The following is a 72,089-nucleotide window of genomic DNA, read 5'->3' on the forward strand; positions in this document are numbered from 1 at the left end:
GTTCTGAGCATGCCCAGTAGGAATGATTTAACACTGCGCTGATGACTTGCAACAGAAGAACACCATGTGAAAAGGTAGTCTGCCACAGCTAATGGGCTCTCGTTTCAAAGGGATGCTGTGTGTACATTACCAGTGTATGGAGAAGGTGCAGAAAGGCCCAGGCAGCCATTAGGAATGGAGTGTTGTTGATGATGAAAAGGCACTTTGCCGGTGAGGGAATGGTGGGAGAGAGAAGGCTTATCTGTCTTTTTGATTAGAAATGCATGCTTCCTTTCATCATCTGAGCTGAAAAATTGGCTTCTGCTCTTGGTTTATGAAACCATTTTTCTTTTTCCTTTCTTCCCAGGTTTGCAAACTGCTTAATAAATTAGTTACTGTGAGGTACATGGGTGCCACAATAACCTTACAGGCTTTTCCCAAATGCATCCTTAATATTTTATAAGTATTTAAATAGATTTATTCAATTTGAGCCGGCTGATTTATTAAAGCTGGCATTCTGGCACAAAAAAGGGGGTTCTATGCAGATGAAAGCTGATCAAAAAAAATTTAAGAGACGCTCCCAATTCCTATGAAGTTTTTTTATGAATTAAAGCAAAACTTTGGTTATAGCTAATTGAGCATATGGTGTAAAGAAACCATTCGAAGCATAAAAGCTTGAAATGGAAGCATCATTCGTTCGTTCATTTGTTCAAAAACATTATGGAGAGTCTTCAGGATTAGGCTAGGCACTGGGGTCTTCCTGTTATTCTGTCCAGTCCAACTTTAAAAGATTATAGAACTAAAACTCAAGTGTTTGTATAGCTCTCAACCCAAGGAAGACAACAAAAGTCAGGTCATCCTATATAAATTATCATTCTGAATTGCAAATAAAAGAGTGACCCCCTTCTCTGCCAGGAAGGGACTGAGACTTTTGGCCCTAAAGGGTGAGCCTTATTTCCCTCGGAAGTGATTAAGTCTGCTAGGAGTTCCTATGAGGTGACTCCCACGTTGACTCTGAAGGCCGACTCCCCAGTCATGCCTTGGACATCCATTAGGACCTATGCTGGAACTGGAGTGCTTCCAAAGACCACCCCAAGCCCTTGATCCCTCAGAAAATCAGATTCCAGACTCCAGCAGCATCAGACACTCCAACAGAATCCCTCACCATGTCCAATTAATCTGTGAAAAGCTAAATTCTTTTCTACCAGATAATAAAGCAGACTTTGAGATTTATATCAGGTCGTGAAAGCTTCAGAGAAAGTATTCAGAATTAAAGAGAACATAAATCATCTTTTCAAAATATATTTTTTCTTATTTACTAGATTTCTACATGCATAATATTTGTCAAGTATTAAATCTAAATAGTCAGACATCCAATCCTAAAAAGGATAAAATATGTTAGAAAGTACACAATGATCAATTTCAAGCAGCATAATAGATAATGCCCCAGAGATACTTCAGAGTGTATGAACAGTTAAGGTAATTATCCATACCAAAAACTATTTTATAGAAATGTGCTACAAAGAAAAAAATTATATTCGGGTCTAAATGACCATACGGGCAGTCTTTCTAAGGCCTTACCTGTTCTTTTCCTCTGCTACTATCTGTTTGACTAAGAGAGCTGAAAATTATACCATTTGTGTTAGAATCAAATGCAAATGGAATAATTGTCCCTTCTCTAATCAAAACACATTTGTGGATTGAAATACCACATGGGGCAATTTTCAGTTAATCATGGATGTTAATAAATACGACTCTAAGCCCATAAACAAACATTACTTTGGCTAATATAATGTAGGAAATTATTGTTAAGCTTGATCAGACATGTAACAAAAACTGAACTTCGCAGAAAGTCAGCAAATTAACCATCTGAAAATAAAGATGAGCATCAACAGTGACGAAAGATTAGATTTAGCTAAAACGCTTAGACAAGTCATGCATCAGCACGAGGAAATATTTAAAGCTGGCTTCGCTGAAAATGGAAAATATTACGTATTATCAGAGTATTAGCTTCTCTAAAGATCAAAAACCAGAAGCTTAGTGATTAGAGATTTACAAACTAGAAAATCAGCTTTAACAAAAATCAAAGTTACCCAGAGCCTGAAGTATATCAAAACCTCTAACAACAAATGGTATTCTCAAATGAAATAGAAATATTTAGTACTCTATTTCCATCACCAAGCTTATAAACCAATTTGAGATTCCTTCCTTCCTTTAGCCCTCCCTAAATGTAAAATATGTATTTTGGTGACAAAATACCTAAAGGGCCATGAAAGTATTCCGCTCATCTATAAGACCAGGGCTAGATTTGGGCCTGTAGAGGCACTAACCAACGAAAAGCTTATGGCTCCACTTTCGCCTCCCACCTTGCACTTAAAATAAAATGCTAAGCTAAACCACAGAGTTGATATGTATGCTAGCACCAAAGTATTTTCTCTCTAGATTTACTCACTTTGAAATTCTAATATGTTCCTCCAAGCTGAGCTTTTCCCATTTGCAGGAATTGGGGAGCCTCCGCTTGCTTTCAGGATACCCTAAGCAAAGTCGGCTGTTGGGTCACCCAGCACTGTTGAAGAGACCGCCTTGAAGTGAAAGCAGTGTGAGGCACTATGGACACCCACGTTTTAGGAAGAAGAGGAGATATTTTATCTGCTACAGTTTTTTATCTCTAGGTCAATCTACAGATCTTTCTCTACACATCTATGTAACTAAGTGAGGTACCAGTGTAAGATCATACTCTAAGCGTTTAAGAAATGCAGGCTTTCGTCTGAAGAATTCCGATAACAAAGGCAAAAATCAGCACTTCCTTTGGTCTATTGAAGCAACTGTCACTTTTCCCCACTTGTCCTGAAAATGTAGACTTGAGACTAGAAAAGGAGAAGAAACCTTGAGTAACAAGGCTGTAAGTTCACGTTAAAGAGGCCAGCAATTTTTAATATGTGTAGAACCTTTTGCTCATCAATTGACCATTCAATCAATACATATAGCTAGTCAGAGTAATAATTGTTTCTGTTTACCCAACACTATGTTCTTATCAGGCTTTGTATTTATGTTGCTTTAACATTTTAAACAACGATCCCATAAAGTAGGTACTATTTTTAATTCTTAGTTTTTAGACAAGAAGACTGAAGCTTAGAGAGGATAAGAAACTTATCTTGGTTAATGGTGTAGCTGGGATTTGAATCTAGGCAGACTCAGAACTGCTGGCAAGGATTAAAGAAGCGTAACCTTCTCAAACATATGCTGTCAGTATTCCGAATTCCTTACACGAAAATATTCTGTGCAAACCAAAATTGCAAACGTCCCCATTCTACATGGTGTAAGAGAAAATAATTATCTCCATTAAAAAATGAAAATTTCTATTTTTAGCTTTGGATTCACAGCTTGGTGCTCCATTTTCTTCATTATCAAGGAAATAGGGTAAAAGAAATATTTATGGTGCTGCAGGTCCTTATTTGAAGCCACTCACCCTTCTTCCTCACTGAAAACCAGACTAAACATTTCTGAATGCCTGCATTTTTAAATTTCCAACAGTAATGAATAAACTGTACCTGGGGTGCTCTAACTAGACCCTCACATTGTTAGCAGACCTCACATTACACTGATATAATTGTACCACTGCGCTCATGGCTCCATCCGTTCTTAATCCACCCATCCTTGGATTTTCTAATACAATCAAAGTCCATCTAAAGCCCTGGCTGTTCTTAAAATCACTGTTGGAAGACCATCAAGAAGGCAATGAACTTTCAAGTCATAGTATCTCAGAGGAACCTATAAATGAAATAGATCAAGGATGAGGCACACAAATGGCTGGGGGGAAAAATCATTTGGTTTATACAACTTCAGCTTCCTTGTCTGTACAGATTCCATATAAGGAATAGCAACTTTTCAAGCCAGCAGGCCTAGACATATTTCTTGGCCTTATGATTCTCACAGTTCTAGACATTCCAAGGTAGAGGGTCACTCAAACAGAGTTGTAATTTCTTGTGTATATTTATTTCCAAAGTATCTTATGCATACTTTCCCAATGAAATCATAGATGGAGGCTAGGGGAATGCTAGCTGGGTTATTTTTCAAGCATGCCTAGAAGAAGCAGTCAAAAAGAACGGCTCCGGGCTTCTCAAGCAAAAGAGCCAGACTTGAGCTAGACTACCACAGCAGGCGTTTCACCAGTGTGCAGTTCACCTGAACTACAGCTTGTGTCTTGGAGATGATGTAAGAAGAGAAGAGGGAGGAAACACACGCATGAGATTTAAAGAACAAACTTCCCTGTGGTCACTAGGAGAATGGCATGCATAACACACAAGCCAGATTGGTAGGGCAGTGTGATAGAGCCCAATAAGAATATGCTAAGAGGCCAACCATCAGCATTCAAGCGTCTCCTCCAAATCCTACCCACTCACCAGCAAAGCAACCTTGAGCGCACCACTCACTGCCTTAGTGCTTTGATTGCCTCATCTGTGAAACAGGGTGAACAGACCAAGATGGCGGCATGTTCTGTTTGGATCTGACAGCTATAAAAATAAGAAGTCAAGTTTTTACTATTTGTTTTACTGTATTCCAAAAGTAACCAAATAGTATCTATTGTTTTACATCTTTAGGTGAAATTTGAAAAGCAGGACTCCTAATAAAATGAGGAAGACTTGAAAATCTATACAGATCCAGGGCTCATCCTTAACAACTCCAAGATAAAGAGAATAATTTAGTCAAAAGTGTTTCTTAAAGTTCATTACAAATACTGAATTATTGTAAGGAAAAAACAGGTTACTCTTTATTCATTCAACCAGTATCTGTTGTTATCCATGTATTCATTCAGTCCTTATTGAACAGACTTTTCTCTAGGTACTTGGATATATCAGTGAATAGAAAGGTGGATCCACATTTCATGGTGGGAGAAACTCAATAAACAATAAAGATAACAAATTAGAAAATTCTATAAGGTAAAGCATGTTAAGTGCTAGGGAAGAAGGAGAAAGTTGAACAGGCTAAGGGCATTGGGAGTTTGAGAGTTGGGATTCGGGGGCTGGCATAGGTTGCCTTCTTAAATAAAGTGGCCAGAGCAGGCTTCATGGAGAAGGTGACTGACGTTGGAGCAAAGACTTCTAGGAGGTGAGGGAGTGAGCTATGCAGATATGTTGGGAAGAGCAGGACTAGGGTTCAAGAAACAGCAGGTAACTGTAAAGACTGTGGTTCTTTGCCCCAAGGAGCACAAAAAGCCATTGCAGGGATTTGCCTAGAGGAGAGTTGTGACCTGACAGTTTCTAAATTCAGAAACTGTATTAACATCCATAAAGATTTCCCTAGACAGTTAAAATAGGTATCTGTGTATGTACATAAGTACAGTCTCCTATTCTTATTAATGCTACCAAACCACCATCAGCCACTCAGTATTGGTTTGCTAGTTGGAAGGACAGAACAGTGTTGCTATTTCTAAACTTATTCACCCATTAATCTTAAAGCCTAACTCAAGCATTTGCAGAATTGAATTCTACTGGTACTTATTATGTGTACACTTCTGTGCCAGAAAGTGAATGAATCTTGGGAATGAAGAATACCAAAGGGAGAAGGGTGTAAAACCCACAATTTTGTTGTGACTTAATCTCACTCAATTTCAGGCTTCTCATTTGCAAGGCAAAAGGAGAATATCTTCTATTTCTCAGTTTTGGTGAAGATTAAGTGAGATAGCATGTCAAGCATCTTGAACTGTGTGGGCATGCATACTGTAGTTAGTCACTTAACAAACACCGCTTCTCTCTCACCTGAGTCAATGAAAGAAGATGTTATTATTTTAAAATTAAGCTAAAATGAAGCCAAGGGGGTACCCACATTGCTAATGAAGAAGTTAAGTCCTATCCACACACCATCAGAAGAATAGGATTTAAAAAGACGTCCAAAAAGAAGTTTAAAATGAACTTGGAGAATATGGAACCTTTGTGCAGCCAAGATTTAAAGTCAATCAAAGGGCATTGACAGTGCAGGATTTTGGATGAGTTTCCCAACAAGACAGTCTAGGACACCTCTAATGTGTGAGTATTGCGTAACACTCACTAAAACCTGCACGTGGTAAATAAAGGCAAAATAGACAATGGCTAAAAAGATCTCTGCTCTTAAATTATATTTTCGAGAAACTCTTAATTATATTAAGTAGAGACTACGGAGAGTATAACCTGGTGTTGGAAAGCTTAGGTTTAGCCACTGACTTTTGCCATGTAAATTCTTAACCGTCTGGGATTTGAACGGTAGAACAATGTAGCCCAGCTTAAGGTACAGAGATATTTGGGTGCAGAGGATCCCCAAAGTTGTATTATATAAGCAGCTGCTTCCAGCTGCTAGTAAGTTCTGCATGGAGGTTTATGAGAGGAACATTATGCCAGATGCCCTGGAGTCCCAAAGCTGGACCCATGGCCAGTCAGAGACTTCGCCTCGAAAGGCAGGATCAGGTGGCATGTTGTGTGCTCGGCCATAACGCAGTCCACTTTCTGCATGTATCTGGCTGCGCTCTCTACCACCACCACCCTCTGACCCCATATCCTTATGTTGCAGGGGCGGCAGGATCCAAGATAAGAATTGTGGCTTGGAGGGGTCCATAAGAAGGCTGCTTTACCTGCAAGCAAGGATCCAGTGGAGCCTGGAGGCAACATAGCTCTGGTACCCAATTAGCTGGGAGTTCATTTAGCAAACACAATTCCCTTTATTCAATGTACTTTCCGCATTGCTTATGAGCTATATCCTACTTAGGAGTATGAACTCTCCAATTATTTGCCTTACATTATGAATCATTTATCTAGTCAATCTAATATTCTTCCCTTACGCATCTTAATACCTCAATTAAATATTATGAGTCATTTGTTATTTGTATACCAGAAAACTGCTTTCCAAGTTATTACTTATTGGTCATAATCAATTAGGGAAGTTTTTAGACTATGGCTGTCTTATATAAATACACTGGTAAAGTTCAGCTCCTATGATTTCTGACAATTAAATTGTTCTGTCACTTGGGGACTCTCATTAATCTCAACTTGTCATCCTTGTTTATGCAGGTTATAATGGGCTATGTGTGTAAGTGAAATGAGACACTAAAAGGCTTTGGCTCTTTAACTCTTTGATGAAAGCAAAATTGAAATACTTTCTTAAAGTGGTGACTTTGATTGGTACAGTCTGAAGGAACTATATTCTGGCCAGTGGTCCATCAACTCCACCATAACCCGCAGCAATCTTTATGTAGATTTGTAGTTAAGAAACTAGAAAAGATGGACTGGCTCTTAACTCTCTGGATTCTTGATATTTGTATATCCAGAAAAGGAAATCATAGAGAAGAAAATCAAATTGTGTTACTCTCCATCTCTACTGGTCAACTTCTAAAAGCTCCAGGTATAACTATTATATAAGTGAGTAGAAGAAAAGAAGCGTCACAGTGATCAGAAGGGTCCTGGGGGAAAATTTAGATGTTAAGCGCCATCGATGAGGATCCATGACAGGGATTTAAATACAGGGAGTTGTTATGAGGGCTACTATGAGATTAGTATTAAGATGTAATTTACTTGGCATCATTATTTATGATGTGAAATATGCAAACAGTGCATTAATTAAATTCAGATGTCCCTACCTTTCTCAAAACTTTGATGATAATTAAATTATACAAAGTGACCCAAGTCAACAGATTAGAAATCTGAGCAGAAATCTAAGAGCTTTAATAAAGTCATAAATCACCATAAAGGAAATGGTAGGTATTATTATTACATTTGAGATCAAATCTGAAAAGAATGTGGAATACGAGAACTGATGAACAATGGATGTGAAACAGAACTGTAAGGAACAAAGGGAGCTCGTTTGCCCAGATGAAGCTGTTAATCAGAAACTGGTTTGCAAAATAGCAGTTTGGCAAAAAATTTTTTAAAAATTTTTTAAAGGAGTCCATATTCACCACTTTGGACTTCTGAAGAAAATTCAAGTGGTCTCATATTTGTTAAGTGTGGTGGAGGAGGCCAAGTTCATTCTTTGGAAAAAGTTTTGGTAACTTTGAGTTTTCTGAGGAGTGGACTACCTTAGGACCTGCCCTTGAAAAGCAAAGATGTCACTGTTGCACAAGGACTTGACTCTCAGGGTCAGAATAGAATTGCACCTTAGCATCACACTTTCTTTATTATGATTCTGTGAGTCTATTGTTACCATCCATTCTCTCCTATACAACGCCATTGGTGCCTATCCTGTAAAAATACAGCTATCATTGACTGAATGCTTGTTCCCCGCCTAGCACTGTAGTACATTCTCATTTATCTGCACAACACCCCTAGAAAGTAGGTATTCTTATCATCCCCATGTTGTATTCAGATAAAGAGTCTCAGTAATCTGCTCAAGGTTAAGGCAAGGATGTGAACCCAATCTGCCTGCCTGGAGACTCCAACTTGAACCACTCCACTGGCTTGCCTCCCTCTCTGTGCCTGATTTACCTTCTATCCCCATGTCAATCCATTTCCCCATTTACCCCTGGTGAATCTGAGAACCTTGATGGCAGCTGAGTTATCGATGATGCCAATTCCTTGAAAATAAGAACTATATCTTGCTTACTTTTAAATCCCCCACAGTGCCTAACACAAGGTAGTTATTGTAACATTGGGGGAAGACAGTGAGAGAAAGAGGCAGGTGGGAAGAGGAAATTGCTGAACCAGTGACTTATTGTACCAATCCAGCATAGGAGGCCATAAGATAGAGAAATGCAAAGGAATGTTAGATAGGAGACATGGAGGTTCACCCAGCTCTGTTGCTGGGAGTGGGGGGGAGAGGGTGTTGTTGAGCAAATAATTTAGTTTATCCCAGCCTCCATTCTTTATCTATGAAATGACAATTGGTCTCTGATTTTATATTCATTTCAAAGATGTTTCCTCCCAGCCTCACTGGTGACCGTGGAAAACCTGTCTTGAACTAAAACCCCTTCCATGTACAAGCACTTTGTATACATTATATTCTCGTGATCCTCATAACAACTCTGTCAGGATAGTATTATCATTCTCGTTCAGCAGAGAAAGTGAAGCTTAGCGGGTTTACAAGCTCAAGGTCATGGGGTCAGTGAGCAGTGGTAAGGCAATCCTGATCTCATACATTTAGAAATTTACAAGTCTACAGAGCTTGAGAACTGTTGAAACTCTTAGCCAAGCGGCTTCTTAGAAAGCACAAAATACTATCCTGTGACTCTCAAACGTTTCCAGTGTGATTTCCTCAATCAACAGGGATCCAGAACTTGAGAAAATGAAAGGATCATTGAGATGTGATTTTTGGAACTGCCATGTTCCCAGTCACAATTGCATCTCTAACCCTGGGCAAGCATCTCACAAAAACATCAGATCTCTGCAAACCTGTCAACACTTGGCCGTCTCCACCATCTCTCCCAAGGCTGGGCCCCCTGAGCACTTTCTGTCTGTACTGTTTGATTGTCACTTAATCACACACTCCCTCATCTAGCCTGTTGCTTCATGTGCCTTACTCTTGCCTTGCCAACACAAATACAAGTTCCTTAAGGACAGAAATTGAGCTTTGTATTTCTTTCCAGCCTCACAGTGTTTACAACAGAGTTGAACCCATTAAGTGATCCTCCCTTTCATTCAACTTATTCATCACATTTTCAGCAGAGGATCAATCAATGTGCTCTTTCTCTGCCCTGATTCTGGTGTCTTAAAAGTACTAGCAACCCCACAGTTCAACTGTGATTGAGCTGGAAACTACCCAGAAGGGTCTTCAGGACCACATCGTGCTGCTGAGCCTGGCATTTGACTGCCAAGAATAGCATGGTGACAGGATGAAGAATGGGAGCAGAGATGCCTCCCGCCTCCCAGGGAGGGGTTTGATTTTAATAGAGTGCTTCAGGTGATAGTTCCCTATCAATCCAGTGTAAGTTTCAACTCAGACCCAAGGGTGATGGAAAATCAAAGAATCCTCAAAGTCCCAGGGAATCCTACCAGCCCCTTCTCTTCCAGTTATGCCATGCCTGTCCCACTCCCATCAAAGCTGAGAACATTAACTTAAGATTCTTTCTACTCAGCAGCATGGATGCATGGCCACCTGACTTCTGGTTTAACAAATACTGCACAGCAGAAAATCTTTCAAAAACTCCAAGATGGCAGGACCCAAATTTTTTAAAATATATCATCTTAAAAGCATCTCTCTGCCTATAGAGGAAATGGGACTTGGGTAAAAGGTCTTGATATCCCTTTGAGGACCCATGGATATTGCAAATCAGGAAAGCTAGGGTTTAATCATTGGCCCTGAAACTCATTCATCTTTACAGGAGCCGCTCTATAGAGAAGTGCGCTCCACCACTTCCAGGAATATGCTGCAGTCTCACAGTAGACAGTTGTCGCTCAAGGCAAAGTTGTTTGATTTCAACAACAAAATCAGGGATATCTTCAGGATATATTCTAGAGTATTAGAAATACTTTCTCCCCCACATCTGGAAAGTCAGTGTGCAAAATATTAAGATCTATCTTGGAAGTTATAAGATAACTTGTATTTTCATTCACTAGAGAAATAGGCATCAAGTAAAGACAGAAAGAGAATTATAGAGTCAAGGATGCTCACTAAAAATAGTTACTATGTGCTAAGTACATACTACATGCCAAGCTCCTCTACATGTTTTTTCATTTAATCTTCACAAAGACACTATGAAGTATGATCTATCCCCATTTTGCACGAGACTATTAAGCTTCAGAGATCCCTAGTGGTTATTATGTACTAGAACCTGCATTCAAATCCAGATCCTTCCAACTCCAAGGCCAGGCTGTTAATCAGCAAAATTTAGTTTGTGTGTCTATCCTGGCAGATGGCTGATCTTGGAGTTTGGTTTACATGATTAATGAAGTTGGAGGGATAAGGAACAATGGCCAGCTTCCCTAGATAGCTCCATTTGGCCCTGCTGAGCAGGTGCACTGGGTCCCTCCAGGTTTCCTAGTTAAGAGGCAGTACATGAATTTAAGGCTAGAGTCAGAGGGGTGGGGGGTAGAAGTGCTAACTTGAACACGTTCTTTGAAAGTGCTGTTATTTGAAAAAGCCGTACAGTGTCAGAGCTGTGAACAGCACTCTGAAGAGTGTTGATAGAATCTGGGCTGTCCAACTGTGAGGGGCCTGGAAGTGCTTGAAGAGGTGACAAGCGCTGGAGTCCTCCCTTAGCCCTCCCCAACAGCTGCGGCCACTAATAACAGAAGCTACAGGGACTCACTGCAGCCAAAAGCCACAACCACTACATTCGCAGACTTACGCCTTGTCAGGAGCCTTAAAAAATCCCCACCAATCATGAGGGACTCGAAAACAACTGCTCAAGGTAGCACAACGCCCCTGAGAGCTACAGAAAAGAGTCCAGACACTGCACCACAATACAGACCTAACGCCATGAGGAGTATAGGAGGCTCCAATGCAGAGAAAGCCTTCCTCGCTCTCCCCAGCTCCTCTACTTTGATCTGTGGGTAGAAGGTGAAGACGGGGTATTGTCATCCAGGGATAATGTAAAAAACGACATTAGCATGATGCAGAGAAATCAGCTGGGGCTTTGGAATCAGAGGCACCCGGGTTCAAATCCTAACGCTTCCACATACTAGCTATGCAATCTTGATGAGTTAAATAAGCCCTTCCCACTTCCCTTTATTCACCTTTAAAGAGAATGATAGCTATTTCCTTTTAGAGTTAAGGCAAATATTAAATGAGATAAAATATAAATCTCCACACGTGCTAAATACCTAAAGATGTTCATTTTATTCTCTCCTCCAGTACATTCACAGAGGGGTAAAAATAGTGATTTCTGCTAAGAAACCTCACAAGGTTGGAAGCCCAGAAATGCCAGATGGAAAAGTAAGCCATCTATAGAGACCTTGAAGCATCATGGAGATTGCCAGTGGATATGTCACCAGGGAAAGTGAGTGGGTCACATAACAAAACGCGTTAAAGCGCTCGGAGATGCCCTTTCCAGTTTTGATTATTTCGGATTCCTAGAATGGTTTAGCATCTGTGGGTAATGTGATGAACTCAGTGAGTACTTCCAACATTAGGAAACTTTGAATCAGTATTTTACCCTAAATGGAAAACTGCATTCAATATTGTCAAATGCAGAAGTTTGTATGTAAATAAAAATCTTTGGAAACTGTGACCTCATCTTTACCTGTAAAGAGTCTATCATCTGTCAAGTTCAAGGTCCATTGCCATGTGTTCTATCAGTATCTCTGTTCCAAGGGGCAGAAAACCCAACTTAAAGTGGCTTAAGCTAAAAAATCTCTGGTTTGGGTAGCTGAGGAGTCCAGTTCGGCTCCACTTCCAGATTGATGTAGACCTCAAATGATGTCAGCAGGACCCAGCTCTCCACTGGGCTTCTCTGTGTTGGCTAGGTCTGAGGATCTGCATGGTGGCCCAGAACACCCAGCTCCCTTTGTCAAAATGTCCAGTCCAGCAGAAGAGAGAAACTGCTTCTGAAATGGCACAGAAGAAAATTTGGGACCCAGACTAGGGTTTTATGTTTACTGGTAAACCCAACTCCAGCCAGGTGAGTGGACTGGGGGCATTAGCGTGGCTGGGGGCATGTGATCCCCTGAGAATAAAGTCAGTACCACAGCTGGCACATGGACTGAGAGTGAAGAGGCATGGTAACCCCAAAGCAGGTTGGGATATGGTTGTTACACAAAAGTAGTGTGGATATTGCACAGAAAAATTCACCAATGTCCACTGTTACAGTCTAGCCCCAGAGAAGAATGACCTTTATGTCGTGCACATGTTTACTAGCTTCCTTTGTCCCACTCATACAGTGCTTATCACATGCAACCTTGTGTCTTAGGTTAATGATTAGCCACTCCAGGGCAGAGGTTATTTTAAATGTCTTTGTCTCCATCAACATTGTCTTTCACAGTGCTTTGCCCATAGAGAGCAAATTAAGGGAATTTAATAGAAATTAATGAATTTAACACACACAGGCATTGACAATGAGTAATTGAAGTCAAAAGTTGAAATAGTTGACCTGTGGAAGAGATTAAGCGGAAACAATGTTAGAATTATGCGGTTTCTGGAGGAGTGGAAGAAAAAGAAATCGGAGGCCCTTTATTCAAAAATTGCTGTCAGAAATCCCCAACTTCCTTAAGAAATTTATTAAGGAGATTGAGAGGGCACATTGTTCAAATGTACCAAAAACTCTCCATGGAAAACAAGTCTGAACTTTCCAAGTCAAACCATCAAGATAAATAACTGAAAAAAATATTTCAAAAGGTGGAGGAGACAGGTGAATTAATTGGAATGGAGAGGATGTAAGGGTTCTGAAACAAAAGAAAATGGTTTCCCAATAACTTTACCAAGAATTTGGGAGAAAACGTTCAGATAAGAAAGGGAAATTCGCTATCAAAAATCACCCAAAAAGTCTGCCTGCAGGTTTAGATCTGATCACCATCAGATCCTATCTGGAGGAAGTCCTCAGAGCTACATGAGACAGAAAAGTTGATTAAGAAGTCGCTTAAATATGATCACACTCTTTTTTAATTAACCTCCAGGCCTACTGGGTCATGGAGTGAAAATTGCTTCTATTTTATTAGCAATCACCAATTTACCTGGTCAGGATTGCACAGCACACAAGAAGGAATAATAAATTTTTTACAGCCCCATTGTTGAGAAAGATATTTCAACTATGAAGCTCCTTTTGAAAGAAAAAGCTAAATGTGTCTTTGGGTCAGGGGAACATTTGACATATAGAATAGGAGGTGGTAAACTACGGCCAGGGGACCAAATTCAGCTTGATGTCTGTTTTCATAAAGTTTTATTAGCATACAGCCATGCCCATTTGCTCACTATTGTCTAATGGCTGCTTCCTGTGCCTATAAAGGAAGAATTGAGTAGTTGCAATAAGGATCATATGGTCCGAAAAGCCTAAAATATCTACCATCTAGCTCTTTCCAGAAAAAGTCTGTTGACCCATGCCATAGAAGAAAAAGCACTCCAGCGCACAGAAGACAAGGGTGGCTTTCCCACTAGTTCTCAAAGAATCAAGCATATTAATGGCAAGAGGATGGCAGAATGGTTTGTCAACATCATTAATCATTTAGGAACTGTGAGTAGAAAAGCAAAGGAGAGAGAAGGAAAACAGCAGGTCTGGTTGCTGAGTAGGAGACTCACTGAGGAACCGAGAGGGGGCAAGATAGCAGACAGGGAGGTGCAGGTCAGGTCTGCACGGAGACAGAGCGAGAGAGACAAGAGAGAGAAAGAGAGAGAGAGAGAGAGGAGCAATCAGGAGAAAAGCAGCCAGTGCCTTTGTCTGCCTCAAACTGTTTCCCTCGCCTGCAACTGCTCCACATTTGAATGTTTTATTTCTTCGACCCTCCAAGCATCACCAAACAGCTATTATCTGAGCTTCCAACAAACAATTATTCCAGCTCCTAATTTATATTTCAATCATTTTAACTACTGATCTTATGATCACATCCAGGCTCTGATCACATTAGTGTCTATTAACTATGCAGCAACCAATAAAATCTGCATGAGAGACTTATTCCTTATATACTCCCTTAGCGCAATTTATTAAAATAATGTAGACTATTAACGTTTAAACTAAATGTAATATATATATTTAATATAAAAATTCTCATTACTGTGATTAATAAAATTTTTAGTGTAAGCTGATATTTAGTTAGAGAAAATGAACAAGTTAAGCCAACTGAACTATTTCAGTTACATTAATTTAATTAAATATGACTTTTCCATTATGTAGGATTAGGTACATACCACTGATAATTCTAACATATTTAAGGAATCAAAAAGTAGAACCCCACTATCAAAGTTACAATCAAATCACCAAGGGCTGTTCTAGAGAAAGCGTAATAACTTCTCTCGCTGAAGCCTCCTCATTTTTCCAGATATGCTCTCAGGAATTACAGAAGTTGAAAAGTAACGCAATAATACAGCACTGTTTGCCTCCTTAAAAAGTCTCATTGTTTAGCTTTTTCCTTCTGAACTGCGCTAGGGCTGTGTGTGTGTGTGTGTGTGTAAGGGAGAAAGAGAAAGAGACACGTAGGGATAGAAACACAGAAACAGAAAAAGAAAAAAAACAGATCTCAGGCTGTTTCTTTTAATTGTCTCCATTTTCATAGAAATGTTTCCCAAAATGGTTTCTGGGAGTATATGTTGGTCAAATGCCACTTTCTTCCTTCTGGATGCTTCCATGTGGAACTACCCTGACCTGGCCTCTCATTGCTACTGTTCAGATCTGACTGTCTTCGCTGCTGCGTCAGAAAATATAACGTGTTATTACTTCTCTTCTTCAAGCAAAATTACATTGCCAGTGTGACTGAATTATCTACATTCCAAAAATCTTTCCTAGATTGCTATAGCCATGAACCCATCTTGTTGCTTTTTTCTGCTCTCTTTATCTCCATCTTTTTTGGTCTTTTTTGTCTTCTGTGTTGGTGGCATTTTACTGACACCTAAGTTGTCCCATGACCGTTCAGGGCTAAAAGGTGGAAGAGGAGAATGTATAGAACACTAACACTGGAGTCCAGTAGATCTCTGTTTGAGTCCCAGCTTACTTGCCACACGACCTTGGGTAAGTACTTAATTAGTCTCCTTAAGACTTGATTTCCATTTCTCTCCTTTGGCTCTAGGTTGTTTATTTCTAAAGGATCTGCTTGAGGATGACAGAAGCTGTCAGTATACCTAGGAATACAGTTATTTTCAGAGAGTAAGATAAAAGCAAAAAGAAGAAAACCTGCTCCTAAAATCTCTCACCCTTGGAAATGCACCAAGAGCCCTGATGTTTGATGATCTGGTTTCACATCCCAAAACAAGGTGCCTCTGCCTGTGCTGCTAAGAAGGGACAAGGTTGACGGGAAAACAAATCGCTGACTTTCAAGCCCGAGATCAGCACTTATTCTAATTCTGAAGCCAGGAGAAGAACCGAACCCAGTCTGAATTATCACCCAATCTCCTTAATAAATGTGGACAGGGAAATCTCAAGAAAAGTGCTGGCTAATAGGCTGGAACAGATATTCCCACACCAAATCCATCCCAATCAGGGGGATTTATTTGGAAAGGACAGTCAGGCAATAATGGGAAGCAATTATTAAATGCAGTGCAGTGAACTTCTGGAGACAGAGAAGAGCCCTTGGCTGCCATTTCACATCCTCCTCTGAAAGGCCTTTGATCGCCTAGCCACTGTGTCCCTCCCCTTCATTCAGCAATAATTTGGGCTAAAGGCAGCATTGTTCAGGTGGAGCTCTTAGGACTAACAAGTCCTCCCCTCCCTTTCTGTAACAAACTAGTTAATAGGACTTGTGTCATCACCTTTGTCAATTTCCCCTGCCCCATGACCCTTATTTTATTTCAAAGTTATGTTAGAAAAACTTCCTCTGTCAATAAGCCCACTGATTCTAGGAATCCATCTCTCTTTGGCAATACTGTTAAAAGAAGTTGTTTACAAGCCCATGACATGGATTCTGGAGTCAGACTCCCTGATTTGAATTCTGGACCCAACACGCATTGGCTAGGAAATATGACAAACTTTCTGTGCTCAGTGTCCCCATCTGTGAAATAGGGATAATGTAATACAAACTTCCTTGGAGTGTTGTACAAATCAAATGAGTTCACAAAAGTTAAGGGCATGTTATTAAGCTAATGCCTTTCATATCATAAGTGCTCAGTAAATTTTAGCAGTCATTGTCATCATGATCACCATCACCATAATTATCATTTTTCTGGGAGTTATCCTCTGCACCCAAGACTCTCTAGTTTTCTGAATGTGTCATCAGATACCATTTAAGATCTTCTTTGGAAAAGTTACAACATGGGATGGTGGCTGAAGCATTAGATTGGGTTTAAGATACCTGACCCTTTGTAAACTGTACACAAATAAGTAGTTATCGCAAAGGAACTCAAAGACTATCTTTTCCAGCTATGGAACAAGGACAAGAAATTAGGTCCATTCAATTACATTTCAAGGCCTGACCATTCTTCCTCAGTCTTCTCTGTACCCCAAGCACTCATTTGCTGATGGGGGTGAAGAATACAGTCTGTGTACACGATCTGGAATCAGCGTAGTCCACTTCAGCCTCATTATGACTATGCCTTAACTACTGGAGCAGTCAAGGCGTAACCCTCTGAGTCAATCGTCCCTTCCATCAGCACACCAAGAAGCAGCTATCTTGGTTTCACTATGTCACTGAGACTTTTGTCTTCCAGTCTTTCATGATCACAGGACTGGCTGGCTTCCCCAAGATGGCACATATGACACCTGAGTTACTTTGCAAGAGAAGTGTTACATCAATCTGAAGAAGAAGAATCCATTTCAAAAATAAATACAAAGCAAAAGAACAAAAAGGAATCTTTTTCAGTAAAAATTAGGCTATTCTCAAATAAAATCTGTTTTATGGATGTCCCATGATTTTCTAAGATTGACAGACTTCAGTGTCTGTGTCTAGTTATTCCATCTGTCAAGCTAAAAGCCATGAGACACTTTGAACCACAATGAACAAAATGCATCAAGACCTAAAAGATGCTACCAAAGACCTCTCTAAAGAACACCATCTTCATGGAATTAGCATCGCCCAGAAACAAGCCCGACCTGGATCTTTCCCAGACTTAATCAAGCTTACACAAATAACTCAACCTCTGTAGCTTAGCTCCAGGGGACTTCTTCTTACCAAAATCCATACAGACCCAAATACCATAACATGATTAGGACCTGCTTTTCGGTAGATAATACATGGTTTTGTTTCGATAATGAAAGAGCCCTGTGTTGTCTGAAACAATAAAGAGAGACATTAACTTGGTCTGAATTGCTGTTTGAGCCTGAATTTTGAAAAGCTGTGCCTCTTAATTCCACCCTGAGTTTAAAATATGGCACACCTGGACAATCTGGTTCTCTCCGGGGAATGTACTAACTCTGGATTGTTTTATGCATTTGAAGTCCACCATATGGAACAACTGTGTCATTAAAATGGGCATTAAAAAGATTTGTTCACTCAACTAGATTTAGACAGATAATAATACTTGGCACTTATATAGTGCCTTTCACCTGTCCATCTCAAACTAAGCAATTTGTAAACACATATTGTTACAAACTCTTTATAAACCAGAGCTACATTAGCTTTTCCCTCTGTAGAATAGAGTTCCAACATGCCATACAACAAGTCCACAACAAGATAAGAGATGGTGCAAAATAAAAAAAATTAAAACAAAACAAAACCAAAAAGAACGCAGTCCAAGAATGTCAAATACCTATTATCTCCAATACTAACTACAATCCTTCCACCCCAAGCACAGAAAAAGAGAGGATCTGCATATATGACACTACACATGATACATATTTGTTTTCTCTTATCTAGCCTTTGATCCACAAAAACAGAATTTTCTTAATAATTGTGAGTGCTGTTATTTAAATTAACTGTGAATGAAATTGGTTTAAACCTCATAACCACTTCCACTTTGGTAATTCAGTGTTCTGACAACATGAATTAATAGAATTTCTATGCAATTTCAATTAGGTTCTCCATAATGGTCATCCCATTTTCATATCTAGGTCTTCAGGTCTATCTCTCAATAGGTTAGAACTCAGAGGTGTAGAGGGGTGTTCATTGTGCCTCCCAAACCACTAACATTCCTCATAGCTTTATATGTGTGGATGACTTATTTATACACATATTTCCCCTCCAGCCCCTGTCTCTCTGATCATACAATGCCCAGCTTCCCTTTACTGGCCACATTTACTTTGTGACTTCTTGTATAGCACAAAAGATTTCTAGGCCATAAATATTACACACCCAAGAAAACAATCTGAGCTTCAGACTGTTCAATTATCAAACAATATCTTGATTTGATTATAAAACATAACTACAAATTAAAAATATATACTACTTGTATGTACATCACTGCACAAGAGTTTTTCAGATGCAGTAGGACAAAGATCATAGTAAAAATCTCAGCTTCTGGGATGTACAAAATGGGACAATAGTAAGAGGAGAAACTTGTATTCAAGTGAATATTCAGTAAGATATAAATGTACAACATAAAGCAGCTCATTATACATGATATCAGGCTATACGAAAGATCCCTGTGAATATAGTCTAGAAATAAATGTCTAATGCAAGAATCTTATATTAACAGTTCCAGACGATCAAATTTCAAAGTATCAATTTTTAAAGAGGTTATTTATCATTAACATAGTTTCTATAACATCTAGAAAAGAGATTGAAAACTTAAATGATTACAGAGACTAGCTAGTCTATATCCATAACTGGAGCCTGCAGGTGTGCAATAACAGGGATGCGTATATACTAACAATCATTTGCTGTGATGTGTATCTTAGAAATTCTTTCATGAGCATGTAAACATATATATATTTATATATGTATAGATAAGTTTATATGTAAATACATGGTAATTAAATGCATACATATACATCCCACAATTTTTTAAGAAACATAGGGAGATCCTGTTGAAGTGGAGAAAGCACGTTCACCCTTAAAAGGCGTAGCTGTTGGGGCTGGCCCAGTGGTGCGGCAGTTAAGTTCACATGTTCCGCTTCGGGGGCCTGGGGTCCTCGGGTTCAGAACCCGAGTGTAGACACAACACCACTCAACAAGCCATGTTGTGGCAGGCGTCCCACATATAAAGTTGAGGAAGACGAGCATGCATGTTAGCTCAGGGCCAGTCTTCCCCAGCAAAAAGAAGAGGATTGGCAGCAGATGTTAGCTCAGGGCTGATCTTCCTCAAAAATAAATAAATAAATGAACAAATTAATTAATTAATCAGATAAAAGATGTAGCTGTTCACCAGTTCTGGGTGACCACTGCCATGCAAGAATGCGGGTTTAGTGTAAACAGGTAATCTGACTTCTTAACGAGAACTGCAAATTCGAATTTTCTAAATGTAAAAGCTTTTAATTTTTAAACGTTGCCTTCAATTTTTTTGAACCCTGTACATGTCAATCAACAGCACTTTGGCTAGTCAAATCTTGCTCATTGGCTAAATCTTGTGATCTCTAGTGTTCAGTAAAGCTTGTTTTTCATGTCTGGGGAGAAATCACTAATTGTTTATGATTTAGTTTCCAGCACCCACAGAACTAAAGATCTATGATATAAATTAAGTTCATTACTTAGAAACTGCTGTGTTTCATGAACGAAATGAATAAGGCAACCTACATAACTGGAGAAAATATTTGTAAACCATATATCTGATAGGGGTTAGTATCCAAAATACATAAAGAAAACATACAGCTCAACAACAACAACAAATTATCCTATTAAAAAATGGACAAAGGACCCGAATAGATATTTCCCCAAAGAAGACATTCAAATAACCAACAAATATATGAAAAGGTGTTCAACATCACTAATCATCAGGGGAATGTAAATCAAAACCACAATGAGATAACACCTCACACCTGTAAGGACAGCTATTATTTAAAAAAACAAAAGATAACACATCTTAGCAAGGATGTGGAGAAAAGGGGACACTGATGCACTGTTGGTGGGAATATAATTGGCTACAGCAACTATGAAAAACAGTATAGAGGCTCCTCAAAAACTTAAAAATATAACTACCGTTTGGCCCAGCAATCCCACTTCTCGATATTTATTCAAAGGAATTGAAGTTGGAATCTCAAAGAAAATTACCTGCCGTCCCATGTTCATTGAAGCATTATTCACATTAGCCAAGATATAGAAAAAACCTAAATGTTCATTGTGGATGCATGGATAAAGAAAATGTGGTGTATACATACAGTGGAAAATTAGTCAGCCTTTAAAAAGAAGGGAAATCCTATCATTTGCAACAACATGGATAGACCTGAAGTACATTATGCTAAATGAAACAAGCCAGACACAGAAAGACAAATACTGTGTGGTCTCAGGTTATGTGGAATCTAAACTAGTCAAAGTCACAGAAGCAGAGAGTAGTGTGGTGGTTGCCAGGGGCTGGAGGAAGGAAGAAAAAGATAGATGATGGTAAAGGGTACAAAGTTTCAATTATGCAAGATAAATAAGTTCTAGAGACCTGCTAAACAGCATAGTGCCTATAGCTAACAACAGTGTATTGCATACTTGAAATTTGCTAAGAAGCTAAATCTTAGGTCAAGTGTTCTTATCACAAAATAATAATAATAATAGTAATAATAATAATAAGGGGAGGAGGAGGAAACTTTGGGAGGGGATAGATATATTTATGTCTTTGATGGTGGCAATGGTTTCGTGGCTGTATACTTATCCCCAAACTCCTGGAGTTGTATACATTAAATATGTACAGTTTTTTTATATATCAATCATATCTCAATAAAGTGTTTTTTTTTAAAGAAATAGTTAGGTTTCTTGAAAAGTTGTTTGTGAATGAGATTTGTCCTCTACAAAAACAGAGTTCCTACAAATGAATAAGAAAAATAACCATAAAAATATGTGTCTAAAAATGAGTAAATTATATGAACAAGTAAATATTAGAAGACAAAAATATCACTATTAAACATAAAAAAGGAAGATTAATTTCAGTGGCATGCAGCTAAAACTAGAAATTTTTTAAAGATTAGGGATATAATTTTAAAATATTAGAAATATAATCTATTAAAATTAAATAAATATAATTTAAAAACAAACATGGATCATGTATGACACAGAATTAAAATCCCACACAAATACTTAAGATAAAGTGGACTTTTACAAAATTTCACTCTTTGGGATGGCCCTAAACTCTGCTCTGCTGTTAGAGGTAAATGAGATATTAAAGTGACAGAAGTAAAATTTACGCAAGATTCAGGAGAACCAGGTTCTGTCCCTAGATCCAACATCAATGACATTGTCTTAGTCAAAATACAAGCTCTCTGATCTATATAGTCTTTTTCAGCTAAAAAAAAAAAAAAAAAGAAAATTATGCCCTATCTCATTTTGGCAAATCAGTTATTAATGTGTTTTTTTGTTTGTTTCAGCTATCTCTGCACCTATCCTGGGAGCATGGGGCACATTTGGCTGGTTCTTATACAACACTGAAAGTGTGAGAACCCTAGGAGTGTGTTTTAGGCTATCTGATCAGAAACTTTACACCCGCCCTTATTGCTTCTCTGTTATGAGGATCCAGGAAACTCTGTGAAGCTTGCTACTAGTTGGACAGTGATGTGCAGTTCTCCTCTAATCTTAAATCCCACAAAAGTATATGGCATTTCTTTCAGGTATCTTCCTCCTATTCCTATATGCATCAGCATTAGCAGGTGGATGAGTAGAAATAAAAACTTTTAAATGTTGAGAGATTGGTATGTATAAGAGCAGCTGACAAAGGCAAGTGAAAATACTCAAATAAGTGGAAGCCAAATAAAAATAATGTGAGGTCATAAAATAGGTTATGAGTACCTGTTCACCTAGAGCAGACACAGCCAGACACAGGTAAGAAAGAATCAGCTAGATTTGTTAACAAAATTGTGGAGAATATGTGTAGGCTGGTAAGAGAGTATGGAGCTACTTGGGGCCTATCAGAAGCAAAGGTGCCCACTTCTATGCACAAAATCTATTCACTTCAGTCTCTTGTATTCTACACATGATGTACAGCTTTCAACAAAAAAATTATGAGACATGAAAAAAGTAATAAACAACTGTCAAGAAACAATATAATCAACAGAACTATATTCAAATTTAGAAGAGATGTTAGAAATGTCATAGAGTTTAAAATAACTGTAATTACTATATTAAAGTCTCCAATGGAAAAGATGGACAACATGAAAGATCAGATGAATAATTTCAACACAGAAGGAAACTGTAAAAAAGAATCAAATGGAAATGCTATTAATTCAAACGTAGTAACAGAGTGAAAGATGCCTTTAACAGTCTTAAAGTAGATTTGATATAGCCAAAGAAAGAATCAGCAACCTTGAAGATAGAGAAATAGAAGTTATCCAAATTGAAGCACAAAGAGTAAACATATGTTAAAAGAATAGCAGGGGTCGACCCGATGGCGCAGCAGTTAGGTTCACACATTCTGCTTCTCAGCGGCTGGGGTTCACCAGTTCAGATCCTGGGTGCGGATGTGGCACCGCTTGGTGTGCCATGCTGTGGTGGGGGTCCCACATATGGGGTGGAGGAGGATGGGCATGGATGTTGGCTCAGGGCTGGGCTTCCTCAGCAAAGGGAGGAGGACTGGCAGTAGTTAGCTTGGGGCTAATTTTCCTCAAAAAAAAACTAAAAATAAAAAAAAAGAATTGCATATCCAAAAGCTATGGGACAATATCAAACAGCCTAACGTGAATAACTGGAATCTCAGAATGGTGAAAGACTAGTTGGTTTTACCATGAGATTGAGAAAAAGGCAAGAATGTCTTCTCTCAACACTAGTGTTCAACATCATACTGGAAGTCTTAACCTGTGCAATTGGGCAAGAAAAAGAAATAAAGTTCACACAGATTGGAAAGGAAGAAATAAAACTATTCTTGGACAACATGCTTCTATATATGGAACAATGCCAAAGAATCTATGAAAAAGCTCCTAGAAAATAGTAAGCTTTGCAAGTTGCAAGACACTAGGTAAATAAACAAAAATAAGCTGTATTTCATATCTTAGCAATGAACAATTGGAAAATAAACTTACAAAAAAAATACCTCTTACAATAGCTCCAAAAAAATGAACATCTGAGTATGAATCTAACAAAATATATTCAGAATCTGTATGCTGAAACCTATAAAACACTGATGAAAAAATCAAACAAGACCTAAATAAATGGAAAGATATATCATATTAGTGAATTGAAAAAAATTGATAAAGATAAGGCATCAATGTTCCTAAAATTGATCTACAGATTCAACATTCTGTAGTTTTTCCTCACAAGTTTCTAGGCAAGGCCAAAGCGTGGACGAACTTGCCTCTCCACAACAATAAAAATTTGGAAAAGCATTTAAATCCATCCCATACTTTTTAGGTTTATGGCTATTGCTTGACTACAGTTTCTCAAGCTGTTATTTGCTGAGCTTATCAGTCTTTCCAAGTTCGCTGTTAGGATCCTCAGGCAGGAATGTGCTGCCTGCCACAGGCTCAATGGTTTTGAAGAGGTCTAATTTCTCTCACTATTTGGCTCACTGAGGAATTGTCTCCAGCAGTTGTGGGGAAATTTAAGTTTCAAGAACATTTATGTTATTTAACTTTTAAAAGGCAAATAAAGAATGACACATAAATACCAAATTCTAGAATTATCAGCTCTTTTGTATTACCAAGGAACTCACTGTGGAGGGAAAAAGAACTAAAAATAAAAGCATGTTTATAAACAGACATTTGAGTATAATTATAGCAGAAAGTTGAACAAACGTGGGAAACATTTAGAGTGTGTATAATCAAATTTAAATACACTAGGTATCAGGGGACAAACTCATTTTCCCAAAATTCTGGCCATGCAAACCTCCTGGGTCCCACCAAGAAATCAGCCCACTAGCTGCTAATATTAAGAAAAAGAGTACTAGCCCACTGGACCTATGTCATTAGTTTATGTCTGTCCTCCCCCAGAATCATGCTCAGTTCTCTTTGATGGGTCTGGAGCTCTAATAATAATGAATTGTTAATGTCAAAGTATTAAATTTGCAGTTATTCCCTGTGCATGAAAGTGTTCTACTTTCTGTGCTTTTGTGAAGAATTCAAAATCGTCTGACATAGAAAATGGAATTCTGCTAATTTTTCTGTATATGCAAAACCAATTTTACTCCCTCAAATTATTCTCTCGGATCCTCACATAAGATTGATACTCCCAGGCAGATTGCCATGTTTATCCTGTAGTCTTACATGCCACCCAGCCCTCCCTACTCAGCATACCACCTAATCTCCAGGGGCACTTAGGTCAACCTGAGCAGCAAAGCAATGCATTATACTGTAGTGGCAGCTGCCTGGTATCAAGTTCAACCAGGTCGTTAAGATGCCCTAGTGAGTCATGACTAAATATCTCAAATTAACGTGTAGACAAATTTCTATGCAATATCATAGAAAGGTATTCGGCTTTCAAAGGGAGACAGGAATGAAAGTAACCCTGAGAAGACTCACACATTGGTTGAGGTAAACATTACTTTCAATGTGTTTTTAACGAAATCTATGGGAAAGAGAGATTTTTAACACATCAAATCAAAAAGATTTGCATATCAAATACATATCTTTATGGTTTTTGCCTCATTGACAAATGACTTCATACTAGATATGCATTGCCCTGAAACCAGCACACACTACCATAAAGGGTCAAAATAGGAGCACCAGTAAGGTGCCACATTTAGAGGAAAAACAACAAGTAATCTGGCACTAGAGAGATGGGAAGTAACTAAAAACTATAAAAAGAAGTTATTTTTGTATACTAATGTTAATGATTTTCTGCGCTGTTTACTGAAAGCTTTAATTCTATTTGTCTTTATTTCCTTTTAGTTCTCTTCTTGCTATTCTCTCTTACAGACTAAAAAGTTAAAAAAATTTAAAAATAACTTCCCTTTTTCCATTCCATTGTGAAAATGCCCTCATTATTAATTACAAAAACATGATTACTTTTGTTCCCTTTTCTTACATGTTTCTTCCCAGCTCTTCACTGCTTTCCTCAAGGCTGACCCCAGCTCAATGTCAGGCTTCTCCCCAAGAATTGCACCTGCCCTGATTGTACCTGAATGACTTCTATCCCAAGTGCTTTCCCTGTGGACTTCAGGTCCCTCTCCAGCTGAAGGTGTGACTACTGCAGACAAGGGCAGGCCAGTGGAGATGGGGACATGTGGAGTACTCACCTGGTTTTCCTACATCACATCTCAACAACTGAGGTCTGCCCAGGTCTTTTTGCTTCTACCCTTCTCCTGCCTTCAGAAAACACCATTTAGCTATTCCCTGAAGACCTCAGGAACTACTTAAAGATGTCCATCCAATTTGTCCCTCTGTCATGCTTCAACCTGCCAGTGTGTCCTTCCTTTCATCTGTCATCCCTCACCAGTTATCTGAGGCCTTTTCTTTCAAAGCATCTTCCCTTGAAACAGAGATCAGGTAATTCTTCTTCTTCATAAACTCTGGGTTGTGCCTTCTGTTTTCAAATTCCTGGAAAGCTCTATCGCACCGCCATCTGCCATAAGTCAAGGGCATCAGAGACTCACTTGACAGTTCCTGCCTCCAGTCATCAACATGTTTAAGAGAAAATAAAATAAAAATACATTTCCGATTCCAAACAAGATGAAGTAGACACATTTCTCCCTATTCCTCCCCCTAACTATAGCTAAACCCTTGAGTGTTGTATATAAAACAAACATAAGAAGACTCTGAGAGGTGGAAAGAGAAGACAAACTGGCTAGGGGACTTGAGACTCAAGGACAGGGCGGTGTATTCCCTGTGCCTCCTTTTCGCCTCCTCTGTATCCCAGATTGCGTACTTGAGGAGCCTATAATATGGTACAGCTACTTTGGAAAAGTTCTGGCAGTTTCTTCTAAATTATCCATATGCCTACCATATGACACATCAATTCCAATCCTAGATATTTATTCAAGAGAAATTAAATCATATTGTCACAAAGGACTTATAAAATAATGTTCACAGCAGTTTTATTCATAACAACCAAAAACTTGAAATTGCCCATGTGTCCATCAGTAGAAGAATGGATAAACAAACTGTAATATAGTCATACAATGGAATACTACTCATCAATAAAAATGCGCAAACTCTCCAGACATGCAACAATATGGATAAGTCAAATATGTTATGCTGAGTTAAAGAAGCTAGACACAAGAGTTGAATATACTGTATGATTCTATTATGTGAAATTCTAGAACACGCCAAAAAAAATTCTATAGTAAAATAAATCAAAATTGTTGTTGTCTCTGGGGAACAGGACAGGGATTGGCTGGGAATGGTCATGATGAAACTTTCTGGTATAATGCTACTATTCTATAACTTAGAGGATTGTGTTACATAGGTGTATGTATTTGTCAAATTTCAGCAATTGTAGGCTTATTGTTCATTTCGTTATATGTAAATTAATATCAGAAGTAAGGAACTGTAAAGAAATATTGAACTCTAGTTAACGGTATTCATGTTCAAAGATTTATAAGGAGGTACAGTAACATCTATAATTTACTTTGAAGTGCAATAAAAAATATGATGGTTGAATGGATGGATAAATATATAATAAGCAGGCATTGTTAAATGATCATGGTAGAATCTAGGTGGTGAGTATAGGTATTCACTGTAGAATTCTTCCAATTTTGCTTTATGTTTGAAATTTTTCATAGTAAAATGTTGAGGGAGGAATTGATCATATATATATATGTGTGTGTGTGGTTCTCTTTTGAGGTTCTTTATTCTGTTATTTGTTTATCCTTTAGTTAATATCACACTATCTTATTTACTCCAGCTTTATATTAAATTCCTCTTCTCCAAGATTATCTTGAGTAGTTTTGGCCCTTTGCTTTTACTATAAACTTTAGGATCAGCTTGTCAATTTCTACAACAATTTCTCTTAGATTTTGATTAGGATTAAATTGAATCTGTGGATCAATTTGGGGGAAATTAACATCTTTACAACATTAGGTCTTTAATTTGTGGACATACTCTGTTCTCACACAAGAAGAGTTAAAAATGATTTATGCAGACTATTGCCTCCACAAGGGGGAGCATAAATTCCCACTTTTTAAGTGTGGGCTGCCCATGTGACTTTCATCCAAAGACTGCAATATAGAAAGGAGAGGCGGCAGTAACTTTACAGTGAGTAAGGAAGTCTAGTAAAGATTACCTTAAACAGGTGATCAAGGTCAAAATCAACAGTGATAAACTGTGTTGACAGTATCCACCCCTGATGTGTGATTAAAATGGCGCTTTATATTTGTTATCTTCCTCCCCAAGACCCAAAACCCCAGTCTAATCACGAGAAAAACATCAGCCAAATGCCAAAACAGGAGTATCCTGCAAAATGCCTAACCAATGCTCCTCAATCTGTCAAGGTTGCCGAAAAAAGGAATGTCTGAGAAATTTTCGTAGTGAAGAAAAGCCTAAAAAGACATTACAAATAAATGTAATGTGGTATCCTGAAAGAGATCCTAGAGCAGCAAGAACATTAAATAAAAACTATGGAAAGCTGAGTAAAATATGGGCTTCAGTTAATAATAACGTGTCAATATTGGTTTGTTAATTCCAACAAATGTACCATACTAATATAAGATGTCAATAATTAGGGAAACTGGAACCATCGTGTATTTTATAAACCTAAAAATGGTTTATTATACATAGACGTTACAGAATAAAATCTACTTTAGAAAATAAATAAAATAACATACAAGAAAGCATTATTAAAAAATAAAATGAATTCTGTTTATTGAACTTTTATCCAGAGATCTGGATAAGTGTGTTTATTAATTCTCTCAGATTATCTGTATATTCTTTTGAATTTTGTATGCAGACAATAAAGTCATTTGTGAATAATGACAGTTTCATCCTTCCCTCTTTGATCCATCTATCTTTATTTTTTCTTGTCTTGTTGCTATAACTAGCACCTTTATTACTACGTTAAGAAGTGGTGATAGCAGACATTTTGTTTCCCTATAAGGCAGAATGTTTTCAACACTTCACCACTAAGAATGATGTTTACAGAAAGTAAATATTCTTTATTGGATTAGGGAAGTTCCCTTCTATTGCTGATTAGCTGAGATTTATTTTTTATCATAAATGTGTGTTAAATTTTACCAAATGCTTTTAGCTACATCTACTAATATGATTATATCAGTTTCATCTCTGTGTTATTATTGTGGTAAATTGCGCTGTATAATATTTTTCAAATGTCAAAACAACATTGCATTACTTGAATTAAGCCTACTTGGTTGTTAAAGTATTACACTTTTTAAAAATCGCTGGATTAAATTTTCTAAAAATATTGTTTACTATTTTTGGATCCGGGTTCATGAGAGAGGTTGACCTGTAATTTACCTCTCTTATATTATTTCTCAGGATTTGGTATCAAGATATTGCTGGCCTCATAAGATAAGATGTGAATTGTTTCATTTTTTCCTATTTTTTAAAAGTGCTTGTATAAGATTGATACTATCTTTTTCTTTAAATGTATGAAAGAATTGATCAGTGAAGACATCTAGGTCTAAAGATTTCTTTGTGGCAAGATTTAAAGTGCAGATTCAATAGTATTAACATATCTAGGACTATTTATATTTTCTATTTCTTCTTGTGTCAGGTTGGGTATGTTGTGCATTTTGAGTAATTAACAACCCAAATCTTCAGTCTTATTGTCATTATAAAGTATCTCTATGTCTTCTGTGTTGTTTTGAATACCTGACGAACCTGTAACGTCTTTTTAATTCCTGGTATTGGTAATTTATGACTACTCTCTTTTTTTCTGAATCAAACTTGCTAAGAGTTTATCAGTTATATGCTTGTTCATTCTTTTAAAGATCCAGCTGCAGTTGTCATATGACATTCCCCAAATCTAGTTGAATGTCCGTAAGAAATATTTCCTTTTCCATATCTAACATCATGGAATTCCCACATATTCATATATGAAAGAACAATACAGTTTTTAAAGACACTAAAAATGGAACAAAATCAAATCAACAAAAGCTTTTCTAACACTGAGCACTTATATAGAGTATAATAGCAGGCATTACTGTAAGGAATAAAGCTGGACAGAATGCATATTTGAAACTAGCATGCTTTGATGCAGTAAAGGACGATATCTAGTAAAAATGTTTTCCTGCAGGTTGTCCAGTGGTCCCTCTGTTCTTCACTTGATATGAGATGGTCTGGCCAGGGAAATACAAAAATGAGTAAGTAGTCATCCTGTGAGACCAATCATTAAACATTAATGGAGGACAGTATAAATTTTCCTGAAAGGGCTCTAAGAGTAAAAAGTTTTCTAACTGGTCTATCTGTGTGGATGCTGGGAGTACTAGATTGAAATAGGTGACATCTTAAGCTTCCCTCTAGCTTGATTCATTCATGATACTGAGAATAGAATCTAACTTAAGATATTGAAACTCTTGGGCTAATTTGAACACATATATATTGGATTTCAGTAGTCAAATTGTCTTGAGAAATTCAAAATTCTGTTAATGGATGATTGCTCTGTTAGACAAGCATATCAAAATGCTCATTGAACACGCTTAGCAGGAACTGGAACTTTTAACATCTCTTGTATAACCGTCACATATAAAGTATATATATTTATATATTTTAAGTCTCCATACGTCCTTCTGTTGAAAATAACAGAATAAGAATAGATATTTACTGATAAAACTACCCACTGACTTCTTTGCCAGACAAATGCAGCTCATAAATTGACATATTTCAGTTCATTTGTATGTACAGCATACTCCACATCACAATTACAACACAGACATCTTAACTTTAAATGAGACAAAACAAACAAAATTAGCGCTGATGGGAACCCACTGCCACTCCATTTGTGTTGGGTTTAACACTTTATTTTATATATCCTTCCACATAAACAGTTTTATATTAGCCCCTGATATGATGTCTTCCAAAAATTCAATGTTGAGCTGTTTAAAAGCACTAATTAGCAGGTTTAACACAGAAGGGAACACATTTCTTAGAAAAATCCTGCAAGCCCAGAATACCCTTTGGGCCCTGCCATTTGTGTGTGAAATAACTCAATAAAAAAATATACTATATTGTTAATCACTAGACCTTCCAGGAATATAATCAATCACAGAAGAAATATAAACTGTACCTTTACAAACAAAAGAAGAAAAATGATAACTAACATTTAAGCTGAGCATGAAAATCATCACAATGAGCAGATGCATTTATAAAACTAAGCACACTTCATAATAATGATAAAAAATATTACAACTGTATACACAGCCAATTGACATATATGCATTGCATTCAATTTTAACACAGCTGGCAACACATTTATTAAATTAACACTTCATTTATTTCTTTCTATCACTTTCAACCATACCAAAGCCATATATATATATATATACATACATACACATTAACTTTAACAGAAAATAACATAAATAATCTTCAAGTACTTTGCACTATTTTGAAAACATAGAAATATATTTAATTTTTCAAAGGATTTCAGGAACACATTTTTCTATAATCTGGAATGTCCACATAACCTAATTATTTCTTTCTGAGTAACATTTAACATAGCTAGCTATTTATAACTTCGAGGAATGTTTTTCTTTTCTCCAACTTTCCACATACCTAGATCAGATAGTTCTAGTTAATATTTCTAGTACATGTAAACAATTATATCCTTGAGTGCTTTAAAAATTACACTAATTCCTACACCATTAAGGAAAGAAAATGTTTCTGGTTTTTTATGCATTATAAGTGGGAGATATTAATTTCTAGATGAAATTATGCATAAGCAAGGGAAAAGCTTTATACCGAGATAATGTTTAAACACAAAATGTTAATTATCTCAGGAATTACTGATGATTAAAAATAAATGGGACAACACAACCTTATCGTATTTGGATTGTGGGCCCCTCTCTCATTTGTGGAATTTTCTACTCCCCAAAGCAAAAAGCATCTTTCTCTTCTAAAATTGTTTAGCTGTCAGGATAGATGGTTCGAACAGTAGCAAACACTCAAAACCAAAGAAATGGCATACTTTGGTAAATGTATTTACGCTATGTTATATAAATGAATTATAAAGAGTAGAGTCACCTGGTTTTTATCGTTAATACTCTGTCATTTGCACAAACTGCCACAAAGCAATGTAATTTCTAAAGCAAATTTTGAAAACTTTAACGACATTAATTCATGCCAAGTTCTATGTATTATTTACTACTACAGCACTAATCATATTTTACTATTTTGAGTGAATAGTTTTTGAAAATTATGCTGAAATGATGAAATTGTCCCGTTTTAAGCAGAAATTTCCACACAATGGGTAATTTCAATTCTTTCCAGTTTTGATCCACTATTAGAAACAGATTTAGCCAAAGACCTCACATATTTGCTATGAATATATTATAGTGTATTTTCTCCAAAGGAATAAAGCTGGCTAACTCTTAGGTTTGTTTTTTCCCTCAAGTCTTGCTTTAAATGGTGTTTTATGTTATAGACTAATGAGTGCACATCTTACAGTGCACTTAATGTGCTTAGCATATAGTATTTCACTAAGTACACTGAGCATTTCATTTTAGGGGGCTGCCATGACACTTGATGAGCAGTTTTACATAGGCTGGGAGTATGTTTACAGTTAGTCAAGCCTTTCAGAGATAGATTTTCTGTTTCTGGTGAATATGGAGCTATATACCCTTCACCATTTGTGACACGTGACACCATCTCTTGGTAAACCCATGTCTGCCACTACGATGTAATTGGGCTAAGAAAAAGAGACTATTTCCAGCTCTTTATAGCCTGCTATGTCAAATTATATGACCGTTGTGTTAGTTTGCTAGGATTGCTATAGCAAAATAACTCAGACTGGGTGGCTTAAAACAGAAATCTATTGTCTCAAGGCTGCAGAGGTCAGAAGTCCAGAACCCAAGTGTCAGTAGGGCCTTGCTCCCTCCGCAGTCTCTAAGGTAGAATTCTTCTTTGCCTCTTCCTAAATTCTGGTGGTGGCCATCAATCTCTGGTGTTCCTTGGGTTGCAACTGCATCACTCCAATCTCTCCCTCTGGAATTACATGATGATTTCCCCTGTGTGTTTTCACATCATCTTATAAGGACATTGGGCGTATTGAATTAAAAGGCCACTCTACTCCAGTATGAACTCATCTTCATTACTTGCATCTGCAACAACCCTATTTCCAAATAAAGTCACATTCTGAGGTACCGTGGGGGAGGACTTCACTATATCTTTTCGGGGGACACCACAGTAACCATTAACCAACATCAGATGTAAATCTAAACTGTTATGCCCAAGCTTAGAGTGCTAGTCGGGATCTTTCTCTAGATCACCTCCTCTCTTCTTGGAGGAGCTCTATTCCTTGAAGATGGCAACATAGAGGGAGGCACTTTTCTCCTTTAGACATCAATGAGGAGGAAGAAGAAAGAGTAAAGTGAAGAGGTGAGGCTTGTAAGAATCACTCATGGACCACGGTATGTCTACAGATATCTCATCTATAATGAATATCTTTTTGGAGGAATTAAGATGTACTGTCAGACAGAAAAAGTAAAGAAAGAAACTTCCTCTCTCTTGCCTCTGTTAAAGACTTTTATTCTAAAAATTTCCTTTGGAGAATTCCTCCCTCAGTCTACTAGGAGTGACCTGCTTTCCATCATTCTATCCTGTGGCGGTTTCTCATCCCCAGAGTCATTGACATCCTCCAGTTCACGAATGGAAAAACTGCCCTTTTAAAAACAACAAAAAACAGGGAAGAAAGGGTTCAAAAACAATGTGGGGGGAGTAGATTTGCACTACCTCCCACTTCAGCCTTTGTCTTCAAAGTCCTTTCTGCAGAGTATTAAATGGTGTTTGGCTCTTTTCCTTTTTTGTTTTTCTCTTTTTGGAGGGGAGGAGAAGTCAATGAGATTTTTGAAAAGGCTCAGAACATAGAGGTCACTTTTGAACAAATGACATGTAAAGCAAGATAAATTTACATTTTTCAGGCCTCATGGAAACAAGGCCAGCTTTGTCTGGGATTCACTGAGAAGTCACTGAAGGTAAGCATCGGCTGCCCACTAGTCATGATGGAGTGAAACCGAGAGAAACATGAGCCGAAGAGAGTTTATATGTAACCATAGGTTGATCATCTTCAACTCCCCACAAAGGCCTTTCATTTCCATTTGGAATGAGTATACGATAACCTAGACAGACCAGCCCCTCAGTCACCAAGCAAAACGCCGACTCGACATTCGCCTAATTATCTTTTCTCATCATCAGTCATTTCTTGAAGTCTTGGCTTCATTCAGATGCCACGTATTTCCGAAATTAATCATGTCATTGAAAGCGGCATCTTTTCATGTAAATGGACTTTATTATCTGGATCAGAAAGCCCCCCCTTTGAGCAGTGAGAGCCCATTTGTAGAGAAAGTGTCTGAAATCTGACATGCTGCCTTCCCAAGAAGGATTCTTCGTGCTGACCTCCCAGCAAGCACGAAGCATTCGTCACCGGGAGCTTGGGAGTGCGTGTGTATGTGTATGCGTGTGTGCGTGTGCGGCTGAGAGACTTGGGCAGGCTAGATGCTAATTTGCCCCATTGTTTCAGGGTGACTGCCTGTCCAGTATTTAGGAACAAAGCCTTTTTGCATAAGCCCTTCGTACAATTATTCATCATCCTATCTTTATTGCAACTATATTAGGGGATGCCGGAGCATCTTTGGCTCCTTGTAAGGCTTCACTCATAAAGTTTAGCCGGATAACCAGGACACTCCTCTTTCATTTAATGGCATTTTACAAATATTTGAGGACCTGAACTAGATCAACACGTGGCTTTGCTCAGTCTCTCTGAATTCAGAAATGAGAGGAGGAAAATGCTTTGAAGAGCTTGATGAAGCGTCATCAAATTCAGTTTTTAGGTGTACAACTTTTGGTCCATAAAGGATTAGTAAATGAGGACTGGAAAGCAAGAAATTCCCACTTGTGGAAGGATCACCAACACTGTGGTGGGGCCTCTAAAATCTGAATACTCAGATTCACAGCACAGGGTGGGATGTTATCTAATTGGCAAGCAGGGGTGTCTCATGATGAACCAACTCCAAAAACCACTTCCAGTGGAAAAGTACCCCCTCCTGCATTTAGAGTGACACAGAGAGAAAGTTCTTTCTACATCTCAGACTCACTTTTCTTTTGTTCTGTGCTTTAACAACTGGGTGTGAATGATGGGGTATTTTTCCTCTGGGAGGAGTACAGAAGAGTAATATTAATTACCTGTATCCCTCCCTCCTATGTGGAAATAAAATTAGTGTTGTGACATAAACTGACAAAAACCAGGAAATTAAAAGTTAAGGGTGAGACTCCTTCATGATGTTTTTCCTTTTTTGGTCATTGTCAAATGAATATAGTGAGGATAATTTGCCAGAGGAAAGATCTAATCATGGAGTTCATCAAGAAAGAGAAAAAAATATTTTGAAAATCTTTTTCGTTCTCTTCAACGCCAACTGAGAGCTGGTTTTAAATGTACCTCACTTTTTCTTATCCACTTCATTTTTCTAAATCTGAAGACTTTCTTAAACAAAAGAAAATCCTCCTCCTCATAGTCTTCAAAAAGGCTGAGTAATTTTTCAGATTCAAGAGAACCAAGAATGTCCTAAATCAGAATGAGTAGAGAGCGCAGATTGTCTGGAATTTGGAAATACAGTTTTGGAGTGTTCCATTAACATCCCAAGTCCTATAGGAAGAACAAATATAAAAATCAACTTTTGAGAGGCTGTATTTAAGAAAGACCTCAACTCCTCCATTCTTTTGTAGTGTTTGAAGATTAGCCAAAAGGAAGAAAAGGGAGTGTAAATTCAAGGAATGAAGCTCCAGGCTGAAGGCCAGAAACTGAACATTCATCTTCCCCCCTTTGCTGAGAAGAATGTTTCTGGGGAAAAAGTTCCATGAGGGATTTGTACTTCTATGGGCTTTCCTGAACTCCTAAAAAATGATTATGAACTTTACCTTCCTCTTTGCAACCACCTTCAGTCATGTTAATCTTGGACTTCTTAACCCTTTTGGGTTCACTGTTACAAACACAAATGGCTTATTCCGGACCTTAGGAATGCCCTGTGTTGGCCTCCTTTATATTCAGATATCTCATTTCCACTCTATCTCACTTTGCAACAATGCCACCACCTCCTGGGCCGTTTGTGATTTCCATAGCTATTTGCACATATCATTTCAGGAAGTTGTTAAATTTCATACAGAACTGTTAAACATAATAACTAGATTATAAACTTCTTGAAGGCAGGTTTCTCAAATACAATGACAAGTCTTGCAAAATCAAAAGATAGACCACATGGTCTGACAAAGGATACCTTTCTGATGTATGAATTTATCCGTATGAAAAAAGTCCAGTGTGAAATATTTGAAACTGGCATTATTCAACAAACTTCAAGACATGTAATCTGTGTTTGTTCACACTATGTAATATTAAACCCAGTAATACTAACAAAGATGCTTAACAAATGTCTATTAAAATGAACAGCAACCATCAATGGGAGATCACATGAGATGTCCACAAAGGACCATCCTTTTCCACTAACCAATGGCTTTTATCTATTTATTAGGACAACATGAACTGAAAAACTTACCTTTGCTCCCCTGACCATACTGATGTAGATAAACAGTGAGGGATAAGTCAGGTCTTAATCTCTAGCAAGCGGGGAATTAAGTATTCCTTTTGAGTTTTCGTCTATTTGTTAGGCTCAAACCAAAGACTGATGAGCTATGTAGTTTGTGTTTTTATGGAATGGGCAGACCTAAGAAGTGTAGGAGTTGGCAATGTCCTGGATAGACAGATGTAGGAGGGCCTATAACGGGCACAAATAATCTAAAGGTAATCACTAAGGGGATGCTGTCTGCTAGGAAATCAAGAAGACAGGGAGCAAAGCAGAGTTTTGCTCTGATAGCTGTTAAATTAGTTGTTAGTGATACCAAAATTGTTCTGATTTGAAGTCCTGTTCCTGGACTGTTTTTTTAGGGGGAAGGCGTCTGCAAACACCAGGGTCATCTCTCTCTCTCTCTGCTGCTTTGGAAAAGTAGACTTTTTTTTCCTGCCAAGTGAAGTCTAGACATTAGAAATTGGGGCTGCAGATCCCACCCATGGTGCCTGGGACTTGAGGTTCCTTCTGTGCCATAATCCTTGTCTTTGAAGAAAGTTCAGAGGATGGAATTACAAAAACCCTCAGCTAAATGTCATCATGGAATGTGATAGTTCAGAGCTGAAAGCCTATTTCATCACTTTGGGCCCCTATTTCTAATCTGTGAAGTTCTCCAACTCTTTCGTTTTCAAAATAGAAGAACCCTGACTTCTTATTCTTTAGAAAGGCAACAATATTCCTACAGTATTTGGCAAGCTGCAAGAATCACCCTGGAAAGAGTTTCTAAGATGACTCTAAGATTGAAGTGAATGGCATCTGTCTTGCCTCTCCATCATCCTCAAACCGCTGAGTCTGTAGGTTCGTTATCCATCTTAATTTCAAGTGAAAGACAATCTCAGACCCTGGGAAGAGAACTTGGTTGCTTTGCTTCTTTCCTAGAATGGAGTAGCCAAAGCCGTCCCCAAAACAATTTCACCATTCATCCCATTAGCTCCCCAAATCTCTTCAAGTTTCAGCCCTGATTGTTACATGTGTGAAATGAAATAGTTTGTCTACCTATGAATAAATATTCCACATATGACAGCACACCTATGTAAAGACAATGGGCCTCTGTGAAATATTTCCTATCAGGGAAAATTGCAATATGCATCTTTTTATGGCTTAATATCCCATATTTTCTATTGCACATTTTCTCAAGAATAACTACAGAGGAAAATCACGTAATTTAGTTATTAGTATATTCTAGCCTTATAGTAGTATACGTTGCTTTACATGATCCATATGCTGCTAAAATATATGTATAAATCCTTCCCATTTTTTAATTTTTGGTAAACTCGATCTTGATTTTACATTGAGTTATACTGAATTTCAGAAATTGTAGCTCTTAATTCTGAATAATATTTCTTTGTTACAGTTACCAAATAATTCAGGGTTAATTCAAGGTATTTAATTCATTGAAGATTTAAGTGTCTAATATGTACACAGTATTGTGCTGGAGAATTAGACAAGTGCTGGCCTTGAGGAATATATGCTCCAGAGGAAGACCTATAAAATCACACACACACACACGTATTTTTCATAAAAACTGTATTTCTTCATAAGAGCAGCCTAGCACAGTGGTTAAGAGTGTGGTTCCAGAGCCAAACTACCTGTGTTTTGTCACCAACTAGTTCTGTGAGACCTCGGGCAAAGTTCTCTAACAACATCTCTGTGTCCCTCAGTTGCCTCAAATATATAATGGAGATAATAATAGAACTTAGTCAAGGGGACTCCATGAGAATTACATTCCAAGAGAACAGTGGCTGGGACCTAATGTACATTGAGTAAACATTAGCTAATATTGTTTCCTTGTCTGCAAATAGGAATCATAATAGTACTTTCTCTAAAGGGTGGTTGGGAGCATTAAATGACTTAAGGCATTTAAAGCTTTTAGATGCTGTCATTCTCATAAGCGGCATCAGAGACGTATTATCAAAGTGCTGTAAGGAAGGCTGGGGTGCGGGGTGCTAATTTAGATCTAGGGTACTGGCAATGGCATTAAAAGGAAGTGAAACCCAGACTGGCTCTAAAGGATGAGCAGGATTTTGGTAGGCAAAGATGGAGGAGGGCTTTTCTGAAAAGACAAATAATAACAGCTTGAGCAAAGGTCGTGAAAGAGAATAATGTGTTTCGGGCCAGAGTGTAAGGGATGGATGTGGAGGGCTGTGGGTGAATGCATAGGAGAGATGACGGAAAGTTAGTGTGTAGAAGTGTATTTAGGTCATGTTATTGGAGCTCTCAGTACCCTCCATAAATGCATAAATAAACAAACAAGTAAATAAATGGGCTTCAGTCTGTAAACATTTTGAAGACAATAGAGTTGGGTTTTTTTAAGGAAAAGAATTACATGATCGAATCCATTTTATATAACGCCAACAGCAACGTGGAAAGGAAATCAGAGAGAAAAGAGTGTGGAAGCAGGAAGCCGAGCTACAGCAGTAGTGTGGTTAAAAGATTAATTAATAACAAATGACAGAGAAATAATAAAGCGATTCAGAGGGAACCTATAGATCCACAAAGCATAATGTTTGGACTTTATTTGGAGTCTCACTGAATAAAACTTTAAAAAACATTTATGACATTTATAAGACCTGTAAATATGAACACCAACTAGTATTTGATGAATTAAGAAGTTAATGCTATTTTTAGGGATGAGTATAGTATTATGGTTATATGTTTTAAAAGAGTCCTTATCTTGTAGAAAAACATACTGAAATATTTATGGATAAAATTACATGATGCCTGAGATTTGCTTCAAAAGTGGCTTGGGATACAGCTATAGAGCAGGATTGACCGGGGAGGAGGAACGGGTACCTGGGGTTTGTCAGACTCTTCTGTCTAACTCTGTGAATGTCTAAATTCTCTATAATAAAAAAATTTTAAAAAGAAACAGAGAGTGTACCTTCTCAATGGGAACGGAAAAGAGAACATGGATTTCAGAGCCATGGCACAGGTGGAAATCAAAGATGCTGGCAGTCATTTGGAAGAAGAGATGGAGAGACAGGATTCAAATTTCATCGCAGATTTCTAGCTTCAGTGACTGGAAGGATGATAATGACCATGACCAAGAACATAGTAATGTGATCTCACTTCTGAAGGTTCTTTACAGCTTGCAGAATACTCTTGAGTTTGCTATTTTATTTAATCCTCAGAACAGCTCTGTGAGATAATACCTTCATTTGCTGGTAAAGAAATTGAACCTTGTGAATTTAAGAAGTTCAAACAGGGAGGCAGGTTTTAGGGAACAAGACAGTGAATGAGGCAAGACCACATTGTGACTTTCATGGGCCTAAAGGCACTTTTAATTGCGTGGGCCACCTTTTCTATAAAGAAACATTAAATTATATTTTATGACTATGTTGGTATAAAGAATATACCAACATTATATATTAAAACATTTTCTTTGACCTAAAAGTGCACTTTTTGTTCTAATTTTTAAAGAACTTAAGACATTTTTGTGGCCCCTAAAGGTATTGTGGGCTCTTGGCACTGCAGGTAATTGATAAGTTGGCCCTGAATGGAAGGTGAAGGACCTCAGAAATCTCTTCATGGGAAAACTGAACGTTTTCTGGAGTCATCTCCACAAATGGCCCGTAACCTGACAGCAAAACCTCAGACAAACTTGAGGAGCTGTCTTTTTAAAGGTATCATTATTGACTGCTTTGAAGAGATATATCGCTTTGTGATGTCAAAAATCCCCTAAGAATATTTGTAAGTGTAATTTTCTTGACTACAGAATAATTATTTTTATTCAATAGCTTACAGCTTTAAATGTTGGATGTCAAGACGACTTTTTTTTTTTTTTTTTTTTTTGCATTTAAGTGGTAACTTCTGTACCAATCTCCTTGTATGCCTTCCAAGCCACCCAGACACACACAGGACATCCCATGAGGGAAACAGAAAAATAGAAGAAACATAAAAATAGAAGAAACATCAGAAAAACTTTGATGTTTATTCCCTGGCAAGTTAATGTTGGGGTACTGACTTCCAGTGCAGAGTCTAATTGGCATTACTAAAATCACATTCAGAAAATTCCTGAATACCATTCATAGCCAATCCTCTCTTTGAAGATTTTCCTCTCTTAGTACTACTGCAGAGGAAAGACCAAGAAAGAGTAAAGAGGAGGAGCATACACTGTAGTTCAGCCGTGTGTGACTTCAATAGCAGTTATCTTCTGGAAAACAATCTTCTTTGCTAAGCTAAATCATTGCATCATCAAATCAGTTACTCATCAAGCAGGACTACAGATTTTATTTTGTTTAGGTGTCAAAACGTCACGTGGCTTGACCCAACTCAATGTGAGCCATGCTTTCTACTTCGGAAAAATTCTGTATTACCGTAGATTATCTTTTCCTGAGGGAACTATTTATTCCTCTCCTTGTGATAGCTCTCATGACTATAAGCCACTCTCGACCTTTCACCACTCCCCAAACATACACACACAGACATACACTCACCCTCCCTCTCCACAATTTCTTTTTTACTTATTCAAAAGAAATTGCTTCAAACATCAAGACAATTCTTGCATATTTAACCAGAATGAGGAGATCCTATTGACTGCTTCCGGCTTGACAGTTTCAAATGTCAAGTTCTGTTACTCAGTAGGAGATAAGGTTTGTTATTTTGCTTTTATTACAGTTATTTTTCTTTCACTGATAAAATGATTTCTCCAGTTATTAGCGCATACAAGGTGAGCAGCACACCTGGCCCTCCACCCTTTACGTTCACCGCGTACCATACTTTGCAGCATGATGCCCCCAGCGAATCAGCCATCAGTTTCCTCAACCCCAAGACAACTGAAGTCGACTCACAAATCTTCCTGCCTAGAGTGGCAAAAAATCCAGATCTTGTTCTCCAGGAGCTGTGGCTCAGGGACTGAAAGAATGAGGGCAAAGAGAGCAGGCCTGGCTCCCACTGAAAGTGGCTTTCCAAGAATATGCTGACGTTTCTGGAAGGTCAGAATGAGGAAAATCTAAGGTGAAAAAACCATGAACATATTTAGTTTATAATTTGTAGGTTTTCATATCTTTACTTTGCTATATGTAGAAATGGATTCAACCTGAGCAGCTTGAAACACCAAAATGAAAAATGGGGGAGGGGTGGCTAGTGAGACTAACATGAACAGAATATATTAATGTACACCCACACAGCAAAAAAAAATTCCAGAAACTATTGCCTATATTGGGAAGTGAAAATTTATAAAAGAGAGGCAGACGTAAAAGAAGAAATTGTTTATTTGTTTGTTTGCCTTTATAAAACCCATTTGGGAGAAACCTCCATATATTTACATCAGCTATCTGGCTTGTCCCAGTTACACTGATGTTAGAGATGTCCTTTGTTAGAAATTAATGTGTGTAATAAAGTTTTACATTTTTCATATGTTTTGAAGAATATGAGCTATATTTCTTTTGACTGCATAATTACTTTTTGTACACAAGAAAAATGAGGTGCTTAGCCCTAAGTAAATAACCTCAAAACAAAACAAGAATAATAGTTACATTCTTTTCATCTTCTAGGCTGTATACAATAAATATTTCCAGAAACTTTTTAAGTTACGTTATTGTGACTTTTTGAAAAAAAAAAAAAAACAAATTTTTATTGAATCAGAACTATGTTCAGACAAAAATATGCCCCACCCCCATATTAATATGTTACTCTGTTTGTTGAAACTATAGACTAATTACAGCTACCAGCTTTTTTCCTAGTTTATATTAATTTCCCAAGGATTTTCCCTTTATACCCCAAAGACATCTTTTACTCAGAATAAACCTTTTGGGAAATAATACGGCAGAGTTAAGGCATTTTAAGTAATTTATTTTTCTGGATAGGTACTTTCAATAACTCCTAAATTCTTGAAGAGGAAAATGTTATCAACAAAATTATATGTTATATTGATTATGATTCCTCTTATTTGCGTAAACTGCATCCTGAAGTCCAAGTATTCAGCGTCTACACAAGAGGACTATTTTCTTTTTTTAGATAAAGGAAATTAGCTCTATCATTCACACCTTGAGGAACCTACTTGGGTCTTTAACAATATTTACATGGAGACTGTAAAATCTCGCATTGGAGAGGGAGGGAGACAATGCTCCAAAGGCCAGGAGACTTACTAAGTGACCCCTAACCCTTTTTGGTAGCTGGACCCACTCTAATTACCAGTTCATCAGTTCTTTTCTTTTCTCTCTCCAGTAGCACTTATTGTGACTTTTTTTTTAAATGTATTATTGAATTCTGTAAAGACATTCTAAGTTTTGCCAAGCTCGGGTAAACCAGGAAAATACTGATATTTTCTGTTGTTCATCACGGATTCTATATAAATAAAACATTAACACCATATATTTTCCCTTCATCTTGAGTAATTATGACCATCACTCAGGTTTTGCCTTAAAAATGGTTATGAAAATAAAACGATAATTTCTTTCCTCTCTCTTTTTGGTTCCTAGATAAAAATCTGTGTGTATATGGGAATGCCTGGGTGTGTAAACTTATAGAATAAGAAAGCAGAGGCCATATTCCATATATTAATAGTAGTTATCTCTGTACGTTAGAATTCTCAGCGATCTTATTTTTTTATAGTTTCCTGTGATTTAAATCTTTTCTATGATTTTTAAATGTTGGTTCTAACTTTCTAATAAAATTTGTGAAATGAGTTAAAGGGAGGTTTTAAATCTCCTTGTAAAATAGAAAATTTTACCTTTCTTCTAGAAATTGTATCTGCATTGGGGACAGTGGGAAGAGATGAGGTGATCTGGTAAGAGTAAAAAAGTAAAGATAAAAGATCAGTAGGAATCTGTAGCAGGCAGTAATCTGCTTTAGAAAAGATGGAAGAGAGAAAGTCGATATACATAATCAGAAGAAGATTAATGTGAACATAGTGAGAGAAAGGCTAGTGTAAAGAATGATGGTGAGGATACTTCATTAGTTCAGGAGATTTGCTTGTTTGCTCATTTATTTGTTTGTTTGAAGAACCTGCCTATAGAGAATTATAGCACAATACCAGCAGCGAACATCAAGGGAAGTATGGAGACTAAAGAGAGAGATGATGTTACTTCAAATTTTCAAGTACTGTGAGTTTCTAAGAGAAGGGTCACTCTCTGGAGCGATGCACAAAAAGCCTTAAAATTAACTGTTACTCCCAGAAAACATCGTCCATATGACTGTGTCTTGGAACACAACCTCTCAGATTCAGAAAGAGAGAGAGAGGGAGGGACTGACTCAGTCCCTTTTCTTTGTTAGTCAGCATCTACCATTGACACAGAAACTTCTGATCAATTTAGTGGGTTGTTGGGGTCAATAGGCCATGTTTTGTTCCATCTTCCTTTGCTAAAACTCATCGCTGGGGATGGGGATCCTGGTTCTTAGACTCTAAATTTTGCTAGGACGTCTCACACAACATTCCTGTCCACATATTCTCACACACTCATTTTTAGATGTTGGTTTAAAAGTCTTCAGTGGCTTCCAGTTACCACCAGACTATTCCCAGGATCCCCACCTTCTCTCTGCCTTTACAGCTCTCATCACTCCCAACAGAAACCCCTCAGCATTCAAACCACCTTTCTTTGTATTCAGTACCAGTTTCTCACGGTCTACAAATACCCTAACTCATTTCTGTCTTTTCAATTTTTCCCATCTTACCAGAAATACATTTTCTAGATTCATCCGCTACCTATTGTTAAAGATTACATTGAAGACCCCAAAAATTGCACACCACACTGAACAAACCCTCCCTCAAACTTTTGCAGACTTGTGGTTAAACTCCATATATCCACCTCACTATATCCAAGCTTTTATTGCACACTTTTCATCTCTCTTTCTAGATCTGGATCCAGTCTCTTGGAAGATAAGCATCACCAGGACAGAGAAAGAATGTGGATGCTCTACACACAGACGTTATATGAATTACTTGTAGGTCTTCCTGCTCCCCTCTCATCCTGCAGCCATGTAAGAGAACTAGAACATTGTTCCAGAAGTGTGGCGTAAGCACTCACATCTGGCTGACCTGTCCTTCCAGACTTCAGTTCTGCCAGCCTGGAGCTTTTCAGGGGAATTAAGCTCAAACTCTCCACAAAAAGGTTCTCTACTTCTTCTGTCCTCTTCCCTCCTCCTGTCCCCTCCCTCAGGTCCCTCTACCCTGTACCAATTGAGACTTGGATCAGTTTAACTAGATGGGTTCCTGTAGGTCCTGGAGTAATTAAAAAATAAAAGCAATACTGCTATTCCTCCTCATAATGAAGGTACTCTTCTTTTCTTTTAGTAAGAAAAAACAAGTTTCACACTTTGGGTTTGTTTACTGGATAGAATCCAAAGATAGAGCTGTAAGACAGAGGACGGAGTTTTAAATGATGACTTGTCTGTTTATAGATGAGTAATTGGACTTGCTGCTCTGCCGCTGTGGGATGGTGGTTTGAAGGTCTGATATTTATTTACACAATTCACTGAATGTAACAGATTTTGAAATATAGCTTATAAATATTTAGAAAATATTGTTTCTAAGTATCTGCAGCTTCTTTACAGTGTATCGGGCTATTTATTTTGAAACAGCATCTCTTTTTATTGAGAGGTAAGGTAGATAGCTGAGCAGAGAGGCATGCAGCATGGAACATAATTAATATCGTGGGGGAGAAAGAAAGGGAGATGGCTGTTAGATGGCTGACAATCAGTCCTCCCCCACAGGGAAGGCTATCTGAATATGCAGATGAGGATGTTGGCCCTAGATGTGCATTTGAACTTTCTATATTATGTTGCCTCAATTTTATGATGTTTTAGTGGAAGAGGCACTTGTCCAGGACCAGTGGGCCCTGCAAACAAAAACATTGAAGGCTTGGTGATAGATTCCAAAAGCGGCCAAGAAGTTTTCCTTTGCCTAGATCTATATTCTTTCTTTCTCTCTCTCTCTCTCTCTCTTTTTTTTTTTTGGTGAGGAAGATTAGCCCTGAGCTAATGTCATCTGTTGTTAATCTTCCTCTTTTTGCTTGAGGAAGATTGTCCCAGAGCTAACCCTGTGCCAATCTTCCTCTATTTTGTATGTGGGACACTGTCACAGTGTGACTTGATGAGTGACATGTAGGTCTACACTCTGGATCTGAACCTGTGAACTCTGGGCCACCAAAATGGAGCATGTGAACTTAACCACTACACCATTGAGCCAGCCCCAAGATGCATATTCTTGAAAGCAGGCTTTGCAATTCCATCCTTTTAGAGATGGAGTCTATTTCTTCATCCCTTGATTCTGGGCTTCCATGACATCATGCTTTCACCAATATATTGCAGCAATGGTCCATTGTACCAGCCTTGAACATATGCCGCAAAAGGCTTTCCACCTTCTGCTCTCACTCTTGAAACCCTGAGCATCTGCCATGCGAGTAGCCTGGGCTGTCTTGCTAGATAATGAGACACATGCCTAGTCATTCCCATCACCGCAGGTGACAGCCAGCCAACCCTCAGAAGTAGAGCCGCCTAACTGACTGGAAGCTGACCACAGATGCATGAGTGAGCCCAGCCAAGACCAAAAAAGCCACCCAGCTGGAAGCCCAGCCCAAACTGAGACACACAAAATCGTAAGCTAAATAAATAATTAGTATTTGGAGCCACTAAGTTTTGAGGTGATTATTCCATCAGCAAAAGCTAATGGACACAGGGTTATGTTAACAGTGGGTCGTGACCAACGACCAATGTCTTGGTCATATGACCATATAGCAACGTCATTTCTACATGAAACAAGCAAGTCCTTTATTCAACTTAAGTTGATTTGAGCATTTAATCTAATTCAGGTACTGTTTGTTCAAGGTGCTAGGAGTACAATAATGAACAAGAGAGACCAAGTTCCCTCCCTCCCTGAGCTTATATTTTAGTGACTCATAGAGACAATAACAAATAAACAAGTAAACATATAATGCCGTGTGCAACAGCAAAAAGTGATATAAAATAAAAATAAAGCCAAGAAAGGGAACAGGAAGTAACGGGGGAGGCTATATTTCATAGGGTAGTCAGAGACAGCCTCGCTGAAAAGGAGATTTGAGCAGAAAATAAAATACAGGAGTACACCATACGGAAATCTAGGGAAATAATGCTAACTGTTTGTTGGGATATTTTAAATTAAAATTACATTCCAGTGACTCCCATGACGATCTCAGTCCTGGATTCCCTTTGTGTCTTTTTGAAGTGATTTACTGATTTCGTCTAGCACTCATACCTATGTCATTATCAAATGTCCACATTCTAGATTGAATGGCTAGTCACATAAATTGTGAAAAATATTTCTGGTAGGTTGAAGACTTTTCCAATGTTGAATTGTTAATGGTATGCAAAATCATATTTCCATGATTATACAAATGTATTCCTCTTATGAAATAGAAGTTACTTCTCCAGTAATCTTTTATTAGGTTTTTTAAAACGCAGGTAATTCAGTCTCTCTTCCTTTAATCCCTCAGACATATCTCTAAAGTAAAGCAGGGTTTTTGTTGTTACTGTTGTTTTGCTTGCTTGTTTTGATAAAGGGTATTCTGTAGGTTGCCGGAAATGCTGTGCAATTGTTTTGTTGTCCATGGTGAAAAAGGAATTCAGCGAGACATAGAGACAAAACTTGAATATTTATGTTCTGTGTTTGATTATTAAAAAACAGTACTGAGAGCCAGCCCTGATTGCCTAGTGGTTAAAGTTCTGTGCTTCCTGCTTCACAGCCCAAGTTCACTTCCCAGTCGCGGAACCACACCGCCTGTCTGTCAGCTGCCGTGCTGTGGCAGTGGCTCACATAGAAGAACTAGAAGAACTTGCAACTAGGATATACAACCGTGCACTGGGGCTTTGGGGAGGGAAACAAAACAAACAAGCGAACAACATTGACCCTTTTAATTTATATGTAGAATTCTAAAAGCATCTGGTAAATCCATAGAATGAAGCAAGTGAGTGGACTTTCAACAAGGATGAACTCATACACCCTTTAACCATGGAAGCAAATCATCCTCCACAAACGTGAATTAAATCTGAATTGGAATTCCTGCAGTGGCTGAATAAAAGGTGAAGTTTGGAGACACATTTCACCATGTGGTTAAGCAGAGAGAAATGTGGCAGAGGTGGCAGGCAGTTTTATCCACTATCTGACACAGGGCTAGATATATTTCCCAGATGACCTTTCCTTTACAAGTGGTCATGTGACTGAGTTCTAGCCAATAGAATGTGAGCAAAAGTGTTCAGTGGCTCGGTGAGGTCTGGCCCATAAAAACTTATATGCAACCATCTATGCTCTTTTCCTTCATTAGGCCAAGTATTGGTACCCAGGATAAGCATGTAAGGCTGTGCGAAGCTGGCATAGCCTCCATCAGTCTGAGAGTCCCTGAAAAACTGTAGAGAGCAGAGCTACTATTTGCCTTTTGAAAGATGAAGAAATAAAATTCTTGTTTTCTAAGGCATTATATTTGGCAGGCAGTAGAAAGTAGAGCAAGGAGCTTTTCTCTGCAGCCTGGCGTATCTTAATTAATACAGCAATATCTACGATTCTGCCATGCTGCCCACACCAGAAAAAGAAATGGACAATATTCTTCAGTGGGAACCCTAAGGCAGCCAGGTGTTGAGTGAAAGCAGCTACAAAAAAATAGTGCCACAATGAAATTTCATCAACATATATGTCTAAGAAGAATATTTTTCTAAAGAGGGCTCATATTTGCTACACCTTTTTGATTCCTAACAGGTGAAAAAGATGTTGATTTGATTTGGTAGTAGGGACTCCGAAAGTGTTGAATGAATGAATGAATGAATAAATGAGAGAATGAATGAGTGAAGAGGTGCAGTGTTAGAAGACTTGAGCAATGTCAGGAGACATAGGTTTTGCCAAATATTCTTCTATGACATGCTGTGTCAATTTAGATATGTTTCTCTCTCTGAGCATTAGCTTCTCTCCTGTGAAATTGTAGGGTTGGACTAAATTTTTCCAAGTTGGGAAATTCTGGGCCCTGTTTCTAAGGGTAACTGGTCCCTTCTGGTAGCTAAATGAGAAGGATGCAAAAGTTCCAAGGTTACCACACTGTGAGAATAGAACTGTACAGGCCTGAGGAGCCAATGTCCCTTAGGATTTAGGTCACAATATGAGCTGCCTCTTCTGCTTCTCGGGTGTTCCAGCCTAAGTACTTACAAATTCATGAAAGGAGACAGTTAAATCTGCAAGAACTGCTAAAAAGTATGTGGTCTTAATTCCCTCACATCACAGATAAATACAAATTAGGCCTCTTGAGGTTAAATCACAGAGTCATTCCTCCCGACCAAGGTTGGAATTCAGGTTTCCCAGCTTGCAACCCAGGGTGCTTTCTTCAGATTCCCAATTAGTCATATCATGTCTTGCCTATGCTTAGCCTTATCCAGGCTAAAAATTATATCTAACCCATGTAATAAGAATAGGCTTTATTTTAATTTTTTGGCGATTCATTAAAAATATTTTGTGTGAGGAGCCGGCTCCGTGGCCAAGTGGTTAAGTTTGTGCGCTCCGCTGCGGCAGCCCAGGGTTCAGATCCTGGGCGCGGATATGGCACTGCTCGTCCGTCAGGCCACGGTGAGGCGGCATCCCACATCCCACAACTAGAGGACATGCAACTAAGATGTACAACTGTATACAGGGGGTTTTGGGGAGATAAAGCAGGAAAAATAAAAACAGATTGGCAACAGTTGTTAGCCCAGGTGCCAATCTTTAAAAAAAAAAAAAATTTGTGTTATTAAGACCTCATAACACCTTTTTTTCTCTACCAACTCTGAGTAAGCTTCTAAATCAGCTCTACTTTTTATTTTCTCTATTAATATGCACACTAAATATAACAGTCGTAGTAATCTCAAAATCTTTTCTGACAGGCTTTCTAGTCTGTCATTCTTCCCAATTGAGAGAGGTGTTTTGGTCTTTGCCCCAAAATACACTATTTTATAAGCTTTCCTCTACCAATTACAAGGCTGAAACCACCAACCCAACCTCCAATCTCGCCACACAAATTTGCTATGATTACTGGGCTAGTGTGGCTTTAGCCAGCAAAGCAGGAAATCTGAAAGAAAAATCAGTGTGAAAGATAGATGCTACTGAGTTTGTCACGTCTAAGAGGAATGGTATCACTAGGATGGAGTGAGGGATGCTGAAAGAGAGAGGGAACTTATAAAAGGAACCAGAAATTCTAACAGAGGGAGCAGACAGAAGAAACAAAGCAGACTTGTAGCTCAGCCTTTAACCCCTTCATTCATTCAATGAACACTTGCTAAAGAGTGAAGACATGCCAGGCCCAGCAAAAGGAAAGCAGGTACATAGAAGAACAAAACAGGCCTGCCCTTTAGAAGCCCACTGCTTGGGAGGAAAGTAATCAGTAATTACTAAAATGGATTTAGTCCACTACCCACATCCACACGTGTGCCTACCTGGCTCAGAGCTCACTGCAAAGCTTAAAGCAATAGATGGGTGAACACTCTTCCCATTTTGCCCTAGACAGTCCAAGTGTATGCATCTTGGCTTGGTGTAATTATTAATAGTTCCTCTTTCACTTCAAAACTGTCCTGATTTGGACAATAAAGTATATGGTCATCTTACTTCCATGTTCCATGACAAAGGAAATTGCCACAAGTCTTGGATGCCAAGGAAAGCTATGACTTCTGTGTATTAGGGAAGATGGGGACAGTTATTCAGGGGACGAGAATGTGAACTAAAAAGGGAGCCCATCTAAACTGATGAAAACAAGGACAATAACCAGACCACAGTGCTTCTCCAGTTTGACCTGAGGGCACACTGAAGCATACAGAGAGTTTCCTTTTTTTAAATAGACTTTATTTTTTAGAGCAGTTTGAGGTTAACAGTAAAATTAGGCAGAAAATGCAGAGTTCCTATATAGCACTTGCCCCTCAACATGCACAACCTCCCCTACTAACAGCGTCCTCCACCAGAGTGGTACGTTTGTTACACATGATGAATCTACATTGACACATCATTATCATCCAAGGACAGGCATAGTCCTTGCCCTCAGGAGCTTAACTTCTAGTGTGGGAGACAGCCATTAAAACAGGTAATTGCACAAATAATTTAATGAGAAGGTGTGGATTGCCTGGCACATAGCAGATGTTCAGAACATTTATTCTGCTAATATACATTGAGTAGAGTTGCCAGACTTAACCAATAAAAATAATGGGTGCTATTTTACATTAGGGCTCATATTAGTGAGTTTACATTAAGGTTCACTGTTGGTGTTGTACATTATACGGGTCTTGACAAATGTATAATGACATGTATCTACCATTGCAGTATTATACAGAACAGTTTCACTGCCCTAAAAATCCTCTGTGCTTCACCTAACCCCAGGCAACCACCGATTTTGTTACTGTCTCCAAAGTTTTGCGTTTTCCAGAATGTCATATAGTTGGAATTAGATAGTATGTAGCCTTTTCAGATTGTCTTCTTTCACTATGTAATCCATAGTTAACGTTCTTCCATGTCTTTATATGGCTTGATAGCTCATTTCTTTCTAGCACTGAATAATATTCCATTGTCTGGATGTAGCATAGTTTATTTGTCCATCACCTTCTGAAGGACATCTTGGTTACTTCCAAGTTTTAGCAATTATGAATACAGCTGCTATGAACAACTATGTGTGAAAGTTTTTTTTGTGGATGTAAATTTTCAACTCACTTGAGTAAATAATGAAGGTGATTCCTAGGTCATATGGTAACAGTAAGTTTAGTCTTGTAAGAAACCGCCACGCAGCCTTCCAAAGTGGCTGTACCATTTTGCATTCCCACCAGCAATGAATGAGAATTCCTGTTATTCCACATCCTCATCAAGATTTGGTAGTGTCATTCTTTAGGATTTTGGACATTCTAATAGATGTGCAACGGTATCTCATTGTTGTTTTAATCTGCAATTCTCTAATGACACATGATGTGGAGCATCTTTTCATATACATCATTGCCATCTGGGTTTCTTCTTTGATGAGATATCTGTTCAGGTCTTTTACCCATGTTTTAATTGGGTTGTTCATTTTCTTATTGTTGAGTTTTAAGAGTTCTTTCTATATCTTGGATAACAGTTCTTTATCAGGTATGTCTTTTGTAAATATTTTCTCCCAGTCTGTGGCTTGTCTTTGCATTCTCTTCACAGAGAATGCTCTTAGTAGAGGAGAAAATCTTACTTTTAGTGAAATCTAGTTTATCAATTATTTCTTTTATGGATCATTCCTTTGGTGTTGTATTTAAAAACATGTCATCATATCCAAGGTTATCTAGATTTTCTCCCATGTTATTTTCTAGGAGTTTTATAGTTTTGCATTTTACATTTCAGTCTATGAGTTAATTATTGTGAATGATGTAAAGTCTGTGTCTAAATTCACTTTTTTGCATGTGAGTGTTCATTTCTTTCAGCACTGGTTGTTGAAAAGACTATGTTTCCTCCATTGCATTGCCTTTGCTCCTTTGTCAAAGATAAGTTGGCTATACTTATGTGGATTTATTTCTGGGATCTCTATTCTGTCCCATTGATCTGTCTATTTTTATGCCAATAACACACTGTCTTGATTACTGTAGCTTTAGAGCAAGTCTTAAAGCCAGATACTATTGGTCAGTCCTCTAACTTTATTATTTTCCTTCAATATTGAGTTGGTTATTCTGGGTCTTTTGTCTCCTCATATGTACTTTAGAATCAGTTTATCAATATCCACACATAACTTGGTAGGATTTTGATTGGGATTCTATTGAATCAATAGATCAACTTATAGACAATATTGAGTCTTCTTATTCATGGACATGAAATATCTCTCCATTTATGTATTGCTATTTAATTTCTTTCATTAGAGTTTTGTAGTTTTCCTCGTATGGATCTTATACATATTTTGTTAGATTTATTCCTAACTATTCATTTTTTTAGGTGATAATGTAAATGGATTGTATTTAAAATTTTAAATTCCGCTTGTTCACTGTTGATATATGGGGAAGTGATTGACTTTTGTATACTAACCTTGTATCGTGCAACCTTGCTGTAATGGCTTATTAGCTCCAATTCTGTTCTTTCAGCTACTCTACTTAGGCAATCATATCATTTGCAAATGAAGATAGTTTTATTTCTTTCTTCCCAATCTGTATATCTTTTCTTTTCTTTTCTTGTCTTATTGCATTAACTAAGACTTCCAGCACAATGTTGAAAAGAAATGGTGAGAGGTAACGTCCTTACCTTATTCCTGATCTTAGGAAAGTTGCTAGTTTCTCACCATTAAGTATGATATTAGCTGTAGATTTTTTGTAGATATTCTTTATTGAGTTAAGGAATTTCCCCTCTATTCCTAGTTTGATGAGAGTTTTTATCACGTGAGAGATATTGATCTGTAGCTTTCTTTTCTTGTAATGTCTTTGTCTGGTTTGGTATTAGGGTAATTCTAGCCTCACATTAATGAGTTAGGTATTCCCTCTGCTTCTATCTTCTCAAAAAGATTGTAGAACCTTGGTATTATTTCTTCTTAAATGTTTGATAGAATTCCTCAGTGAATCCATCTGGGCCTGGGGTTTTCTGTTTTGGAAAGTTATTAATTATTGATTTAATTTCTATAATAGATTAGGTTGATTCAGACGGTCTATTTTTTTAATGTGAGTTTTGGCAGGTTAAGTCTTTCAAGGAATTGGTCAACTTCACCTCGGTCATCAAATTTGTGGGCATAATGTTGTTCATAGTATTCCTTTATCATTCTTTTGGTGTTCATGGTCTCTATAGTGATGTTTTGTCTTTTGTTTCTGATATTAGTAATTTGTGTCTTCTCTCTTTTTACTTAGTTAGCCTGGAAAGATGTCTATCAATTTTATTGATCTTTCAAAGAATCAGCTTTTGGTTTTGTTTATTTTCTCTATTGGTTTCCTGTTTTCAATTTCATTGATTTCTGCTCGATTTTTATTATTTCTTTTCTTCTGCTTACTCTGGATCTAATTTGTTCTTCCTTTCATAGTTTCCCAAAGTGGAAGCTTAGATTACTGAGTTTAGATCTTTCTTCTTTTCTAATATATGTGTTCAATGCTATAAATTTTCCTCCAAGCACTTCTTTTGCTCTATCCCACAAATTTTGATAAATTGGGTTTTCATTTTCATTTAGTTCAAAGTATGTTTTAATTTCTCTTGAGACTTCTTCTTTGACCCTTGTGTTATTTGAAAGTATGTAGTTTAATCTCCAAGTATTTGGGGATTTTCCAACTATTTTTCTGTTGTTGATTTCTAGTTTAATTCCACTGTGGTGTGAGCATTCATTGTATGTTTTCTATTATTTTAAGTTTGTGTTTTATGGCCCAGAATGTGGTCTATCGCAGTGAATATTCCATATGAGCTTGAAATGAATGCGTATCCTGTTGTTGTTGGATAACATAGTCTATAGATGTCAATAGTATACAGCTGATTGATGGTGCAGTTCAGTTCAACAATGTCCTTACTGATTTTCTGCCTGCTGGATCTGTCCATTTCGGACAGCAATGTGTTGAAGTCTCCAGCTATAATAGTGGATTCATCTATTTCTCTTTGTCTTTCTATCAGTTTTTGCCTTGTGTATTTTAACACCCTGTTGTTAGGCATAAACATATTAAGAATTGTTATTTCTTCATGGAGAATTGGCTCCTTTACTATTATGCAATGCCCCTCTTTATCTCTGATAACTTTCATTCTCTGAAGTCTGCTCCATCTGGAATTAATAATGCTATTTCAGCTTTCATTTCATCAGTGTTATCATGGTGTATTTTTCTCCACCCATTTACAGACATAACTTGTTTTATTGTACTTTGCTTTATCATGCTTCACAGATATTACATTTTTAGTAAGTTGAAGGTTTGTGGCAATCCTACATCAAGCAAATCTATCAGTGCCATTTTTCTGACAGCAAATACCAACATTAACATGAGTTTGGAAGAAGTTGATTCCAACTCTCATGAATGACTTTGAGGGGTTCAAGACTTCAGTAGAAGATGTAACCAGAAGATGTGGTGAAAATAGCAGGAGAACTAGAAATAGAAGAGGAACCTGAAGATGTGACTGAAATTCTGCAATCTCATGATAAAATTTTAATGGATGAGGAGTTGCTTTTTATGGATGAGCAAAGAAGGGGGTTTCTTGGAATGGAATCTACTCCTAGTGAAGATGCCATGAAGATTGTTGAAATGACAACAAAGGATTTGGAATATTACATAAACTTGGTTGATAAAGTAGTGGTAGAGTTTCAGAGGATTGACTCCAATTTTGAAAGAAGTTCTACTGTGGGTAAAATGCTGTCAAACAGCATCGTATGCTACAGAGATATTGTTCATGAAAGGAAGAGTCAATCGATGCAGCAAACTTCATTGTTCTCTTATTTTAAGAAACTGCTACAGCCACTCCAACCTTCAGCCACCACCACTCTGATCAGTCAACAGCCATCGACATGGAGGCAAAGCCCTCAATGAGCAAAAAGATTACAACTTGCTGAAGGCTCAGATGATGGTCAGCATTTTTTAGCAATATGGTATTTTTTAATTAAGAGGCATACCTTTTTATCAGACATAATGCTGTCACACACTTAGACTACAGTACAGCATAAACGTAAGTTTTGTATGTACTGGGAAGCCAAAAAATTTGTGACTCACTTTATTGTGATATGTGCTTTATTGTAGTGGTCTGGAACCAAACCTGCAATATCTCTGAGGTATGCCTGTACCTTTAATCTATATGTGTCTTTTTATTTAAACTGGGTTTCTGATATAGTTAGGTCTTGTTTTTTGGTCCACTCTGCCAATCTCTGTCTTTTACTTGGTGTATTTAGACCGTGATGTTTAAAGTGATTATTTATATAATTGGATTAATATCTACAATATTTGTTACTATTTTCTATTCATTGTTCTTGTTATTCATTCTCATCTTTGTCTTCCACTCTTTTTCTGTCTTTTATGGTTTTAATTGAGCATTCATATACGGTTCCATTTTTCCTTCTTTCTTAGCATATCAGTTACACCTTTTTTTTTTTTACATTTTTTAGCAGTTGCCTAGAGTTTGCAGCTACATTCACAGTTAATCCAAGTCCACTTTCATATAATGCTACAATGCTTCATGAACAGTTTAAGTACGTTAGCATAACTAATTCCTCCCTTCCATTCCTTATATCATTGCTGTTATTTATTTCATGGATACATAAAATATAATCATCGAACACATTGTTACTATTATTATTTTGAACAAACTGTTACCTGCTAGACCAATTAGGAGTAAGAAAAAAATTTTATTCTATCTTCACTATTCCTCCTTTAATGTCCTTCCTTTCTTATATAGATCTGAGTTTCTGACCTATATCATTTTCCTTCTCTTCAGAGAATTTTTACCACTTTTTACAAGTCATGTCTTCTGACAACAAATTCTCTCAATTTTCGTTTGTATGAGAAATTTTTTATTTCTCCTTCACTTTTGAAGGATATTTTTGTATGTTACAGAATTCTAGGTTGGTGGATTTTTTTCTGTCAACATGATAAGTATTTCACTCCATTGACTTCTTATTTGTATAGTTTCTGAGGAAAAGTTTGATGTAATTATTATCTTTGCTCCTGTATAGGTAAGTTGTTTTTTAATCTCTGGTTTTTTTCAAGATGTTTTTCTTTATCTTTGATTTTCAGAAGTTTAAATACTATATGTGTAGGTGTAGATTTCTTAGCATTTATCCAGCTTGGTATTCTTTGAGCTTCCTCTTTCCCGGGTTTGTTGAATGATGCTAATTTAGGGGAAAATTCTCATTGTTATTGCTTCAGTTTATTTCTCTCTTTATTTTCCTCTTGTATGCCCATTACACATATGTTACATTTTTTGTAGTCGTCCCACAGTTTTTGGACAGTCTGTTCTATTTTTTTCAGTCCTTTTTCTCTTTGTTTTTCAGTTCTAGAAGTTTTATTGACATATCCTCAAGTTCAGAGATTCTTTCCTCAGCCATGTTATTCTACTAAAGAACCTATCAAAGGCACTTTTTGTTTTCATTACAGTATATTTCATCTCTAGCATTTCTTTTTGATTATTTTAGAACTTCTATTTCTCTGCTTGTGTTACCCATCTGTTCTTGCATATGATCGACCTTTTCCATTAGATCCCTTAACATATTAATCATGGTTGTTTTAAATACATAGTCTGATAATTCCAACATCCCTGCCACATCTGGGTGTGGCTCTGATCCTTGCTCTGTCTCTTTAAACTGTACTTTTTGCATTTTAGTATGCCTTATAATTTTTGTTTATTGGTGGACATAATGTACTGGGTGACAGGAACTGTGATAAATAGGCCTTTAATAATGCAATGGTAAGGTGTGTATGGTGGTGGAGGGGGCGGAACAGTCTTAGTCCCATGATTGGATTTCGGTCTTTACTGAGTCTGTGCCCCTGACCTGTGACCTTCACAAGTGCTTCTCAGTTTTTTCTCCTTCTTTTGTTTTTTAACCCTGTTATGTGATACAAGATGGCTGGAGTTGGGTATTTCCCTTCCCCTAGGTCAGTTAGACTCTGATAATACCCCAGTAGATTAGGCTCTTATAAAATACTTTCTCTCTTGAGAAGGCTTTGTTAAGAAGAACAGAATGCTGCAACAAATTTCAAAATGTTTACTTCCCCCTTCCCTGCCAGAAGCCCAGGGGAATTTTTTTTTCTCCATTCTTAATTGTGAGAACCTGGTTGAGCTCCTGGAGGTAAAACTCACAAAAGTGTGAAGGCCACTCAATGACTGAATTCCCCTGGAATTTTTCTCTCTCAGACTTGACCACACTGAGCCTCCAGCAATTCATCAATTCCAGTTCAGGTTTCCTATCCTGGCACTGGTTCCCACAGAAGTTCTGCTCCTGGTATTCTGCTCCTCTAGGTTGTGATTCTCTGTATCTACCTGTCTGTCTGTCCAATTTTAGGGGCAAAAGTTGGCCCTGTGACCTCACTTCTCTGACAGATCTAAGAAAGTTGTTGATTTTCCAGTTTGTTCAGGTTTTTATTTGCTGTTAGGATCAGGTGATGACTTCTAAGCTTCTTACATGTTAGACCATGGAAACTGTCATGGTCAAATGAAAGAGAGAGAGAAGGTGTGGGTGAGTAGCCAGAGCATGAGACCTGGGTTCAAAACCCATGTCCCATCTTGTTTGTTGCTGATCTGTGGGCAATTTACACCTGTTTGAGTCCAGCTTCCTCTTCTGTAAAAAAGGAATATAGATACTCAGTTACAAGGTTTTATATATATATTCTAGTCCAGGATCTGATGAGTCACAAGTTTTCAAGGATGGTTAGTTCCTTTCCTCTTCCTCTTATCAGTTGCCATAATAAATCATTTAATCTCCCTGAAGCTATCTCTTCATCTTTCAGATGAGGATAATGATGCCTAAGCTTACAGCCTCACAGAACTGTTTTGATAATCAAAGAGTGAATGTATGTTATCATACTTTTAAAAAAAAGAGGGCAAGTTATTAAACAAAAACAAAGCAAAAATATCAGCACCGTGATAATAATTACTATTATCATTACAAATATTCAAGGCTGTGCTTGACTCACCTGTCTTTATGAAGTTTAACACTAAATCACAAAAGTCTTACATGATGATCTAGCCTGAATTATTTTCCAAACCAAACTGGTCATTTACTTGCTTTAACATTTTTTTCTTCATCAATCAAAGCTCTTTGTCTCCAAGAATTTATAAGACTTGTCAAAAGGTTTTTTGTTAACTTTCCTGTGCAACACAGGGTTGCAAACAAAAGACTACAGTTCTCCCCTGCCAACCCCAAAGTGGGGTCATTTACTCCTATGTCCACAGATGCCAATATTGTACCCACCCTCTACTCCCTTCCAATGAGAATGGTTTTGAACGATTAAGTGTATAAACCATTAACTCCTCAAGACCAAGAGCACCACAGTGAGCATTCTAAACCCTATACAAAAGGCAGAAAGTGACCTCAGAAGTTGTCCAGTGTTCTTTCCCACCACCCTCATTTTACGAGTATTTCCCCTGAGGCTTCCCATTTTCTAGAATGTCCCACTCGATATTTTGACCCTGCCAGCCTTAAGTAACTAACTGGCTGGTTCTAATATTGCAAGATCTAAAAAAAATGTTATCTTTGTCTCACTACTCAATAATTTCCATACAATATTCTTCTGGAACTCATTCCCTTGGGGCTGCCAAAATAGGTCTTTGTCCAGCATGTTAAACCTAAAGGGGTTTCAACACAACCATCAAATGCATTCCCTTTCCCTGCATCCTTTTCTGCTACTTCAAGTGAAAGAGCCCTGCATTGTCAACCGATAGTAAACACCTTGCATAATTGTCACTAAACTGTTGCCATTGGTATGTCTTAAAAAAAAAATAAAAACTCTTATTGTCTGATCTTGCATAGTCAGCAATTTTCTTCATTACTGCTCTCTCATTAGTCGTGGGCACTGTAATGCCTCCCCGGTATGAGGTTTCCCTTCCTCTTCATATAGCTCCTTTTCACTGTAGCTGCTGAGCAGCATAAATCAATACAATGCACACCATAAACACCACAAGTGCTAACCCTGCCAATTGGCTCTCTTTAATTGGTTTCAGCTAAAAACCTGTAAACCTATGTGAAGTGAAAAGGCAGACAAATCAAAGGCAAGATGAATGAACTGCAGGCCCTCGCTGAGCCAGGAGTTGCGAGCTCCAACATGGTATTTTTCATCTCTGTCGTGGGTTTTTTCCATTTCTCTCTGGATCCTTTTTACTTCCCAGGTATTATGCTTCAGTATCCTCCAATTTATAATTACAGAAAGGAAAGTGTAAATACTCCAGAGGCCGAATGGTGCGTTTTAGTGATTGTGCTGATGGAGAAGGCAACTTGAATAGAATAGATTCCCCACAATTAATATTACAGTGACAATTTTTCATGGTTACCTTGTTTACAAGTAAATTCAAGTCCTGATGAAATCTCTCACAAACATCACACACAAATGGTGGATTCTTTGGACATTTTTTATCACTATGCTGAGTTTTAAAAACCTAGGGCTTTGTTTGTTTCAAAACACATTTACTTTTCGATTTGTATTGCTGCAGGGAGAGCCTATGTTCAGATGGTGTTCATTTGTTTATTCACAGTGACAACAGTGCCTCAGGTACTGCTCAGTTTCTGAAAGTGTGTCGGTCAGCTGAGGCTAACTGCTGTGATTGGATGAAGCCATTTCACCTGAGGGGTTTCAGGTCAAAGGTCTATGGGAGTGGCCTCTTCACTAAACTAGTCCTGAGCTGGCTACAATCCTCTTTCTTCCCCTTGCCTTTGGTGAATACTCCAGTCCATGATCAAAGCCACTTATCCAGGGGTCCTTTTCTAGAAGGTTCCAAATCTTGTAGAGCATGCAGTGGTATTTGAAAAGGAGAGCTCGTGTGTTCATCCAATTATAATTAAAAATATGTGTTAAAGCAGCCACAGAGAAATCCCCTCGGTAGAAACATACCAAGATTGACACTCAAAGAAGGTCTCCTCAAAGAGTAAAACATGTGCGTACGTGCAGACACACACACAACATTCGAGAAAAGGAGTTCTCACTGGGCATGTGTTTCAGAAGTACAGGCTGTGTCTGGCAAGCAGGACCATCTCTCACACAGTTGCGACATCTAAATTAACATTTCAATAACACAATTGTTTCATTACACTCTTGAAACCACTTTTATCTTCCATTTTATTTAAACAGGGGCTGCAGCCAAATTTTATGAGAGACTAGATGCTAAGGCAGCCCCGAACTCAATTCATAAATCTTACGCTTAATTCAGGGAGTACAAATGCAGTCATCTGGCATGTTCGTTCAGATTTTTCTTTAGTGTTATTTTATGGTTCTCATTAGCAGCCCCAAAAATGCTACTGGCACAGTTTTCAGGGTTCATTGTGAGGCTGAATTTCTAGTCACACCCTCAGGATGAGGCTGATAGTATAAGGTCTCTCCCACCCAAGGTTTTTATACATCTAGAAGGAAGGTCCTAGTAGGATATTTTACAACCTAACCAGTCATCAGGGCATCCCTTTGATCAGAGACACAGAATAGGATGCACAGAACATCTCATTACGACACGTGCATATCAAGGTAGAGTATTCTTGAAGCACAGAGCTCAATCCTCCTGGTTTTGATTGAAGTCATCAATATTATCTCTCTCTCTGAGTTTTTGCCCCCTGTGATGGCACACCACCCTTCCCTCTTTAACTCTCTACTTAGGTAGCATGAGCACAACTTCCTTTATTGTGGGAACTGAATTTCCCCATTTGAAGTGCCTTCAAGAATTTGTTTTCATGCTGATGGATTACAAAACACTCCATAACACCAGTGTGTTATTCACTATAAAGTTTTTCCCAGTCCACATAGTTGCTGCTTTGTAGGAGGAGGGAGCAGGAGGGGTAGCAGTTGGGTGTATGATACCTAGGAATAAACAATTGAAAATGGATAGAAAATGCTTTCTTTTGTGGCCTGTATTACAAATTTACTAGGAATAAAAAAATGTCACCTCATCAACTCTGTTACAATGAGTTGAGCTCTTAAAAGCACACTGCAAGTGGATGGCCGGGGATTTTCCCCAGATGAGCTCACCTGGATGTTCAGAAGACTATCAATTTTCTTTAGTTTGTTCATAAACACACAGAAACAGCTAGGTTTCCTAGCACAGAATTTCCTTCCTAACTTTCTCTTCTCCTAACGTCCTTACCCCCACCAAATCTGAACTAACAATTGTCTTGGCTTTGGCAAATAGTATGTTGACAATCCTCATCTAATTGTAGGCTCATTAGGAGATGTTGAAAGTGGAATTCTTCTGATCTGCCATTCTGCTTTTTCTTTTTCTTTTGTCTTTCTATGGCTTATTTCATGTTTAATCTTTAAAGTGAAGATAAATCTCTACAGGAAGAGCAATATATCCCTTTAATACAAGTATATACATAGCTTAACCTTTCCATAAAAATAATTTTCATTTAGCTAAATAGCTTAAATATTAATGCCCATTGAAAGAGACTAAACGCAAGATTACAGAAGGTAGAGCAACTGTGCCAATTTCTAACTATAATTAAAGTTTTACCATAACAGAGTTACCATGATGTTGAATTAGTCTACCTTGTGATGGAATGAGCTGGGAGTGTGTTCAGAATGTGGGGCTTATTGAGAACGTAACAGTGCTGTTTTTCTGGTAACAGATTTCATTCATGTTCATTCCTTTTAGAACTGCCCTGAATCAAAACGAGTTCATGATAACATAGTCAGAGAACATGTCAAGAAGCCTGAAAAACCATTAATGTTTCACAGCTTCCTTCATAGTTCTAGGAAGTTCTCCTCCTCTTTAACCACATGATTTGTTTGGGGAAAAGTGATCCATCCACCTTTCTTTCTGATTTCATCCCTCTGTTTCTACCTACTCCATAGATCTGAATGTTGTCAACGAGAAAGTGTTTCAACCGCCTTCTCTCTCCTTTCTAAGCGGTCATGCTGAGCCAAATGCCCTCACCACAGCTCAGAACAACCACCACCATCAGAGTACTTTTGTGTTCTGTGCCTTCACAGTTCAAATGATTTGGAAAGTTTTTCCATGTCTCCAACCAATACTTCGCTTCTCATGGACAGGCAATGAAAGGGAGGACTTGATGTCGCAGTATTATTCCGGACATCTGTCCTTTCCTTGTCTTCTTTTTGAACTCCAACCAAAAGCACATTTTTATTTTTCAATAAGGATTGTGCAGCAAAAGTGAAATCGATGAAAATTCTGGACAGCATGCCCCAACAGCTTCCAAAATAAACACATCAACATTCTAATTTAGCATCACCTGCAAGAAAAGTCTCTGGTCAGCGTTCAGGCTCAATAATGTAAAAATGAAAATTATTAGTTGGGAAATAGGTTTCAGGATCAGGTCTACAGAGGATAACTTTAAACAACAGAAAAATTCCTCTTGGAGATAGAGTCTTCAGAATGCCTCACAAGCGTGCTATATTTGGAATTTGTGTATTAGCTTCATTCCCCTTTGAGTCACACTCATTCTTCTAAATCAAATGGCTTTCAAATACAAACTCCACTTCGTGAATTATGGAAATCCATTCTGTATCAGCTTTTCCCACCTGAGTTCCTTGGGAGAATTAAACCCCAAAGAAAATGATTTCAGTGACTGTTTTCTCAAATCTCCTAAGGAAGATACTTAGCTAGGACTGTTGTAGATGCAGAGGAAACAAGTTAATTCATTACAAGCAATAGATGCCTCAGGGCGTTAGGACTTAATTCTCTAGCAAACCTTGCAAAGGGTTGCTGGATGTTTTAAAGAGCATAGAAATGTCTTCACAAACTAGTTTGAGTTAATGTCGCAAGGTTCTCTGTGTCTCCAGATACTACTAACATTACTATCACTACAAAAATAACTGCTACTAATACTAGTAAGAAGAGCAAGAATAGCTTCCACGTACCCACCAGGCACTGTCGCGAGCACTTAAAACTCATCTGTTCACTTAAACAACAGCAATATGAGGTGAGCCTTACTATTATTATCCCACTTGACACCTGAGGAGATGATAGAAGGGTTAACTGGCAAACACCAAATATGCAGCCCAGAGCCTGTCTGACTCTTAACTGCCAAGAGACAGAAGAAATCGATTCTATTGTGAAAGATACCAAGGCGAGGTAGAGTTAGGGAGCTGACAGAACTGAGGGGCACAACCCACCTGCTGGGACAAGCAAGAGGAGGGAAGAGGTTAAGATGGAAGTCAGGTTGATGACCATAGTCAAAGAGGTCAAGGCACAAAAGAAGGAAAAAATAATGCCAGGAAGAGGAGTGGGACCCCAAAGCCAGAAATCAATGGGAATCAGACCAGGGCTCTAGGGAAATAGTCCAAATCAAAATCAAAAGAGCTTTTTTAAATGGTAAGTAGATCTAATTTCTTCCTTTCAAAGAAAGTATAAGCATTTGAACAAACTTCTTCTCTCATTTCCCGCCACTGCCTATCCCGGCCTCCTCATGAGTCCCAAGGGACAACGTCTCTAATACGACTCTTCAAACACAGTGGATGGGACATAGGAAAAAAGTAGGGCATGTCAGTCAAAAAAATGGAGGCAGCACAATGTTGACTGAGAACTGACTGCCTGGAACTAAAAGCAACGTTCAAGATAAAAAGCTCATGGCTACAAACCCAACAGTTTCTCTTCATGTCTAAGTGAATCTCTTGTTTCAGTTTTTCCTCCCAGATAAGATCCTATTCCTAAGATTTTAAAAAATACATAAAAATCAACTAATTTCTTAAGAAAATAAAGCATTTGGATGCTCTGAAGGTCAACATCATATGCTTTGGATGAAGATGTCCACATGAAATATCTCCTCTTTCCCATTTTGTAACACTACTTCAATGGTAGATCGAATTGCTTTGATAATGAGAGACTCACTTGTTTAAATTCTTCTCAACCTTGGGCTTAGTGGTGTTGCATATGAGAGATATGGGACTTTTCTTCTTGTACAGTACTTTATGGGATGTAAGACTTTATAAGATGCACCGTTATTTTGTGTACTGCTAACAAAAAGAGCCGCTATTTAAACTATAACCAACCACTAACTGTTAGAGACATCTTGGTTTTAGAGATGTTTGAATGTGTTTGTGGGGAAGTGTCTCAGAGACAATGAAATATGGCGACTCCTCGTCCTTTATTGCTACTGCCCACACGGTCCATATACCACACAGGGAGTTTGGAGCCTGCCCACTGATGACTAGGACAGTCCTGCCAGGGGACCTAACCCCACCGCTGCTTCTTCCTGCTTGCATTAGCCTCTCAGCCCACTGAGAGCTAAGGACTGTGGTCCAGCTCTCAGGCATTCCTGAGAGAACCTAGCACAGGGCCAGGCACAGAGAAAGCACTCAGTCATAGGTTTTTTCAGTTTGCACAGTACTTTTAAATCTAGGCTTCAAGAAGCCATGGTCCCTATACTACCTTGATGCATGACACACTAGTGTGATAGACAGGGCAGGGATTATTATCCATGCTTCACGGAAGAACACAGATGTGGCCAGATTAAGTAATTTCACTTGCCCAAGGTCATTCTGTGAGCAAATGGCATCGCTGTTGGGAAAGCTCATACTTTCTGACTCCCAGAGCAATGCTTTTTCTTTTTTCTATTACTTCTCTCTGTTCCCAAAATAAAATGCCAAGGCTAGAGGTTCCTTCTGGTATTTTCCATCCATGTGGAGACCAGCGAGCACCAGGAGCAGCTGAAATTAGTGTCCGGAACCTGGTCCCTTTGTGTCTGCCCAGGGCATCTCCTAGCCACATCCTCTGGGACACCTCTCCCACCCCTGTATTGACCTTGACTTCTTCCCTTGCAGAGCATTCCCACCTCATAAGCCAGGAACCAAAAGGAGTCACAGCCATGGGGTTGGGATGTGTATTCCCTATGTGAGTATTTTCTGAAATACATATATATATATATAAAATGTTATAAGAATAACTAATCTCAAATCCCACAATACCCGACTTTTCCTCATTGAGGTATAGGAGCAATGGCAACACCACAAAAAGGGTGTGATTTCATGAGCCTAATGGGGTTTTCTCTCTGGAAGGGAAAAACTGGTTAAAACTATTAAAATTGTCTTTTCACTGCTCTCTCCTTGCCACAAAAGGGAAGATTCTCCAGCAGAAATCAGAGCATTCAACCTACAAAGCTTTGGAGAAGAGGAGACTTTTCTGGAAATCTCTTTTACCTCCTCCCCTCCCCTCTTTTTTTCAGAAAATGAAGAAAACAATTTACTTTTTCAAAAAGGGTGTATCAGGCAGGCTTGTGGATGTCATGGGTGCCTCACTGTAATGATACACTTTCTTTCCCATTAAATAATAAAATATGCCTTTGAGTTGCACAACTCCTCAGACCCAGGGGACATTAAACCAGGCTCATCAAGCTCCATCCATGTGGAAAGATATGAATATATTTGTACCTGGCACAAACGTATTTCCTCAGCAGCCGCCTCAGAACCCTTACTTTCTTATGACTCACACTCCTTCCCAAAACACACAAGGTGAGGAGGGGGAGATTAGGGGGGAATTTTAGCCTATGGAAGACCAGAGAAAAAGAGACTTGTAACGTCCGCAAAGACGTGAGCTCAAAAAAGTATGTTGAATTCCTAATGCAGCTCCTAACTGTTTTTTGTTTTGTTTTTCACTTGTAAGGTGAATTCTTAAGTGACTTAATTTAGTTGCTGCAGGCTGTGTTTGGGGTCACTTTCTCTTCTATTAATTGGAAATGATCAGATATTTTATCTCTATCTGAATTTCATTTTTCTTCTATTTTGGCCTCTAAGCACCAAAACCTTACGCAGAGGAAGGACCTGTTGAGGCTTCTACGTTGAAGCCAAGCAAAGAAACAAATCATGAATTCCATTGCAAAACCCACTAATTGTCAGATTTTTGTGGAAAACTCTAATTAAATCCCATAGGAAAAGAACACTAAGCAGTGGAAAAAGAAACATCAGTCACTTAAACAACACTGCTAAGAGCTTAAAATAGACATAGAAGAACATCCTAAAAGTGCTTTTTTTTTCAGGCAAGCATAAGGAAAATCAGAAACAGAGAAACGTTGGGCTAGATAATAATATTCCAAGCATCTGAGAGGTAGCATCTATAAAAACTTTATGAGATGTGCTAAATTTATTCCAGACAAAAATCTTCATCGACTGACTGCCTATTAGATTGTCTTTATTGTCTTTCTTTCTTTATTGAGCTGTCACAGGGAGATTCCTCATGCTCAGCCAATCATGGAAGATTCCTTAAAAACCCTGGAGAAGAAAGAAATTGGTACATCAACCTAATCCACGCAGATGCAGACCCCTCCTCCAGTTCTACTGATAACAGCTGCCCCAAAACCGAGTGTCTTTTATGAGTCGCTCTTCAAGAGAACAGATGACAAATCCCCCCAAACATAAAACACATTTCTCACAAAGAAAAAGCACTCAGCTTGAACCACAAAACCCTCACAAGGTTGAACAATATCTTTCTCACAGATGCAATTGGAAAAAGAGACATCAAAATTGTATTCTTCATGATTTACATGTCCCAAGATGAGGAAGGTCAATTTGTAAATTTTGTATTCACTCACAAAAGTCCCAAGACTCGATCCCCTCTCCAAAGCCGTGGTCCATTCAGATCTGAGCAAAGATGCTTGTCTCTTACCCTCTCCCCTACCTCGGACATGGTATTTCAAGACTAGCGGGGGATATGACAAGGTACGTGAAGGGAGAGCTGGCTCAGAGGAACTTCCTGGTCTCCATTTCCCTCCTGCCTCGTCCAAAAGCAGGACAGTGCTCTGCAAAGCTCTCCCTAAATGCTGCAGGACTGCCCCCAAATGGGTATGATGACATTTTTTGCAAAGGTCCACACAACCTGGATCTTCTCTATCTTATCTTTTCTTCCCCTGCAGGTGAGTTTCCTATGTGGTTATAAAGCAAAGTGAGGCCTCCAGAAGATGGGGCCCCATCTTTCCCTCCTTCCCTCTTGCTTCAAAGAGGAGAGCTCCCTCCTTCTAATGCTTCCACCTGAGGTTCAGCCTCACAGGCACCTTGCCCCAGCATTAGTACCCTCTCTCACCTGCACCATGAATCTTTCTTTCTTTGCTAGAACTTTCCCCTCTACATATAAAGCAGATCTGCAGATAATACAGATGTCTGTCATAGCAACAATTCTTTAAATTCCCTGAGGTTGTATTCCTTCCTGTATCTGTCGCCTTGCTCACCCATTCCCTTTGCAGCCTCTTGGAAATACATCTTTGTCTACATCCCACAACAATCTGGTCCCCATTCTCCCGCTACTGACAGGGTTCTTGACCAGGTCAGTGATAGTCTTGACTTGTTATATCCGCAGAACCATTCACATTCCTCCTTTCAGCTGCCTCCTCTGTGGAGTTTGACAATTTACCCTTCTTTCCTTCTGCAAACTCTCCTCCTCTGAGTTCCATAAATCTTTCTCTCTATTTCTCCTTCAATTTCTCTGGCTACTTGTGCCCAGCTCCTCTCATCTGCCTCTTCTTCCATCCAGCACTTTCATGAGCTTGTCACACTTTACACATTCATTCATCTTCTCATTCAACTTTCCTGGCTCCCTCCTCCGTGCCTGACTCTGATAATGATCAATATGAGGTGTTTACCATCTGGAACTTTCCCATCCCACACCAGTCTCTGCCACATCTTTGTTTATGCCTGAAATAATTTCCCCAGAGAACCTAGATTCTACTTCACTTTAAAGCTTACAATGCAGATAATCCTTGGAGAAGTAACACTAGCACATTCTTTCCTAAGAGATCACTTTGAATGGAGAAGGAGGGGAAGAAGAGAGGCAAGTCAAACATTCTCTAGCTCTCAATTTTTCACTTATCACAAGTGGGATGATAACAATTGGCCATCCGACATCAGCCGTCAGAGAGACGAAGGTGCCTTGAGAATTTTTAAACTGTAGTATTATTGTTACTAATTGGTATAAGTACAATTGGTTTTTATTCTAGAGAAGCTTTTGTACCTCTCATACATTACACTCTTTTCTGAGGCATAGCACAACAATTTTGATGAAAATACCTCTCCAAATTTTCTCAGGCATCTCTCTTTGAAAACTTCTCTTTGAAAGTCTTCCCTGCCTGACCCTGAATTAACTAGCAAACTGAGTCTCAGGAAGTGAGGAGTATAGGGAGGCAGAGAAATGGAAATTCCTAGCATAAACATGGGCTCAAACTCCTTTATATATCCAGCAGGAGTCCTGGGGTAGGAAGCATTAATACAAGAAAAGACACCTGTTTCTTACTGTTGCTTATGGTTCTGTCTATTGTCAAGTATCCAGTACACAATAAGTTGTGTGCTTACTGTGAACCCTTGCATGTGTCCTCAGAATCAGGGATGAGAAGGAAGGTGCTTGAGTATAAATTAGGAGGCTGGACTGTCATCAAGTCACCTCCTTGTTTTAGAATCTAAAGTGACTACTGCACACTGACTAATGAAATTAACCAAATATTTCTAGTTCATTCTTTCTACCTTTGAAGTTAGGTGTTCTAACTTGAAGTTATGTGACTTGCTTTGGCCTATGAAATGTGAACAAAAGAGACAAGTGGCACCTTCAGGCTGAAGCCATAAACATTTTTATGCAATTTATTACATCATCGTATTTGTCTTCTGCCATGGCCATTGGCAACACTGTGGAAGAGGTGCTCATCAGCCTGGGTCATGGGGTCAGGATAATGCAGAGATGCACCCTCAGTCAACCGGCAAGGAATACAGAAGATGAGCAAACCAGATTTTTTTTAACACAATACATCTGGATCCATACTGAATAGTACACTCCCATCAAATCTAGTGTCTAATTAGGTTTCTGGCTATCTTTTGTATCCTTGTCTCTCAACATGCTCCAACATGAACTAGTCTGATGAAGGAACGTGTATTCATTTTCTATTGCTGTGTAACAAATTATCACACATTTTGCATCTTAAAACAACACCGTTTATGATCTCAGTTCTGATGAGCCAGGAGTCCAGGCATGGCCTACCTGAGTCCTCTGCTCAGAAGCTCCAAAGGCTACAATTAAGATGTCAGCCAAAGCTGTGATCTTATCTGAAGACAAGATCCAACATCATCCAGGTTGTTGACAAAACTCTGGTTTTGGTGGCTGTAGGAGACTCAGGCCCTCAGCTCCTGAAGGCCATCCGTCCCCCTAGGTAGTTTACGACACGGTTGTGTGATTTCTTCCAGACCAGCAGGAGAGTCCCTCTCTTCTAAAGGCTTATCTAATTAGGTCAGGTCTACCCACAATAATCTCTCTTTTGTTTAACTCAAAGACAGCTGATTAGGGGTCCTAAATACACCTGCAAAATTCCCTTCACCTTTGCATGTGATATCACATAATCACAGAAGCGACATCCCATCATATCACAAATCTCAGCCACATTCAAGGGGAGGGGATTATACCAGAATGTGAGTCATCGAGGGTTATCTTGGAATCTTAGCCACCACGGGAGGCCATTCTGCCTTCACTCCAATACGAGGTTCAAACAGGAATTCCTGGGGAAGGAGATGAAAGTCAAGTTCAAAGTGGGAATCAGAGATTTTACGCAAATGTGCCGTGATTCAAATTGTGAGAAAGCAATCTAGTTGAGATATCGCAATATTTTTCAGATATTTAGGGAGCAACAAAGGAAAGGGACAATGGGTATCTCAAATCCCCAAAATAAAGAAAGCCCCACACCTACAAATGACGTGATTGAAGAATAAATAACAGGCTACTTCAGCACTCACTCATCAAACAATTTAAGAGGAAAAGTCAATATGTGGTTCAAGAATATCGCAATGGAAACACACACACAGAGCCAAGTTAATGTGTATATATATATTTTCACATAGCTATGAATTCATTTTACATGACCCCTCCCCTACCTCAACCCCCAAAAACCGGAAAATCTGCTAGTGAAATCACTGTTCTAAAATGTCAATTTGTATCTCCAATTACGGATACAGCCAAGACCTCTGTTCTACTTTTCTACATTTGTTTGGTGGTTTTGCCAGTTAACCCCAACCATACAGTCAGTACTGAAATGATTCTTTCATTAAATGACACTCTACAAAGACATTTCCCACGTCAACGAGGCAGGGAGAGGCGTCCTCCACCGGGCTTGCACGGGGCTGGCCTGGAGCAGGACACGTTCTCCAGGAGATTAAATCAGCAGCACTGGCTGTGGATGAACCAGGCCTTGTACTGCAATCACGTGCCATTGCATTGAGAAATCAGAGCCAAAGAAAAAGAGGAAAGTGATCCTGGATAAATTGGGAGACTAATTGGGAAAGAGGGGCCAAGAAGCAGATTTATTTATTTTGTGAATTATCAGCAAATTCCCTTGGGGTGCAGCAGATAAAGTGATACGGATCACAGTGTTATGGAAGAGGAATGAGTCTGAGGTACGAAAGAGACTGAGGGATGTATTATGAATATTAATACTTCTGTTAACAAGGCCTTAAATGCGCCTTCCTTGTGTTGAAGCCTCAAAGGAATCTATGTCTCCAAATGGACTTGAACAGGCTTCCTGCTGAATCATAATCTTCTAAAAGCTGATAAATTGCTCTCTTCTGGGGAAAGAAATGAACTTCAAAGCTGACATTTCCCAGGAATAAGGATTTAGAGGTTCAAAAATAATAATAATAATAAATTTAATTAAAAATGTTTAAAAAGCAGGAAACTGTATCTCTTTGGTTGCCATTTACTAATATGGAATTAAAACCCTAACCAGGGCTTGGGGCTAGCATGCCAGGAAACTAATAATGTCAGAAATATGTATTCACCTACTGCTTCATTGAGCAACTGTGTTATGGTGCCTGGGGCACCTAGGGAATGTGCTGAACTTGTGGGGTGGGGAATGGAAACATGCAAAGGCACAGCTACACCAAGAAAGCACTGGTTCCTAAGTGACTTACGTGCACCACCTTGTTCAGTTCTCCCAGCACCATTACAAAGTAGGTTCTTTCATCATCTCCAGTTTTACAGATGAGGAAACTAAGTCTCAGAGAGGATAAAGAAGTCTCCCCAGGTCAAGCAGGTATTCACTGGTGGGGCCAAGATCAGAGCACATTTTAACCCAACTCCAAAGTCCATGCTTTCAACCATATCACTCTGTGAACATATGAGACCTTGAGTTGCAGTGGGACTGGAGTAGAGGTGGTAAATAGAAGAAAAGATCACATAACCAGGTCAGAGATTAGTATGAAGATGAGAGAATGAATCCATAATTCTCCCAAATGCGCCATAACCGCCATGCCTCCCTGCCTTTGTGCAGGTTGATTCCTCTGCTGGAAAACCTTCCTCTCTTCATCCCAACTCCCACTCTCACCTTCCAAGTGGGCACATCGTGGTCTTTATTCCTATGCCACTTCCTCCTATGGGTGCTCCTCATTTTGCATCTAGAATACTTCTGTTACAATATGTTGAACTGTAAACTGTTCTTTACATACGTCTGTGCCATTAGATCAATAACATCTCAAGATCAATAACATCTTAAGAGCAGAACCAATAGATGGATTAATCTTATTTAATTGCCCCAGCTTTTAGCATGGTGCTAGCACATAATGGGCATCTATAAAATAAATGAATTAATAAATGACTATGAAGATATGAGAAGTGGATGCTAATTTGAGCAAAGGAAAGTAACATGAGAAGAAAAGGCTGGAAACGGAGTTTGAGGTCATATCATGGAGGTCGTTCACTAAGCACAAAGTTAAGGTACTTGGACTTTGCGTATTATGGGCAATGGGGAGGCTATGTTGACTTTAGGCCAAGGGAATGACATGCTCTTCAGGGTTTAGTGAGTTTACATATGCCTTAGCCACAAAATAATTGGGAAGTTAAGAAAGCCAGTAGGGAGCTCACTGATAAGGGACAGACCTTGTGTCATTAGTGCTAAACTTCAATTGGCTTTGTTCTTTCCTTGAGACTTACACATAATGAAGATGGACTCAAACACTGGACATATCCACTTGAATAGTAGTATGTATATTCATAACAGTACAAACCAGACACTGCTATTTGTTACATGTATTACCCTTTGACCTTCACAACCAATCTATAGAAGAAGCTCTGTTATTTTCCTTATTCTAGGAAATAGCTGAAGTGTTATTTTCCTTATTCTAGGATAGTTTAAGATGACTGGCCCATGATGACACAGCTGGTAAATTGTGGAGGTGAGACTTGATCCCAAGCAACTTCCCTCCAGAGCTAGGGGTCTCCAGCCCAAATACAGTACTGTCACTTGAATGCCTCACAAGCATTTCAGACTTAATATTTCCCAAAGAGAACTCTCAATTTCTCTCACACCCCAAACTCACTCCTTCCCAGCCTGCCCCTTCTCAGTAAATGCCACCATAATCCACCAATTGCTGAAGCAAAAAAATTACAGTCATCATTCATTCTTTTATTAATTTCACCCATCTCCCATCCTAAGTACCAACAAAGCCTGTCAGTC

The sequence above is a fragment of the Equus asinus genome, chromosome 6, assembly GCF_041296235.1.
Source record: "Equus asinus isolate D_3611 breed Donkey chromosome 6, EquAss-T2T_v2, whole genome shotgun sequence".
NCBI classification, from domain to species: domain Eukaryota; kingdom Metazoa; phylum Chordata; class Mammalia; order Perissodactyla; family Equidae; genus Equus; species Equus asinus.